This window comes from Quercus lobata, chromosome 10, assembly GCF_001633185.2.
Source record: "Quercus lobata isolate SW786 chromosome 10, ValleyOak3.0 Primary Assembly, whole genome shotgun sequence".
Classification (NCBI taxonomy): domain Eukaryota; kingdom Viridiplantae; phylum Streptophyta; class Magnoliopsida; order Fagales; family Fagaceae; genus Quercus; species Quercus lobata.
This window is the reverse complement of record NC_044913.1, coordinates 52,059,028-52,112,734: the sequence shown is the minus strand read 5'-3', so window position 1 is coordinate 52,112,734 and position 53,707 is coordinate 52,059,028. Positions and strand designations below refer to the sequence as shown.

The 53,707-nt window shown below is 34.8% G+C and overlaps 3 protein-coding genes across 4 annotated transcripts in view; 1 reads left to right on the top strand and 2 right to left on the bottom strand.

Annotated features, from left to right (window-relative positions):
* Positions 1 to 22,613: 22,613 nt before the first annotated feature.
* Positions 22,614 to 26,732, top strand: LOC115966001 (probable acyl-activating enzyme 2). Its single transcript, XM_031085335.1, is given in 3 exon segments — positions 22,614 to 22,827; positions 25,208 to 25,535; positions 25,538 to 26,732. Coding segments are annotated over 3 exon segments (1,644 nt in total). The 5' UTR covers positions 22,614 to 22,623; the 3' UTR covers positions 26,650 to 26,732.
* A 2,083-nt stretch (positions 26,733 to 28,815) lies between these two features.
* On the bottom strand, positions 28,816 to 34,957 carry LOC115964190 (peroxisomal membrane protein 13). Its single transcript, XM_031083544.1, has 5 exons — positions 34,778 to 34,957; positions 30,914 to 31,150; positions 30,503 to 30,816; positions 29,846 to 29,938; positions 28,816 to 29,359 (listed from the first exon to the last, which is right to left on the bottom strand). The coding sequence occupies exons 1-5, from the start codon at positions 34,800 to 34,802 to the stop codon at positions 29,138 to 29,140; spliced, it is 891 nt and encodes a 296-aa protein (XP_030939404.1). The 5' UTR covers positions 34,803 to 34,957; the 3' UTR covers positions 28,816 to 29,137.
* Positions 34,958 to 47,054: 12,097 nt separating this feature from the next.
* Positions 47,055 to 53,707, bottom strand: part of LOC115963455 (protein NLP8-like) — an 8,099-nt gene continuing 1,446 nt past the window's right edge. For both annotated transcript variants that reach the window (XM_031082449.1, XM_031082448.1), the window contains exons 3-7: positions 53,040 to 53,707; positions 52,701 to 52,745; positions 51,878 to 52,591; positions 49,219 to 49,339; positions 47,055 to 48,639 (exon numbers count right to left, since the gene is read on the bottom strand). The exon at positions 53,040 to 53,707 is cut by the window's right edge. In XM_031082449.1, the coding sequence (XP_030938309.1) occupies positions 47,546 to 48,639; positions 49,219 to 49,339; positions 51,878 to 52,591; positions 52,701 to 52,745; positions 53,040 to 53,707 (2,642 nt within the window). In that variant the 3' untranslated portion in view covers positions 47,055 to 47,545. The remainder of the gene's footprint in view (positions 48,640 to 49,218; positions 49,340 to 51,877; positions 52,592 to 52,700; positions 52,746 to 53,039) is intronic.

The following is a 53,707-nucleotide window of genomic DNA, read 5'->3' as shown; positions in this document are numbered from 1 at the left end:
TGTTTTATATTATCGGGCTTGGGCCATAACCCTCCTCGACTTGGGCCTGTGGATTCCCCACAAGTAAATGGGTCTGGCCCATAAATTATTGGGCCCTACAATAGCCCCTCAAAATCTTGCTGTCCGACCTCTTGGTTGGAAAGGAGGGTTTTGGTAATACCGAGCTTTTATTATGGCTCATTTAATTCGGCCTTTCATTAATGCTGGCGGTTCCCCATCTGCCCAGGAAATGTACCGGTCTACGAGACATTCTTTTGATTTTGCTCCTGACGCGTTCTCGCCGTTTGGTTATCCAAAACGCGCCTTTAATGACTTTTATTTACTAGATTATTTAAATTCGACGGTTTGTTTGATGAGGTAGGGAAGTGGAATGGATACATCTTTGTTTACAGATTCTTTTGGAAACGTGGACAAATTTAATACCTTCCGTTTTGCCCTTCCTATAAGAAGGCAAGTAGGAGGCTATCGCTCTCGTACAGAGACCCTTTTTGTCCTTCTGAGATCTGAAATCCTTAGCCTCCCTTAGCGCGTACTTTACCCACTAGTTATACACTAAATCATAATACGTTCACCATAACAACGAGTAATGAAGGAACCATACCCCCCCCCCCCGGTAAACACTACGTTCCAATAAAGCTCGTAATGGCTCGGTCAGGGCAGGGATGGCGAAGGCTCAAAATCTATCTCACCTTCCTTTCAGCCAAAATCCGAAGCAGGGGCTCGTCACGTCAAACCTTCGGCGTGACTGAGCCGAGAACACCCATTATCAGTACTAACCGCTCCCTCATGAGCATATCTAACATGGCACCAGTGTGTTAGGAGTCAGGACTGAGGCAGGGACTAAGTGCCCCTGCTTTTTCCTTTCTTCGTTCACTGGTGCCTCCTTTTGCCTCTCTTTCTTCTTCTTTCCACCACCAGATCCATCCTGGTGCTTTTCCTTCTCCCTCTTTTGCTCATTTTTCTTTCTTTTCATCTCTTCTCTCTTCTTCTCCTCTTTCTTTTCATTCATCTCCTCCATCTTCTTCCGAAGAAGGTCCTTCTCTCGATATGGGTGCTACTGAGAAGAAGGTCCTTCTCTCGATACGGGCGCTACTGAGGCAGAGTTTGGAAGGATTTCGGAGACGAGTTTAAAGAGAGATCTGACTGTTTACTTAATGTATTACCCTTTTTTTTATTATTGTTTTGGCAATCTACTTTTTGTATAGGCTTGTTTAAGCCCCTCTTTGTATGTTGTAATACATCTTTATATTAATAAAAATTGTTATCACTTTACTTCACATGTTCTTTCTCTATATTTTCGAAATGATAGCGCAATGCATAGACATACAATCTTGTGAATTCTTTTTATTTTTAAACCGTGACTGACGTCTAGGACCAAAGTCCCAGTTAATAAAAAGATCTTGCTCTGTGTTTATAAAAACAATCCGGCTTAATAATACTGAATCTAACAAATGATACTTAGGGCTGAAACTCCCATTAGGCAGGAAAAAGAAAGGACATTATGATGAGCTTACTGAGTCGGCCTAGCACAATACTGCCGACCTTAGAGTACAATACTTGGGGCCCTAATCCTTTATCAAAGAGAAGGGTGCTATTATGAATTTGCAAGTGTTGTTCGGCACAATAATATAGCATTTTTAATCAATGACACTTAGCGCCAAAATGCTTGCTAAAAAAGATATCACCATAACCTTAATAGAATTATTTGGCACAACAATGCCGACTTGTGAAAAACAATACTTACCCCAAAACTAGCCGAGATGATAGCTCAATGCTCGATGCGGTGTAGGGAGTAACCATCCGAGGACATATCACCCGCAAAATGAACAGCCCCCCTAGGCTACTGAATAGTGGGGCGTTTCACCATCTTCTTAACACTCCTATTGGCATTAACCTTTTATAGTATTTGAGCCGGAGATTGAGTAACTTAGAATTGTTATTAAGTTGCCGAGATGAAACTCCCATAGGCTTGAGTCCGAGGACCATGCAATGCCTTGGTTCTGTTCAAAACCCAGTTTTCTCATCCAAGTAGTTGGTTTCCCCATAGGCTTGAGTCCGAGGACCATGCAATGCCCTAGTTCTGTCCAAAACCCAGTTTTCTCATCCAAGTAATTGGTTTCCGCATAGGCTTGAGTCCGAAGACCATGCAATGCCTTGGTTCTGTCCGAAACCCAGTTTTCTCATCCAAGTAGTTGGTTTCCCCAAAAGCTTGAGTCCGAGGACCATGCAATGCCTTGGTTCTATCCAAAACTCAGTTTTCTCATCCAAGTAGTTGGTTTCTCCATAGGCTTGAGTCCGAGGACCATGCAATGCCTTGGTTCTGTCCAAAACTCAGTTTTCTCATCCAAGTAGTTGGTTTCCCCATAGGCTTGAGTCCGAGGACCATGCAATGCCTTGGTTCTGTCCAAAACTCAGTTTTCTCATCCAAGTAGTTGGTTTCCCCATAGGCTTGAGTCCGAGGACCATGCAATGCCTTGGTTCTGTCCAAAACCCAGTTTTCTCATCCAAGTAGTTGGTTTCCCCATAGGCTTGAGTCCGAGGACCATGCAATGGGTTCTGTCAAAACCCAGGTTGTTGGTTTCCCCATAGGCTTGCAATGCCTTGCTGTTAAGTAGTTGGTTTCCCCATTAGGGTCCGTTTGCAATGAGTTTTCTCATCCAAGTAGTTGGTTTCCCCATAGGCTTGAGTCCGAGGACCATGCAATGCCTTGGTTCTGTCCAAAACCCAGTTTTCTCATCCAAGTAGTTGGTTTCCCCATAGGCTTGAGTCCGAGGACCATGCAATACCTTGGTTCTGTCCAAAACCCAGTTTTCTCATTGCGTGGGACCTTGGCTTTAGGGGAGTTAGCTCCTCGGCCGAGCCCCTAGAATTATCCAGGCGATTAACGCTACCAAGCGTAGCCCCTAGTCAAGAAGCATAGCCCCTAGCGGAACTTTACACTAAAACTCTATAACCGGTTGTTAGAAATGACAAAGGAACTCTCTCGACCTACCGCCTATGCCAACACACAAGCCTTTCCCACAGACGGCGCCAATTGTAAGGACGCGATTTTATAACGAACCTAAACAGTATTGGGTTCGCACGTAAAAAGGCCCAGACAATATGATTTGTAAAGCGTGGGTTTGAAATGCTAGGCCTTGGTCACCAGGCGGTGGGTTTTTTGTGGAATTCATACATGGTTCAGTTTTTTTCACCCCCGGAGTCTTTCTCCTGGAGGTGGGCTGGGAGGCTCTGGTTTTTGGCCATTTTTTCCCAGCCCTCTTTCTAGATTACTTACTTTTCCTTTTTATACCAGCCTGCGTTCACTGTCCTTCGTCCACGTGTAGGGTCAAACTTTCCAAGATTGATACTTGTCCCATCAACCTATACCCAAAGTCGTTGGGGGTGGTTGTAAAAGCCGAAGAATACGGCTCTGTCGGGTGCAGAGTATTGAATGGCAGTAAGTGCAGCTTTCCCTGGATATTTTAGATTTTCTTTCAAGCTTAGTCCTATACCGTTTTTGCCCCTCTTTCTGGTGGGACTTTGGGTCTGCCGAGGATTGAACTGTCCTCGGCTGTATCCCAAGGCTATCTTGTGTTTTATATTATCGGGCTTGGGCCATAACCCTCCTCGGCTTGGGCCTGTGGATTCCCCACAAGTAAATGCGCCTGGCCCATAAATTATTGGGCCCCATAGTAATTATATGATAATATTTTTTATCATAATAATCTTCTTAAGAGAATGAAAAACAATGTGTGTACTCAGTGACCCTTTTTTTTTTTTTTTTTTTAGGTAAAGTTTAATAATTTGCATCCATTATAATTTGGAAATATATCTTTTTTAATTTTTTAAAAAATAAAAAGGATAAACCTTAAATATAGCAGTAACTGTAATTTCTTTCTTGAACGTGTGTTTGAAAGTGGTGTAGTGATATAAAGAAAAATTTGGGAAGGAAAAATAAGATATACGTGAGGGAAAAGAAAGCTAAATTTTAGAAGTTTTCTTAGTTTTTTATTTTTCAAATAAGGGGTGTTTTACTTTTATTCGGATGAAAATGGAATAAAAAAAATGCTAAAATTTAGGGAATAAAAAGATTTATAAGAAGGGAAAGAATCATAAATTTTAGGAGTTCCCTTTTGAATTCAAAATGAAATTTGTTATTTAACATTTATGACCATATTTCTAAGGAAAGTTACCCTTCATTAATGAGGGTATTTTTAAGTCACATAAAAGTCTAGTTCAAAGAGAAGAATCCTCTTATAAATAGTATATTAAGCGCAGTCGAGAGAAAAATCCCGTTAGAATTCAAGTTGGAATTCAATTAGAGTCTAATTTTGTGCCACGTGTCCCATATAATCTAAGTTTTAAATTTTTTGTGCGAAGTAAGTTAATTTAGTGTTAAAATTGGATTTCAATTAAAGTTTAATCTTGCGCCATGTGTCCCATCTAATCTAAATTTTTTTAATTTTTGTGCCAAATGAGCTAATTTAGTATAGAAAACGAGGAGTCCAATACAAATAAACCATAAAAAAAAACTAATCATATAACTAATCCATAGTTTATAGAAAACTCAATTATAATCAAAATTAGATTTTGCTTTTGTTAACTTTCGAGACAAATTAAATTGTTTAAAATTTTGATATTAGTTTTTCTCTGAACTAATGAACAAATTTTTTATACAGTTTCTATTCAAATATTTGTATGCGAAGATATTGAACATAACAAACTGTAATTGAGTTAAACGATCTCATACACCTATCTCCATTCAATTTAAGACATATTATTTGACCAATTTATTATTTTATTTTGCGTTGTTTTTAGTAGAATTCATAGATAATAATTGTAAATTTATATTGTATATGTAGATATGATAGTGATTTTCAAAATTATATACATAATAGCAATATAATGAAAAACTTGGCATAACCAATATCATGAAAATTGCAAGAAAAAACTATTTTAGTACCTCTAAGTGTACTGGTCAAACTATGTCCTATATGTTTGATAACCCAAGCTAATATCAATAGTACCACTACGATTTTTCATTCCCGTGCGTAAGCATATGTTACATACTAGTATATATAATACATAATAATAATAGTTAGAAGAATATATACCACTTCAAAAAAAGAATAAAGAATAAGACCAATAAAAAAAACACCAAATTAAAATGATAAAATTATATATTTGTAAAAATAGAGATAAAAATTACTTTTAAAAATTATTTAATTTTTAGGGAAAACAAATTATCTACTATAAAATTTAGAGAATAAATTTACATTATACCACATCTTAACATCATATACTATATAATAAAAGTTGGGCTATGCCAAGTGGCTACTCTCACTAATTAGTGAATTAATTTTATGTTATTTGTTAGGATATATTTCCTCAAATTAAGGAATAATATTTAACAACTGTTTAATTTAAGTAAAAATTTATCATTCAAATTTCAACAAATTTAAATTATATTCAAACTAAAAGTCTATTATAGAAAAAAAAAATATTAAACTTAAATCTCAAACAACCCATGTTTTCTTTCTCAAAAAGAAAGAAGAAAAAAGAAACCATGTTTTTACTTCTACTCAAACTAAAAGTCTATTATCAATATTTTAAAAACAACTAATTAGTAAATTAATTTTATACATTTAAATTTCAACAAATTTAAATTTTATTCAAACTAAAATTTGTATATTATAGAAAAAAAAAAATTAACTTCTACTCCAACTAAAATTCTATTATCAACATTTTAAGAACAATTAAATAGTAAATTAATTTTCTATGTTATGTTATGATATGTTTTATCAAATTAAGGGATAACATTTAATAACTGTTTAATTTAAATAAAACTAAAAGTCTATTAGCAAAATTTTCTAAACTTAAATCCCACACAACTTATGTTTTTGTTTTTGTTTTTGTTTTTTTTCCTCAAGTTGCATCTTATTAAATTAATATTTTATTTGGATATTAAATTACATGACTCTTGATTAAGGGATAAGATTTTAGAATAATTTAATTTAAATAAAACTTTATCATCTAAGTTTTAGAAATTTAAATTCTACTCTAACTAATAGTCTATTATCTAGATTTCCATATATATATATATATATATATACACACATATATATTCATGACTTTTTTATGTAATTTCTTTTAACCAATAAAATCATCCCTATAATTAAATCCTACACAATACACCTCATGTTGTTGTATGTTTTTTTTTTTTCACCAATATGCAACTTATACTTATGTTTTAGTCTAATAAGTTCATATTATTTATTGTTCTTTGCTTTTGAATTTGTGTGTAAGATATTAATATTATGCCAAAGGAGGTTTACTATAAAAAAGCAAACTAATAGACACTTATTTAAGTTCTTGATTCTCTTATGTAAGGTTTTAAAAGTTTTTTACATTCTCAAATTTTGAACTCTTTTGTGTATATTTAGATTTTTTGTTTTGGTTATTATATTCATTTTGTGAGTGGGCTAATTTTTTTTAATTAGACTATCACTAGGAAAAAAATTTGTATTGAGGAACTATTTTGTTTATTATTGTTTGTGCTGGCTAGAGAATAGATTAAATATAACTCAAATAGGAATGATCAAATTTATTTCATATCTCATATTAAGAAATTAACACAAAGTATAAAGAGAATTTTCATATATAAAAATAGATAAACACTGATAATGTCCAAACTCTAAACAATTAGAACTTAAAGCAATTTTTTATTAAAATTATTTACTTATTTTATAATTTATTATTACTATTTATTTAATAATTTTGTTTTCATAATTTTTTAAAAAATAGCTGATGATGCACGAAAATCAGTAGGCTAAATGCTTCGGACATTCATGACAGTTGAATGACCTGAGAAGGAAGAAAGTGACTATCGAAGATGACCAAGGTGAACCGGCCATGGACCTTCTGACGATTAAGTCAGTTTTCTTTCTAGAATACAGGAGTAGTGAGTGGATGAATAGTAAAACATACTGTGGTTGAATGAGGCTTGTGGTTCCTTTTATAGAGAGTCTAGAATGAGTCTACTTGTTAAGTGCCACTATCATCGTGGGAGATGTGTGGGCTTAGTGGGGAAAGAGGAGAGAATTTCGGGGAACATCCCACATTTTGAAATGAGGGTTAGTGGTGTGACCATTTGAGGTTCTAGAAAACAATTAAAAATTTACTAAGTGTTTATTGGTCGTCCATACTCTGTAATGGTTTGGATGATCATCTTTTCTTTGGACAACAAACTGCTGTTGGATGACTAGTGACATGCTTTACTTTATGTTTGTGACGCATTCTTCTTCTTTCTCCTTTCTTAAGGCTATTTTGGATCTTACTAGTCTTGAACAATTCTTATGGACGAAGAATACTTATTATTGATCACCATCAATAGCTTATATATGAATCTTCATCAAGTGTCCATTTGGAATCTACTTATTTTGCTGAAACCAACAAATTTTTGATAAAAATATTGTAGATAAATGTAAAAGTTAACTAAAATAGTATAGTGGGACCTATGAATAGTACCAAATAGTGCAATTGGACTCATGAATAGTAGCAAAAATAAGCTGAATGGTAAAATAAGTTGGAAAAAAATAATATTTACCAAACGGACACCAAGACATGCATCGCATGGGAATAATGCTAGTAATTATGTATTTTCACGCATTGCGTGGATCTGTAACTAGTTAGACTAAATTACAAATTATACTATTAAAGTATTGGATAATTTTAATTTTGTCTATTAAAGCTTCAAAATTTAATATGCTCCCCTAAAGGCTAAAGTTACATAGCAATTGGATTTGCTCTTTTTCTCTATTGAGAGTAGACCTATAGCAAAGGAGTAAGTCTTGACGGTATTAGATAGGGAGCTTTCTGAATAGTGGGATGAAGGAGCACCCAATGAGTTAGGGTGGCCCCATTCTGTTTTACCAACCTTAGGTAAACTCTAAATATAGTCCTAGATTAGGGTTCAAGTAATAGCCCAACAGTTATGACATATTTTGTACTTTATATCTGTAGATCAAACCCCACCTTCCATTTTTCCTACTATCTATGTGTTAAAAAATATAGGCGAAAATCGGTAATTACCCATAAAAAACAAACTATATAGTTAGTAGGGCCGGTTTACAAACTATATGCATTTTTAGCAACTCGAGCCTTAAAGGCTCGATTTTAGGCCCCTAAATCGAGCCTCTAAGGCTCGGTTTAGGTAGTTTGATGTGGCAAAAATCCATAAAATCGAGCCTCTAAGGCTCGGTTTAGGTAGTTTGATGTGGCAAAAATCCACGTGGCGTCTACATGGAACTCGAGTTTCTGAGACTCGAGTTCCACGTAGATGCCACGTGGACGCCATTATGCTTTAAACTCGAGTCTCTGAGACTCGGTTTACTAAAAGTGAAACCGAGTCTTAGAGGCTCGAGTTTCAAAGCCCTATGCTTCTGGCAATGGTCATGTCTGGTTGGTCATGTCTGGTTGTCTGGTCATGTCAAATGCTTTGCCTGTTTTGAGACATATTCAGAGAATATATTAGACTAGCACAAGCAACAAAAACTTCTCTCAGACCATTTTGAACCAGTTTTGTCTGTTTAGGAACGTACTCAATGAATATTAGACTAACAATAAAAAACTCTCACACTACTCTCAGATGCAGAGAATATTTTGGCTGAACACAACTCTTACACCTTCAGCAACTTCAATCACAGAACCTCAACAACTCTCACACCTTCAGCAACTTCAATCACAGAACCTCTCTCAACAACTCTCATAGAAACTCATAAACTCTCATACATATTTAGCAGCAAAACATTGCTCCTCTCACTCTCATACAATCTCAGCAGTACATTTGCACATCATCATGTCAGGTAAGGGTCTCCTCACTCTCTAATTAGTTGTTTAGTGTATATAGCTGCTTTAGAAAGTGTTGCTTGCATTGAATTTGTCATGCAATTTCCTAATAAAATATTTGTTTGTATTAGGCAAATATATTTGTTTCCTGATAAGATATTTGTTTGTATTAAAATATGTATATTTGTTTCCTTATAAAAAATATGTATATATATTTATATTTATATTTATATATTTATACAACTATATAATTAAATATATATATATATACACATATTTTTATTTATATATTTATACAACTATATAATTAAATAATTAAATATTTATATAAATATAATATATTTATATAAATATATATATATATATATATATATATATATATATTAGAGAAAGATACATGAATCCACTAATAATCCATCCACATAGAAATATGGAGTAGACATGCATAGGTTCCAAATATGGAGGGAGATTTTCTTCTTTTTCTCTCTTATTCAATCTTGCACACAAATTCTTCTACCCAATAATGAATATGTGAATCCAATTTATAGAATTTGGCATGAATAAAACAGTAAGAGAGATAACTTTGGGTTATATATTAAGTGGACCTGGCGGCTGGCTACTTCGCCCATTGTGGACAAATTTTTAAAAATTTAAAAACTTAGGCATATAGTTCGAAAGCTGTTAAAAGATGCCGAGTCTATCAAAATATGACAAGTTGATGATTTTTTGTTCATAGCTTTTTCTCCATCTATATATAATGAATTTTGCAGTGAAAATTATTTCATTGAAAAGTAGGCATATAGGACTTCAAAGCGAATATAATTTGATTCAATGGTGATTTTAAATAAGTGAAATGCGACAGTTTGAAATTGGCACAACTATATTATCTTCAATATTTTCACTTGAGTAAAATGTTCTTGTTCCTATGCAAATTTTTAGGTTGTGAATTCTCATTTGTAGAAAAAGTAAACAACCTATACAAGGCACAATAACAACAACTTTTTGGTCAGAGAGGGCAGTCACGAAATGAAGATCTTGAAGCCTTTTTCTTACTTAATTTAGAAACAAAAAATAAAATAAAAAACTTGGGAAAAAAAATAAAAAAAACTCATCTATGTGCTGTGATCCAAAAAAACAAGTTATTAGAATTCTTGACAACACCTTAAGCCTTAAACCTTTAGTAGTTAAATCCCTAGAGTTGTTTTTCCTTTCAAGATTTAGTTGTTTTACCTTAGTTACCAAATCTTGTACTGCATAATTAGGCTTTATCAATATTGCTTTAGATTTTGAAGTTATCTGCTTCCTTTCTCCATAATTTGGATGAAATTTGAGTTTGTATATCACATCTGGTATATTTGATTGTATATTAATGCCTTGATTTTGAAATTAGATGATATGTCTAATTTGATTGATCATGATCATATTCACATTAGTGTTTTTTTTTTTTTTTTTGTTTGTCTGATGAACCCTGCTCTATGTTATTTCATTAATAGTAGTGTAATAGGGTATGCCATTAATTTAAAATTACTTGAATGATGTTGTTACATAATTGCACTCATTCATTTGCACATCCTCATGACTTTTGTTGTTTGGTTTGATATTTTTATTTATATTTTTGTTAGAGCTGAGTTTAAATTTTGTAATGGGGGTGAGTTTTGTCTTTAGTTTTTTTATTTGTTTGAGTACGAAATTATAATGATTAAGTGTGTTTGTATGTGATGTGGGGTGAGTATATGCAATTATTACACTTTTAGAAGTTGTGATTTTTGTACTTTGAGTAGATAGAAAAGGTTTTGTAATTGATGTTAAATGAAAGAGATCAAATATGTCACTAACATAAATTTACTTGGCTCTCTAATAGGTTCACAATCTTTGAAGAATATTGATATAAATGTATACTTCGGTGGACCCCTTTACAATCCTGAAGGGATTGACGGATTCCCATTTAGAGGGGAGGGTATCGAATGCTACTACATGATGTTACGTCGTAAGTTGAAGACGTTGACTGATTTGAAGAGGAAAATAATGGACGAATTGAAATTGAACCCTGCTTGGTATGACATCAAGATTATTTATCGTTACCCACAAGAAGTCCTTCATGAACGGATAAATTACGAGTATATGGCGATTAAAGAAGATAAACATGTAAAGATGATGTTTAATAGGATCCAGAAAATGGCCCAAGCAAATGCTACTGAGTTGTATGTAAGTTTGGAGGCGGGTGTAGACAACACTACTGAGGTGGTGCAACAAACAACTACGGCTTTACAATTTACAACCCTAGATGATGGATGCACTACAATGGGAGGGTATGCAATGGGAGGTTATACGCTCCCATCTCAAGATTATGTTGCGAATACTGGTGAAACCCTCTATTCTCAAGAGACACATTTAGAGGAAGAAGACGAAGACGAAGATCATGCTGCAAATGATGGTGAAAATATTAATGATATGGATCAGTACGAAGAGAGGATTGAGCAAGGCAACTTTGAGAACGATGTGGATGAGCATGAAGTCGTTCCTAATTTTGAAGAGGAAAATATGGAGTACCATGATGAAAGTGATGCAAATGATGATGATATTGGTGTCTAGCATGATACAGATACGACCACTGGCTACAGACCTCCTGCGGACTCATTCTACGCAAATACTTGGGAAGATATGGTTGATCCTTCACATCTTCAGATACCATTTTTTTGTACTTGGGAAGATGGCATGCATTTTTGTAAAGGGTTAACTTTTGCAAATAAAGATGCGGTGAAGCGTGCATTGATAATATACGTAGTAAAGGATAATAGAAATTTCTCCATCCAAAGGTCGACCAAAACTCAATTGTGCGCCGCATTCCTTCAATCTGCACATGGAAAAACCACACATATTAGTAATGCAATACGAAATCAACAATGCCAATCAATAATAAAACAAATGTTGGTTCTGCTAGTAATAATTGCAAATTAAAGGGAGATGAAGTGCTAAGCAAAAAATGTAGTAACAGACATCATGCTCTCTAAACAGTGGTTTCATGGTAAGAAATACGGTAAGACGTAGAAGACATTGAGAAGTTACCAGCAGAGTCACTACAGCACCAGGCCTATCGATGAACCTCCGAGTCACCCTTTTGAACCAGTCATGGTACTCATGCTGTGGAGGCATATCACCAAGCACTGCTTCACAACGCCGATAAAGGCAATTACCCCACTCAAGGATATGCACAACATGTTTCTGCATCCAATTAACACCGATCTTCCCCCTCAAATCAATGCCATGAAGCACTCTGTCAATGTCAACATCGCGGGGAATTTCTTGGATCATCCCAAATTGACGAACAACACGATCCGGTGTATGTCTCTCTACTAGGTGGAAACATACAAGCAGCACCGTTGCCGTCCATACGACCCTCCCTGCCACGCATCACGGCGGGAGGTCGTCAAAATGAGCTTCATATGGCAGCCACACCACCTACAACAGCCAAAAAAGAAGTACACAACACATTAGGGAACAATGTTTATATTTCAAAGTTCACCAAACCTATATGGACGTTTGTAAAAGCGTAAAATAAGGCATTTTCATACCTGGTCTGGCAACATGGAAGCTAGTTGCTCGTGATACCTGTCCCTGAAGATGTGAACGGGCCTATTTTTCTTGTTTGGGACCCACAACCACCTACAATCAAGAAGAAGGGATCAATATTTAGAACTTTCCTACTAAGATAATTCCAATGTTAAAACTATAATGTAATCACATATAAGTACTGAGATAATCTTAAAGATATTAAACTAATTAATAATATCACTAGAATAAGAAACGGCCCTTTTAAAAAACAAAGCACAGACCAGCTATATTGACAGTCACAAAATTATAGTAGATTAACATAATCATATACATTGAACCTCGGTTTAAAATTTTGTTATGTTGACATAAAAAATTGCTAGAAGCCTTTAAAATCAATAAATAAAATCAAGTTACATGATTGTGGGGTTGGTAATGATCACATAACAGTATGTTATAGCAGTATGAGGTAGAGACTTACTTTAGGGATAGTGGACCACGTACTAGAGGACCATAAGCACCCACTGGCGGGCCATGCTCAACTGTCGGGCACAAATAGGGGAACCTGGCCCATGCCCAGTATTGGAGCAACAGTAAGCACCCACCAATCTGACTGGTGTCCTCGCTTTCCTTGCATAGCTCTCGATACAACCATGCAAGGCAAGCACTTCCCCAACTGTACCTTCGTGGGTTGTGAAGGTCTTCCAACTGCTGCACCCACATTAGATGCACCCTATTGCCGGATTTGTCCATGAATATTGTGTCCCCCAATAGCGCTAGGATGTAGTATTGTGCGTACTTATGCAGCTGATCCTCTTCAGCATTAGGCGGCAATGGATTAGCAACTTCCTTCAAAAGCCGATTGATGAGAATCCTCTGCCCATCAAGTTGCTTATGGTTGTCTTGATTTACAGGTCGAAAACCAAGGAAGTCCCGGCACACATCCACCCAAGTTTTTTGTGTGCTCCCTGTTATAGCGTCACCATCAACAGGAAGCCCGAGAAGAACCTCCACATCTTGCAATGTGATGGTGACCTCACCATGTGGCATGTGAAAGGTGTGAGTCTCGGGCCGCCATCGCTCCACTAAGGCCGTTATCAGGCCATTGTCAATCTCTCTACCCGGGACCCAGAAGAGTCCCTCCAAACCAACTGTGCTGATGATGTTCCTCACTCGGTCGTCCACCATTGGAGGTTGCTTGGAGAACTCTGAACTACGGCTACGACAGGTAATGGACCCTGGATCCTGCACATAACAAAACCATGGATTAATATATGACAGCAAATACGTGTACATTGTATGGATTAAATGCATGTGCACAAGTAAATATTTAGTGTTGTGTTTTACCCGCCCATTCCAAATAACTTCGGACCGATGCTTTGCCTGCTGTGACAACACCGAGTTGTCAATGGGTCCAGGCTGTGTATAGTCAATCCGTCCAGCATTTGCAGCAACCATACTGCAGAAGAATGATAAGCAGTTAGTTTCAGAATTGAACGCACAATATGCTTAAATATATAGGTATGAGTTAGAGCAACTAAAGCCAGTTTGTACAATGAGAATTCAGTAAAAGATGAAAGACTGAACCAAAAGAGGCCAATATGAACACAAAGCTTTTTAGACTTAGGATTTTATTTTTAAGGTTACAGTTTTGAACACACACAGTTTTTGTATTTATTTTTATTTTTTAGAAGAAGATCACACACAGAATAATGCTTAGTTACAAATACCACAATACAATGAAGGGCTTTGATAAACTTACTATCAAACATGAGATTAAAGGGTAATTTAGGAACATATAAGACTCAAGATAGAGACAGCGTGGAACTAAGATGAGCAATGCTTAAGAAATAGTAGTAGTGGATCCATTTGCCAATGTAACACAAGGAAGATTATTAAAATACTTGAGGTCAAAAAGCAAACCAGAGGTAGCAGTCATGTGATCTATGACTCTTTAGATTTGTAGGTGGCGAGAGAAGTAATGGGAATAACTATCTAAATAGAGTAGAAATGGAAGTTGATGCTGCAGAATTAGGTAGTTGTGCAGACACTAAGAGACTATAATATTCCTTTGAAAGACACTAGGTGGCGGTGCTCTTCCTTAGAAATAGATACTACTCTAGTAGTTGATGTTGGTGTAAGTGACTGAAGTATTCTCCTCCTCTTGAAGACTAACTTGATGAGCAGGGGGTTTACCATGCTGATTCCAACAAAAGCCTACAGTATGATTCACAAAGACTTCATCCTCAATAATGTCCTTATCCCCCTTGTTCCTGATCTCCATGACCACCTCTAGAAAATATACCACCAGATGTAATGATGGAAAAAGTGGATTTCTCACTAGATGATGGAATAATTAAATTGGTGTAAGGAGGTATGTCTTAGTTGATTGATGACTTCACCTAGAAAGGGAAGTTGAAGTTCCTTACTTCCCAAACCTGTTCCAACCCAAGTTGTGCAGTGGGTAAAAATACTAGACTGCTCCTTTTCTTAGACTCCATACTATTCCACAAACCACTCCTAATCTGCACATCTTTAACTCTCCTATAAGCATACTTAGGATTCCTAGTACCATCAGTCGAATAATTGAACTTCTTTCTCCCAAGTAGAAAGACATCAATTACTTGGGCCTATTGTGTATACTTCTATGATACGAATTGAAGCAATAGAAAGTATATCATAAGGAAATAAAAAAATGTGATGTATACTAGCATTCAATTCCACACTGACTCTCAAATCAAAACAAATAATTCAAAACCAGGCAGAAAAATTGTGGGCCCGTAGGTACACTAGAAATTGAAAATACTGACCCAAATGGGAAAATGTAACACTATCAAGTGAAACCCAACCAACAAATGCTAAAAACTGAACTTCTGATTTATCACAACTTCACCACCTTCTTTTTCACATAATCTTCTAGCACTATTCACCAAAATAACTCATCGAACCAACAAGTGTCAATTGGGAAATTGGGAATTAACCAAGGAAAATTCTAAAACTACTACAAATTTTGAACATAAATTAGTTGGTATAGTTGCTAACGATAGTTTTGAGATGGTCGTTTGGAATTTTGTGCAAAGAAGCTGATTGTATTGGTTTAAAATGGATGGTTTGGCCCATTCTATCAACATGCTATTCAAATCAAATAGCTTTGTGATTGTTCTTTATTCCTCTCTCTCTCTCTCTTTTTTTTTTTTTAATTTTGATTTTAATTTTAAAATTTGATTTTTTGTTATAGACTTGCTGCATAGGGAGCCACAACAGGAAGGGTGGTGCACTTAACAGAATATTTGCAGGCATATGGTCAACTTGACAACTTGATTTGTTGATTTTTTTTTTTTTTGGTTGATAAATAACTTGAGTTTGGGAAGTTACTAGGCTACTGAATTATATTTGAACTCATATGTGCTGTTCATGATTTTTATGTTACTGATTATATATTGTTTGTAGTTATAGCATGATTAGACTCTTTTATGTGGATTTTGTTCTTGGATGTCATTGAACATATGGAAAATTTAAAATTACTAAATGCGAAAAAAAGTTAAAATGACAACCCAATTGAAATATTTAAATGTAAATAAAATTTAAAGGAGCACAGATGCAGAATTCACAAAATTAGAAAAATAAAAAGGGGTTTAAGACATTATCAAATTTAGCAAGAAGAAAGTCATCAAACTTTCAGTAACATGGATCGAATTAAACACTAAATCATCAACTTTAACAAACCCTAACATCAATAATTTAATTTAACAAAGACCCAGTTAACAAACCCTAACATCATCACTGCAAAACAATGCATAGTTCAAGATTTGAGTATGAAATTTCCTTCATATCAATAGTTCAACCCATGAACAGAACAAAGCACAAAAAAAAACAAAACAAAACAAAAAAAAAAATCAAACCCACAAACCAATTCAATCTCAAAACACAATAAAGTTTCGCTCTTTTTTAGCAGGTTTAACAGTTTTATTACAAATTCAATACAGAAATCAAAATAGAAAACAACTTCGTGAAACCAAACTTTCTTTAATTTTTCATGCATGTTTCTCGGCAACCAAACAGTGAACGGTGGGTACAAAGCAACTCACCTTTTTCTTTAGTTTTGAGAGACCGCGTAGACTCAAAGCTTGCTGTGGCTTGATCAAAGCTTGTTGTGGCTTGATCAAAGCTTTTGGCGAAGGCTGACTGAGACTGAGAGTGAGACTGACTGAGAGAAGAATGAGATGGAGAAGCAGGTGAGTGAAAGCGTGAGTGGAGAAAGTGAGTGACTTGGATCAGTGTGTGAGAGGGTGAGACAGTGAGTGAGAGCGTGAGAGTGCGCGTCTGCTCTGTGTGAGAGAGAGGGTGAGGGTGAGTGAGAGTGGAGAGTGATTTGTGTGAGATGAGTGAGGCGTTATTTTTGAAAATACCTTATTTGAAATCGAGTATCAGACACTCGGTTTCCTTGTCTTCCACGTGGAACATTAAAGACCACAGCTGAAATCGAGTTTCTAAGGCTCGGTTTCACTTTAAGTAAACCAAGTCTCTAAAGCTCGAGATCTACTTGGCCAAATTCCACGTGGCGTGTCCACGTGGAATTTGGCCATATCAGGTTGCAGAAACCGAGCCTCAAAGGCTCGATTTAGAGGCCCAAAATCGAGCCTTTGAGGCTCGAGTTGTTAAAAATTGATATAGTTTATAAACGGGCCCTACTAACTATATAGTTTGTTTTTTATTGGTAATTACCCATTTCGTCCAAAAATATACAAGTCATTAAATTTCACATTATATTAAAAATCAATAAAAATTTTAATTTTAAGATCTGTTAAAATCATTTTTAAATTACATTATATATATATATATATATAAATATATATATATATATATATATTTTTTTTTTCCAGATTCAAAAACACCACAATAACTCGTTGGGTGAAACTGATTCTGATTATCTTGGATGTGGGTGCAGTGGGGTTTTGAGGTTTGTTGGATACTCTATATTAGCTGAGTGTTTTTTTCTTTTTTTTATTTATTTATTTATTTACAAGTGCTATTGTAATGGAAGAATTTTATCCTAATTTCTTGATTTGCTGCGACCTGCTTGCTCCTACGGATCAAGTCATGGTGAATAAATAGATTGATAATTACAGCAAGTACTCTTTGATCTTTATCAGGCATGTCTTTCCATGCAGCTTTTGTGGATTCTTGTTTGTTAATTAGGATTTTAATAGTGAGAGATGAGATTCAAGGAGTTAACCATTTTTTTTTTTTTTTATATGAGATTGTGTGTGTTTCCAAAGATATCCGGAAAAGGAATTGGAAAAATGAAAATAAAATAAATTAATAAATAGTTTTTATTTTTAATTTTATAATTGATGTGGACAAAACAATATCGTTTTAACTGCATCAAAACTACATTGTTTATAGTTGAGATCATTTAACGGAGAACTAGGCATGGTGCATGGACGGAATGGATAAAATCCAAATGTTTTGTAGCATTTGGAGTTTATAAAAAGGGAAATTAATTAAAATTACCTCAAACTTTTAGGATGTAAATTATGATTTGGGTTTTTAGATTTGTATATGTTCTCTCCTTAATTCTTTCTAATCTTATTTTAATTTTTGATTTATTTTCATGCTTCTGAGCTCCCAGGAGTCAGGACCCAGATTTCTTTCTTATGTTTTATTAATTGGGGTATAGATATACAGCAATTCGATTATCACCTTGACCACTTCTACTGCAAGCGCATGGATGCTCACAAAGTCCACAAGAGCGTTCACATTGGCCAGAATGTCCCATGATCCTTCTTCTTTTTCTTTTTAATTTTATTAGTATTGCTTAGTAAATCTAAGAGCGAAACTCCATTTTTTAGGTTAGGGTTGAATTAAAAATGGAACATGCTCTTTGTATGATGGGCACAATGCAAAATAAAATAATAATAAAAAATTGAGTGTTCGTAATTTTTTTCTCCAAATTTCTTATTTTATCAATAAGTAACTAAAGTTTTAATAAGTTCAATCAAACAAATAGATCTATAAAATAATAAGTTATACATAGATCGAATATTTTAATCTTAAAAATATATCATATATTGATTAGAAAATAATCAATTTTCTATATATCAAAAGCTATAATTTACAATAGATTCCAAAAACACATAAGCAATTTTTAGTACTTAAAACAGTACAAATACTCGAACATAATTCATATTCTTAACAATCTTTTATAACTATGGTCACGCTATATCTCTGTGACTGGGCATTAAAATCAGATGAAACTAGTTCCGTGCTAATGTATATCCCTCATTAGCTAGGTCTAGAAACACGATAAGCTCATGGTGTCCCAAATAGAGCTAGTTTCGATACCAATAAATAATCTCATTGGTTGGGTATGAGAGTAAAAAAAAAAAAAAAATTGGAATAAGGTTTACTAGAAATAAGTGAGGGTTTTTATAGCAAGAAATATACGAAGCATGGTCACATGGCCATAGATGACATGGCAATTCTCAATAAAATAGGACATGAAACCATGGAGATACTACAATTAATTTATTAATATATATATATATATACATATATATTAGATAATTTTATTTATTTATAGGCATATTTCATGTTTATTTATAATTTTTCAAAATAAATAACTATAAAAAAAAAATTTATAAAACATATATAAAAATAATGAATTTTTTTTTTTTGTTGGTTCTTTCAATATAGGTTTCGGCCCTTCCTGTTTTGAGCTTATCATTAAGGAAGAGGCTCTTATTTCCTCTTTGTAGTTCTGTTTGTCTTGTGAATAAAATTTCTTGTTCATCAAAAAAGAAGTGTCTCCAACGTGTATCCAACACGGACACAAAGTTTTGAAGTATCCGTGTTTCTTAGTGAGAAATAATGAAAATTTGCATTTGAATCTCCGAGGTGCACATTCCCCATGGGTTACTCAAATTTCACTTCATGATTGAAACTCTAGATTTGTTTATGCAGGTTGCAAATACCTGGGCCCTAACATCCCACCAATGCATGAGCTGCAATTTTTTGTAGTTCCAATGTGTGTTATGGGTTGGTGTTGGTGTTGGTGGGTTGTTGTTGCTATTGGTGGATGTGGGGTTTCTGTTGTGGGTTGTTGTTGCTGTTGTTGGTTGCAAGTGATGGGTATTTGGCTGTGATTTGTTCTATAGGTTCAAATTTGGCTGGGTTTGGTTTTTGAATTTCAATTTGGTGTTGCAATGGTGGGTTTTGGGGTTTGATTTGGTGTTTTAATGGAATTTTAGAGGTGGTGGTGGTGGTTGGTGTTTCGGGTGGTTGGTTCGATGGTGCTGGTGTGTGAGCTTGGTTGTTAAGGATAGAGACACAGATGAAGGGACGGAGGAGATAATAATTTTTAATATTATTTGTTGATATATTTTATATTATTTTAATGAACTCTTTGTAAAAATAAAAACTGGAATGTTAGAAAAGTTGTAAAATGAGATAATAATATAGTTAAAGTAGGTTTTTAGGGTGTAAAATAGGACTTTTTTTTGGCCTCCAAATGCTCTAATAAATGCCATGATTGTTATCTGCCCTACTAGTACATCCAAATTAAAGCCAAGATCATATTTGTAGACTACTATGCATTTATTTTATATTGCTTATAGAGCACTCAACTCTCAAGCTTCTAGCCTCTAGCAAAGGCAAAATGAATAGCCAGAATACCTAGTCTTGGTAAGTAGCTGAATCTAATGGCCGGAAGCGGAGTTGCAACCTTTTGTACCATGGGGAGCTATCAGCTAGGCTTCCATCTTTATCTATTTATAAAATCTCTTTTATTTTTATGTATAATTATTAAAATTTTTAAATAATTAGCTACCAAAAAAAAAAAAAAAAAAGAAAAGAAAAGAAGAAGTTAGCCCACCTAAATATTTAAGCTCCCGCCTCCTAAATATTTAAGTTAGTCCCATGATTCTCTTAAAAAAACAATAGATTTTGTAAAGGACAAAATTTAGTTACAAAATTGGTTATAATTCAAGTCTACAACCTTACTTAATATCTTTTTATTAGAGGTAAATTTTGACAAATTTACTATTGGACTATATTTTCTTTTTATATCCTCTATTCTTCCAAAATTTCTAAAAATTTAAAGATTAATAGCTATATTATCAATAAATTGTTTAAATTGCAAGTTTTTGTAATTTAAAATTATGCATAAAATATCATCTTATAAATTATATAGCAAATAATATCAGATTAGCACAAAATTTTACATGTATATTAAGAGTGTAAAGAACATGCAATCCAATAATTAGATTTTCGAAATATGGAGTAATGTTAATATTATTAAGAAATGTTGTAACCTTATGCTACAATAAATTTTGTAGCTAAATTTTGTCCATTTGTCAATTGGTATAGTACTTAAAGAGATAGCGTAGTTTTTTTTTTTTCACCTCAAAATTTTTTTTTTACATGTTTGATATCAAACTAGACAACTTTTGTATACTCATAGGAGTTTAAAAGATAATAGGTATCCCTAAAAATTATCTAGCGAATATACATATTTTATAGTTGATAGTTTTAAATACAATATATTTATAAATTATGACTTACTCTAGTATCAAACTATTAAGGTTTATATATACCACCGCACACCCTTGGTGCAGTGGTTACTCCACAGGTATAAATGCTTGTAGGGTGTGGGGGGGCAAGGGCCAGGGTTCAAGTCTCTAGAAGGGAGTTTCACACACATATACACTTAAATTAGGCTAGAGTAGAAATTCTATCTTGTATTAAAAAAAAAAAAAAAAAGGTTTATATATATGTATGCGTGTTTATGCATGCTTGTGATAATTTGTCTAGACTCTTTGACTAATATATCCACAATTTGGCCCCTCCAAACCAAAAAATCCTAGCTCTGCCGTTGCTATGGGTGTGAAAAAATAGGTGACAAAAATTGTGCCACCAAACTTTTCCTAACAAATTTTGTTCCTGTTAACTACCTTAATTCTTACCAAAAAAAAAAAAAAAAAAATCTAGCGACACACTTTGCTATAACTTGCTTGTAATTAGATTATTTTTCATCAAGCACAATTTGTATGTAACAAGGAAGTCGATTTCGTACCGTACCGGCCGGTACGACTGGTATATACCGTACCGGCAAGCAAACCGGTACATATAACCCCCCTATTTCATACAGGAAAAAATACCGGCCAATTTCGGGCAATACCGGCCAGTACAGAAAAAAGATTTTTTTTTTTTTTTTTTTAAGTTTTGTAATTTTTGAATTTTTGTTAGGGCAGAATGGTAACTTATTTGTATTAACTTATTAGTATTATTTGTTTTCTTAGTATGCAATGGTAACTTTTAAGCTTTCTATTTTTTATATTGTGTTTTTTTCCTTTTAATTGATACTAAAGTCTAAAACCATAAATAATTAGTTCTGAATTGAGAAAATGTTTTATGGTAAACTTTTATATTTATTATAATATATATACACACACATACATACATATATATATATATATATATATATATATATATTTTTTGAAACGGTACACCGGTATCCGAAATATATCGTACCGCTAACCAAACCGGTACAACCTCCGGTACGATATTGACTCCCTTGGTATGTAATCTAATCATAAGTTAACGTCAAAACAAATTGTGGCAAATTATGTGACAAAGTATGTGTCCATAGAAAAACTATAGTTCTTAAATACCCATAACTCATTGTCACAATTGTTTATCAAAAAAACATTTAAATTTTAAAAAAATATTAAAAACCATTATAAATTTTATTACAAAAAATTTATAAGTTGATGTACCAATAAATGTGATTAATGCCAAATAACAAAAATTTTACGTAAAGATGTGTTAATAGATATAATTGACAATGACTTTGGTTTGAAAAATGGTCCTGTTAATGGGGCCCTTAGAGCATTTTTTTTTTTTTTAATAGATCATATTAGAAAAAAATTTATACTAATTTTATAAAAAAATATTAAAAAAAAATTGTCAAAAAAAATAGTTAATTTTTTTCCCATATAAAATTTTTAAAAATATTTTCTTAACTAATATCTTTAAAATATCCGTTAACTTTTTTTTATTTGAGAAATACCCAAGTGCAAATATATCTAACTGTCATTAAATGTTTATCCGCCGACTATGAACCACTTCACCAACTCATTTATTTATAACTTGAATGGCCTTTACTTCTCAATATTCACTCAAAGTTGTCGCAAATTCTCTCACTTTTCTGAGCACGTACTCTGAGCTAAAGTCGGAGAGATATCAATGGAATTGGAAGGCCTGGTTCGTTGCTCAACAAATTACGTTCCTTTGACTCCCATAAGCTTCTTGGAACGAGCAGCAAAGGCCTACAGAGACACAACCTCGGTTGTGAACGGTTCTGTGAAGTACACTTGGGGGGACATGCATGAACGATGTCTGAAAATAGCTTCTGCTCTGAACCAGTTGGGAATTTCTCATGGGGATGTGGTGAGTTGATTCTTTTGATTTTGTTCATGCTTCATTGATTTGATTTCGGCTTTTGACCATTGTTTTTAGGAGTCCGTGTTTATGTGACTTTGGATATAAAATGGAAGAAAGGTGTTACGTCCACAATATTTTTATAATATTTTCACAATAAATTATAGATAGTTAATTATTATTGGTTCAAATTTAAATCTAACATTAAGATTATTTTTTTGCTCCAACAATAACAATTAATAACAACCTACCACTTAAGATTTATTGAAAAAATATTGTGGACATATCATTTTGTCAAAATGGAAAACATTTTTGACCAACTAGCCTCCTGACTCCTGAGCCAAAAAGAGACTACTAAAATTTGAGTAATGGTAATTACACACTAATTATACACACATGGCCACATGTCCAAAAAAAACTAATAAAATTTTATCTAAACATGATTTCACAGTTTTAACTAAAATACAATTTCAAAAGGTACGTGGCCATAGGCGGGTTACATACAAAACAGGGGGTTCAATTGAACCTTCCAACCTAGCCCAAAAAAAAATATATATATATATATATATATTTTTTTTTTTTGACCCCCTTAAAAACAAATATTTGAACACCCTAATCCTAGCCCTTTTTTTTTTAAATGCACCTAATATAAACTTGAATATGATCATTTTAGTGCCACTTTCATAATATTTTCACATTAATTTCACAATAAAAATTAAGTGGTAAGTTGTAATTGGTTTTTTTATCTAGGCCCATAACTAGCATAATTTTTTTACCTACTTTTAACAACTTGCCACCTAGATTTTGTTGTGAAATTTTTGTGAAAGTATTGTGTTAATAACACTGCTCTTAAATTATTTAATTTTATAAGAAAGAAAACAAGGTTTCAAATTTTTTTCTCATTTGTTAAATAAATAAATCTCTCCAGGACTTTGGCATTGATAGCGAAATGAAGCTAGTTTTTCACTGCCCTTTTCTTTTTCATTAGCAAAAATATTATACCACCAATACAACCAACACATGTGTGTTTACATCTATGACTCTTCCCTCATTCTCTCTGTCTCTCTCTCGTTCTATGTTTTCTTAGTTTTTCTCTCTATCCGATTAAGTAGCTAGTTTGATAAGTGCTCTTCAGACCAAGTCCAAGAATTCTTTTGGTGCTTGTTTCAATTCCAAGAAAGTGACCAAATGTATGATTAAAAGACCACATACTCTTTGAAAAAAAAAACTTATATTAGTTTCTGCTCTTTTTCTTAATTTCACGTTTACTTTGAATCAAACTCCTAAGTGTTCTAGTATTCTTCTTTATCATATATTTTTATTTAATTGATATTACATATAAATATAATAAGTTATTATTAATTTGAAAAAAATGTATGATTAATTCTATTTGTTTATGCATTCAATGGTCGTTGTCTTACCTATCTTTAAACTTTTAATAATTTTTTTAGACTATTGTACAATATAGTTGTATTTTATACTATACTCTATTTAGAATACTATTTTAGATTATTGTATATAATATGGAAGTAGTATATTCAAAAGAAAAATAATTCTTTTATTTTTTACTTGCCCTCCATGACAAATTCCTAACTCCTCTAGTGCACTCCCTTAGAAATATATCATGGAGCCGCCACTGTACATGGCTCTACACATGGGTAATGTGTATGGGGTGTGAAATAAGGAGCGTGTACAAATTTTGGGACCAATGTTTGGTTGTTGTTGTATGTTTACCTAACACGTTACATTTTATGCTTATAAATTATTATTATTCTTTCTTGAATTTATGTCGAAATATTTGGTTTATACTTTATACTATTTATCTATCTATCATTTTTTTTTTTTTTTGAGATGTAGGATTTTCCAATGTCATATCTGTTTTGGTATGGAATGAATTTTATTTTTTATTTGCCAAGCAATTATATTGATTTGGTCTATTAGCATTACTTGGTCTATTTACCAAAAAAAGAATGATTACGAAGTTACCCGGACTAGGTCAGTCGGGTCACTCAAATGGGTCCGTTTGTAGGATCCCTTGGACAACCTATTTACTTTGCTGTAAATTTTATTGCAATGGCATAGGTTTATTATTATTATTATTATTATTATTGAAGATTTAAAGTCATTGAAAAAACAAAAGTGGTCTAGACTAAAAAGCATTTTATAATACAATCTATTTAGTTTCTTGATTTGATTTTTCTATTTTGAAATTTATTGAAAGTTGCTTATTGCCAAGTTGATCCAATTACATAATGTAGCTTGCCACTGAGATTGCCTATTTTTATAGCAAGAATATAAAGGAATTTGCATTTGAAACTCCCAAGGTGCACCTTCCCAGTGATTTACTCTAGTCCATTTCACGGATGAAACTCTGGATTTGTTTATGCAGGTTGCAACCCTGGCCCCTAATGTCCCAGCAATGCATGAGCTGCATTTTGCAGTTCCAATGGCAGGAGCTCTCATCTGTCCACTTAATACACGCCATGATTCAGCAATGTTATCAGTCCTACTAGAACATTCAGAAGCCAAGATCATATTTGTAGACTACCAATTACTTGATATTGCTCATGGAGCACTCAAGCTTCTAACAAAGACAGAAAGAAAGCCACCAATTCTAGTCTTAATAGCTGAATCTGATGGCCCATTACCCACTGATCACATTTCCTCTGAAACTCACGAATATGAGAGTCTTCTGGCAGAAGGACACGATGGATTTGAGAAATACGACCAAATAGTGAATGGGATCCTATTTGTATTAATTACACTTCTGGCACAACATCCAGACCAAAAGTAGTGTATTGTCACAGAGGTGCCTATCTAAATTCTCTAGCAAGTGTTCTTCTCCACGGGATTGGCTCATTGCCGGTTTACCTTTGGACTCTGCCTATTTTTCACTGCAATGGGTGGAACCTCACTTGGGGATTGGCAGCTCAGGGTGGCACCAATGTATGCCTCAGAAAAGTTACTCCAAAGGCCATATTTGACAACATTGCTCTGCATAATGTGACACACATGGGAGGGGCACCAACTGTCCTGAACATGATTGTGAACTCGCCGATCAGTGATCGAAGGCCACGTCCCCACACGGTGGAAGTAATGACCGGGGGTGCACCCCCACCTCCACAAATTCTTTCCAAAATGGAAGAATTGGGTTTTGGGATATCTCACTTGTATGGCCTTACAGAAACATATGGTCCAGGAACTTCTTGCATATGGAAACCTGAGTGGGATTCTCTACCTCTCAATGAACGATACAAATTAAAAGCTCGACAAGGAGTACATCATGTTGGATTGGAGGATGTTGAGGTAAAAGATCCTGTCACAATGGCAAGTGTACCAGCTGATGGTAAAACTATAGGGGATATAATGTTTAGAGGTAACACAGTAATGAGTGGATACTTAAAAGATTTGGAAGCAACAAAAGAAGCTTTCAATGGTGGATGGTTTCGAAGTGGGGATTTAGCTGTGAAACATCCTGATAACTATATCGAAGTAAAGGATCGGTTGAAGGATGTGATAATTTCTGGTGGGGAAAACATAAGCACAGTTGAGGTGGAAACAGTTTTGTATAGTCATCCAGCAATTCTTGAGGCTGCAGTGGTTGCACGACCAGATAATCATTGGGGCCAAACTCCTTGTGCATTTGTGAAGTTAAAAGAAGGATATGATGGTGTTGGTGCTCAGGCAATAATCAAGTTTTGTCGAGATCATTTACCACATTATATGACTCTTAAGACTGTCATTTTTGAGGATTTGCCAAAAACCTCAACGGGAAAGATACAAAAGTTTATTTTGAGAGAGAAAGCAAAGGCTATGGGCAGCCTTTCTTGACCAACAAGTTTGGCAAGTGTCAAAGCTTTTTAATCTTCTCGTAATGTAATAAATTTTCTTTCTTTGTTCTATAATAAATCCAACAAAATATCTATTTTAGTCGCTAAAGGTATGATTGGTATACTATAATAACTCATGTAATTGAATAGTTATTAATGTGTACTAGCAAGTTCATCATTTGGTTGCATCTTTTTTACATGGATCAATTATTACACATGAATAACTTTTCTTTAAATTGAAAAATAACTATTTCTCTTTAAAATTGATGTAATAGTTATTCCTTAGTGCGTATAATAGGTTTTAAAATTAATATATTTCTAAAAATATAAATTTTCCTTATACATCATCTTTTACAAGCTTTCCATTGTAATAACCAAATTTATGAATAGTAATAGTTATTCAATTACAATGTCATTTATTCCTAGTAATCAAGATTATTATTCTTAATAGAGTAATGCTATAGTTACAAAATGTTGATGTGACAAATCTCTTATTGGTTTTCATTTAGGCCTACTATTAATATCACTTTTTCATTTACCAATAATCACTCACCACATCAGTAGTTTATAAAAAAATTTGTATTTCTAGCATTATTCTTCTTAATATAGTTCACATTCAGTATACTAAACGTGCCCTAAAGAGTTTTAAGGAACTGAAAACAGTTTAAGGGTAGAACTGAAATTTGGAACTTTTAGAGGGGAAAAAACTCTACAATTTACTGTTCATACAGCTTTAAGGGTAGAGGTAAAATTTGGAGCAAGTTTCAACAATTCTCATTCTTTATGTATCTTACTAGCGGCTTGGCCTATAGTAGGTATTTGGTTCACCGCTTTAGGTATTAACTTTCATAATGACAGGAGCTTTGGCTCATAGAGCTATATTTTTTCATTAGAGATTACAATAAATTCAAAACTTTAAAACACTATTTGATGTAATTTGCCAAATATTGAAAACATTAAAGAGTTTTTCGGTAAACACTCTATATTATGAAAGCAGTACTATCAAGACTACTTAGTTCTTACAACAATTACAAATGCACAGAGTCTCCAGCCTCTCAAGCCTCATCCATGCACACATATAGAGTTTTAGTTTATCTATTGTCATGCGTCCCAATTATTGTAAGGGTACCATCAGGGGTGCCGCAGCAATAAGTATAATGGTCTTGTTCTCATAAGGCTCATGTGGTGGCCCAAGGAGGATAATGTAGAAGTAGAAAATTGAACCACGAGTATAAAAATGGTATTAGGAAACATAAATTGTATCAAGATTAATTAATTTCAAATAAATCAAATAATTAATGTCACACTTATATGTTTTAATTAACATATATAATGTACGATAAAAAAGAGAAATATAATAATTAATAACAAAGAACAAAATGTAAAAAGCTTTGATTTGATGTAACAAAGAACCTTTTGTTGTTAATGAATGTTGAGTTTTTTTTTTTTTTTGGAGAGAGAGAGTTTGAATAGTTTTTTTGTTTTGTTTGTACCATTTTTTATTATTATTTTAAGGGATTTTGTTAGTGGAATGTTGATATGGCATAATTTGAACTCTTATATTATAAAGAAAAAGTCAGGATTTAAAAAACTCAATGTGATAAAGTGCTCTAAGAACTCTAGAAAATTTTAAGCTTAATGAAAGGAAACATCCCATGAAAAACCTGCTAAATTTATGAGATTTGGTCAAATCAAAATGCATTAAATGTACCCATCCTCCTCGTAAGGGGGAGTTTGATTTAGTTTTTTGTTTTTGAGCTTTTTGAATAAGTAGCAATTTACCGTTGATGTTATGGGGATGCAAGGCAAAAATGCAATTTTTTTTCACGTTTACAATATTGTAAAGCACAATTGCAAAATTTCACCAATCGCCCTATGGTCACATTTTCAAATTGCCAACATAATTTTAGCCCAAAAAGCTCTAACTAAACAGACGCTTGCAAAAATCACCATCAACACTAACCAATTTTGCAAAGGAGATTTACAGCTATCTTACGGTTTGCATTTTCTAGTACATATTAGAAGGTTGGAACTCAGCTTTCGTAATTAAGTATTTTGAGTCTCTATATAACGTCCTTCTCCCAAAAAAAAAAAAAAAGTCTCTATATAACGAGATAGAATCTCATATATCGGAATCTTAGAGTAATGTTATTCTTAAAAGAGTTGATTGATTGGTGCAATTCGCCCAAAATGGTCAATTTCCCATTTCTTAGATATGTTGTAATTTTATTGTTATATATATGACAGGTCCATTTCTTATGGCCAACATTTCATTCTCCATTAACTGAGACAAAGCTCATTAGTTTAAAAAGCCTGTTTACACGATGAATCACAAACACAAACTAAATAATATCACACGGTCTATCATTTCCAGCTCATTTTGGTGTTCGGCAGAGAGAGAGAGCGATTTGCTTCTTGATCTTAAGCTTTTCTTTTTTCTTTTTTTTTTACCGAAGTCCACTCCATGCAAGCAGAAGCATACTATTGGATCACTGGCTACCATCATTTCCCCAAACATTGTCCCATGAACCACTTGGGGCGGCCTTTGGTCCGTCAATGTAGTTCTGGTTTCCATTATAATTGTGAGGTCCAGGATGTGGATATCCATTGGGGCCTGGTGGATGAACCTTCTTCGGCTTCGTTCTGATCCCCAGTATCCTCAGCACAAATCTTGCTAGCTCCCCATATAACATACCCGAGCGATCAAAAAGCTGCAACAATAACCATGTCACATAAAACTAGATAATGCTTCAATGGTGCAGAGAATACCATAGGTGGAGTAAATTACAAGGAAATAATATATAATGAAACAAAAAGACATCTCTAATCAATCACATAGAATTAAACAGGGAGAATTTATGTTCGAAACCTTCAATTTTCCTGTGTTTGAAAATACTGCATCTAGAAAGATAAAATTCAGATCGGTGATCTGATAATTAAATACATTATATGAAGGAAGTTGGGGAGGGGACTTCAAAAGATATTCTAATATACGCATTGGAATTTTGGTTCAAAATGTCAGAATTTGGAAATAAGCATCACCAATTAACTCAAATGTCCTGGATTAGTAACTAAAGCTATCACATCTGCTTTGGCCTACTGGTGACTAGCTTTATTTTTAGGGAGGGGGTGACCTATCCAACTGATCTTGCAGTATATGTACAGGTGCACAAAAAAAAAAGTAATGGAGAGCAGACCTGAAGAAGTGCAGTCATGAACAAATGGAAAGCCTGTGTGTTCTGGTCTATAAGAATTGCTATCCTACCAAAAAAGTTTACCACACCCTGTGTCTGCAACAAAGAAAACACACAAAAATAAGTAACAGCATTATGGAAATATCCGAGCCCAATAGGCCTCATTACTCACAATTTCAATCAGTAAAAGATGTTCCATATAAGATTGATTTATCATGAACACACTAAGGACTAAGAAATCAATTAACAAAGGAGTGAGACACCTTCTGAAGCAATCCATTAGTTAATCACACAAAATAGAAGATAGAAAAATGTGCACACACACAGCCAAGGTTACATTTATTTGGCACATCAGGTAACCAACTAGAATAATTTTTCTGTACTTATCCAGAGTAGATTTAAACAAACCTTTAGCTAGCACAGACACTGGCGAAGCTTCATTATCTTCCCCTCCCCCAAAACCCCTTCCCCCGAGTTGCAATTTAAAATTTGAACCTATGATTTATCCTAAGTTCCTAACACACCTAAAGAATCACCAACTCGCAAGGCCGAGGGGAGAAGTCATGTCAGATTTCATAAGGGGAAACAAATATAAGCACCGTGTTACATGTGTTAGTCATCCTACCTATACAAAAAATTAGACAAAGCATCATGTCTTACCACCCGAAGAGCTGAAATCCAAAACCCTGGAGGAGATGGAGGAGCACCATAAGGATCATTTGGATCTTGACCTCCATAAGGACCATTCATACCCATACCATAGCCACCCATGGGGCCTCCAAGACCACTATTATACATTCCACCTCCATACATCCCAGATGATCCATAAAGACCACCACCACCATACCCTCCTCCCCTATACATGCTGTTTCCATACATCCCCCCTCCACCATACAATCCCCCTGCACCACCATATGATGAACCATACATTCCAGAACCATAGCCAGAGTTGTAGTTCATAGTAGAGCCATAACCTGCAAATTTAGGGAATTTTTTCAAAAGATCCTTGACCAGCCATAAAAAGAAGGGGTAAAAATGATCAACGAAAGGTAATCAGAGACCAATAGTTACCTCCATAGGTACTATTCCCATATCCCTGTTCCCAAGGCCTTGTAGGAACAGGCCTTCCAAGGGTATTCCTATTAATAGCAGCATCGTTAGCAGATGTAGAAACAATTTCTCCAGGTTTTGCAGTTCCTGAAGCCTCAACTACATCACTCGTGCTGCCAGCTGACGGGGGTTTAAAAGGTGCAGGGCCAGATGATGAGGCACCTGCTCGCTCCCAAGGCTTTGGTGGAGGACCATTACCTACAAAAATGTAACAGCATGATTCAATTCCCAGAGTATTTATGAAAAGGTTGACTTATTACATCATCTTAACCAAGCTAAGTGACAATACCAAAACATTAGTTCCAAGTACTTTATTATAGTGAAAACTTATTAACATCCCACAATGCCATTAATTCAGTGCTTTATTATATGGGGAGGGGGGGAGAGAGAATTGCCCTTTCTATTATATATGACATTATGTGATTCAGATCAAAATTGATCTTACGCCAAATGTTCTATGGATACAAGGTTTTTAATGCCCCAAACTCTTCTCTGATCATGCACTACTTAGAAAATACAGCACCCTTTGTGAGACAAAGTACTAGTCAACCAAGTGACACTACTAATTCTTTAAAAAAAAAAAAAAGTGTATTTCACACCCAAAAAAATGACCATGAAAATATGTAATTAGCTGAAGTGAGCACTTTATTCTTGCACAAGATTCAACTGATAGTTCATATCTAAAACAAAACCCCCGTATTTCAAATAATTGATGACCCAAGAGATTGAGAAGGATTTTATAGCCAGGCACTTGGCACTGTATCAAGCTTGTACAGACTGAGACAGCCCAGCAGTGTTGTGTACAATAGATAAGCATCATAGGCACTCTAGTAGTGACTACAGAACATTTTTCAAAGGATACTACATTCCACAACTGCAAGAAGCCTAATGCCCATACAACCAACTAAACCTACTACAACATGTACTTTGATTTTGCACCCAAAATTCATGTTACTATTATAAACCTGACCTCTAAAGGCTAGACATAAGGTGATGCTATGTGTAGTTTACTTCCATTGAGTTATTATCAACTGCATTGATAACAACAATAATGATGATAATGTTTCTATTCCAAAATACTTTATCTAATTTTTTATTATTCTTCAGGATGTCATGAAAAATTTACACAAAGTATATTAACCCATACATGGTCTCATCATACAAGCTCATTACCATAACCTGTAGTTAATTAGAAAAGGAGGACATCTGGCATCCACTGTTACAGATAGTGGGGCCACCAGGAGGCAAACACAATCCCTAGATTTCAACTCAATATCCAAGTATCCAACCAGCAAAAGAACAAAATCTAGCATGAAAAAACATCTCATTTAATTTTTTTGATAAGCAACATCTCATTTTAATATGTATAAGACGACGAACCCCCTCAAGGTATGGGCCTGTGGGACCACCCTGAGGGGCAAACACCAAATGCCTACACACCTCCACTGAGTAGGCAGAAGTTAAATCGCAAAATGCTTTAACATCTCATTTTACTATGAACTTAATAATTAACAATTTCTAAAAAAATTCTATGATGCAGATGGTAGAGTTCGAGGAAAATAAGGTCAAATACCAAAAGATTCGAGACTTGTGGTCTAGTTTTAATTTGGAGTCTTCTTAGCACCTTCACATGATACTCAGTTATTATTGAGTCTTAGTTTTAAATTTCTTTAGTTTAGGAAGTTGCTGATCCTGTTTTATTTAAGTTCTACTAGAATGAGGGAAATTTGGTAAATTCCAGATATTATAAAATGGGCTGTCCTTGTTTTACCAAAGGCCATAGCTCATAAGTTTTATTTTGTATTTTGAGTCATTTTCCGATTTTCTTTAGAAATTCTTAAGTACATTTCTTTGTTATTAGTAGTCTAAGTCTTTCTAAGAATAGATTATTTAGGAGTCCTAGTCCTTCCAGGAAATGATTTAGCAACGGCCTATATAAAGGCTTTATTGAATTTCTAACGGTTTATTTTTAAGTTTTGAGGGCGTGATTACCTTTTCTCGTAAGTGTGATTGTGTTTAGGAAAACCTAGATCTGATTGTATAGTGTTTACCTTTCTTTATTCCTCGTTCTATTCACTGTTTTAATACAAAACAGACATCAAACATATTCAATATTCAATCTTTTATTACCTAAACTTAGATAAACCCTTAAACATCAAACCGTATTCAAGAATCCTTCCAGATATCATCAATGAAATCTAATTTTATTGCTAAATTCTTAAAGATCCTACATCAAAATTGGTATTAGAGCCCATTCAAATTTTGTCACGCATCATCTTAATTACCATCTGACCTATGAAATTCCAATTCAATAAGCATGATAGTTAACAGAAGAGTATGTGACCAAGTGATTTAAAGAAGAGAATGAGAGTTAGAATCCTTGTTTAGGATTTGTGATGCCATTGATGATATACTGTTTGTGTTATTTCAGTTCCTTTTCAAGAAATTTCAGGCCAAAGTGAGCAAGTCAAAGGTGCCATGGGATGAGAGGGAGGTGCAAAGAATTTAAATAGAAACAAAAAGGAACGAAAACAAAATGGGATTGCTCTTGAATCTTGACACACCCATTACCCATATGACCATATGAGTTGATTGGCAACTTACACGCACACCCACTGGGCTTTGAACCTACAACCTTACCTTCCATCCCATCCTTATAGGGGAGAATTCGGAAGTGTCACTTGAGCTAGTACTCATTAATGTAAGGGTCAATATACATTACCTATTATGCCTATAACATACTCAATGATTTGGGAAATGAATTTTAGAAGAGCACCCAATACTACTCATGAATAGTCTGTAGATATTGTATGTGAACTCAGCAAAAAGTGACAGCGTATTGCAATAGAAACTAAATCAGGGGGGAACATTTTCCTGATGGAAAGATTACCATATTTTCAAAGCATTCTTCTGCAGATACTCAGTAAATACACACTTAAATATATCAGAAATACCACTTAAATGACTATGGGTAATCTATAAGCCTTTATCTCATAACATACACAGTAGGTGATTGCCCAAAAGAAAATTGATGAAAAGCTATGAGATTTAGATATCCACACAACCCCATACAATGTTCATGACTAGCCTAGCTACTGCGATGAACAAAATGCAACTACAAAAAAACCCATATGATTCCATTCCAATATAAGCCTGAACCAATATTCACAAAACACGCAAATTGAAAGACCACCCAAGCTAGAAATTCAATCAAAACTCCTAAGCAATTTATTCCCTACAGAAAAAAAGTGCCAGCAAAAATTTTAAAGAAAATTTTGTTTAAAAACCCCGAAATATCAAATGGAACATTTTATCATGAAAGAAAATTATTCATGAGACTTCAATTTTAGGTAAACTTTTCCACGGAAACAATCAGAAGACAACAATTAAATTTCATCTAATATTGACAAGAATCAAGCTGACTATAACTAAAAATTATTAAGCTAAAACCAAAAGATTAGGATTCTTTTTTTCTTCTTCAGCAAAATCGATAGCTGAATTTATCTAAGAACCCAAATAGGATTCATGGGTTTGTCCCTAAACGAATAAAAAACTGTAATTTTCCTTCGTTTTCTCAGCAACCAAACACAGCCCAACCTCTAATTATTAACCCCAAAAGAAAAACTAATCAAAGCCAGAAATTCCGATCTCAAAGCCAACCCATCGAATCCACCAAAAGTAATCAATCTCCAATTCAAACCAAAACAAAAATTATAAAAATAAAAATAAAAATAAAAAAACACACACACACACACACACATACAAATAATAATCCAAAATCAAATAAGCTAAATTTAACAAATAAAAGGGAGAGAGAGAACGAACCGGAGGGTTGTTGATTGGAGGCCATTGAAGAATTTTGCAGAGGTTATCGAGACTGCATATATGTACAGAGAGAGATAACGATGAGAAAGAATGAGAGACAGAGTTTTTTGTCTTGTTTCTTAGGTTCTCTCTCTATTTTTGAACTCTTTTTTTTTTTTTTTTTCTTTGTAAGAAGTAGTAGTAGTGGGAGCAAATATTAAGCGATTACAGCGTATCACTTTTTTAGTCTTCCAATGGGTGATGACGGTTGTTGGTTTGGTGTTTTTTTCTGATTAGGATTTGGGAGGGAGGTTGTTTCTGGACCGCCTGATGGAATTTTGTGGGGCCCACTTCCTGCTGACGTGGATGGCCTGTGAATTATTTGCGCTCGATAATGCTACATAGTGGTGTAGTACCTACCTACAACATTCTCTTAAAATAAAAAAAATTTAAGACATTTTTCATTGAGTTTACCAGTTTTTATTATTTTAATTTGGACATACCATTGGCGTTATTTTTTTATATATAATTTTAAAAATTAAAACAGTCAAAAAAATCAGGCCCAAATATTGGTTTCGGCCAATTTTTACCGAATTGAATTAAGGTTTCGCTATCATTGAACCGGTTAATTTTGTCCATTTTTTAAATCATACTTTTCTATTTACTATTAATAATTTGTAATATCAATAATTCTCAAATTTTTTTATTTATCATTAATAATCATGCTTTTTTTAATTTATGCAATAAAGATGTTTTATGGTTTTTTTTTTTTTTTAATGCTAGGACTACAATAAAAATCACGATTTTTGCTATAATATGTTTAGTGACGAGTTTTAAATGATAGATGAAAAATGATGTGTTCATAACCTATCACGTGGTTAGTAGGATATGTTGAAAATTGTTAGATTTACAACATTTTCATAATAAATTTTTAATAACAAATTTTTACTTTTATTAATAATAAACAGAAAAATAATTTTAATTATAAATTCAAAATTAAATCTAATAATAACTTACTAAATTTGATGGACACATCACTTTTCCGGAATTTAGACACGTTACTGCGTCTCTTACGTCGCTGTACAGGAATGTACTTTGATTTTTTTAGGTGTGTCGCGTGTGTTTACGAATTTTGACCTGAAAGGTTTGACCTGGTGGGAAAAGAAGAGAGAGAGAGAAACAGGAATGTTCTTGGAAGGAATAAGGAAAAAGGGGTTTACTTCTATGATTGCATTATATTATATACATGTGCTAAACATGCAATATGAATTGGGCATATAAGTGTAGAATAATGAAGTCCACTAAAACTTAGAATCAAGTTATAAGTGGGGTGTTCGCTGATTCAGTTTTGAAGCAGGGAGTTCAGTAGAGAACTTGGTTTTTTGATTTACTTCTTATGTAGAAGACTAGTCTGGCTTGTAAACTCAATGCTAGCTTGTGCTGTTTCCCTTTGCTTAGTTGAGGTGCCCATTAGAGCATTCTCACCAAGAATCTCAAAAAATTTAGGAGGTGTTTGATACTTGTGTTTGAAAACATGTGTTTTGTTATTTGAAAACATGTGTGAAAATATATGTAGGTAGAAAAGTGTGAGAAAATGCGTGTAATGTTGTTTAAAAACTGAAAATATGTGTTAGAATTTGTCTACCAAACAGCCCCTTATCATTTAGCATCTCAAAAACCTATTTTATTTATTTTAACAATTCACTTTACAATACACCAGCATCAAAGATTTTATATTTTTTACCACTTCATTAAAATATTAAAATATTAATATTTTTATAATTTTATAATTATTTTTATTCTCATCTCATCTTTTCTACTACCCACAAATCCATAGCCACTGCCCACACCCACTGCTACCAGACACCACCGCCCACACTCACACCCACCGTCACCACCACCCAACACCCAACCACCAAAATCACAAACAAAAATAAATCCACAAATCACAAACAAAAATAAACCCACAGTCACCTCTAGCCAACCCAACCCACAACAAACCCAACCTCAGCAAACCCCTAGTCACCACCAACCACCATCACCCACCCACCTACCACCACTATAAACCCCAACCTAAAATCAACCCACCATTAGTCACCACCACTATAAACCGCACCCACCCCACCATTAAACAGAAAAAACCAAAACCCACTCACCCACCCACCTACCTACCACCACCGTAAACCCCAACCCAAAATCAACCCACCACTAGCCGCCACCACCACCACAAACCATACCCACCCACAACTAAACAAAACAAAACCACAACCTAGCCACCACTTTCAACCTTCCTCCTCCAAATCACAAAACAACTACCATCACAAACACAAAAGCCAACCATCACAAAATTTCAGCCACCACGAAATCCGATCTACCACCAAACTATGACCCGTGACCCATCGTGACCAAGCAAGGACGAGAGGGCTAGAGAGAGGAAGAAAGAGAGAGAACCAATGAGAAAGAAAGACAAAAAGAGAGAGAAGAGGGAGACCAGTGAAAGGGAAGAAAATGAAAAAGAAGGTGAGAAGAAAAGATAAGTAGAGAGAGAGAGAGAGAGAGAGAGAGAGAGAGAGAGAAGATATTTTAATTAAAATAGTATTATATTTTTAATATTTGAGCTACAGTGGACTGTCATAGATAGCAGTCCACTGTAGCTCAGATGCTAATAATTTTAAGAATAACATCTTTGTTGTAGTGTGCTTTTTTGAAATGAGATGTTAAAAAATAGCATTTTTAGCTTTTAAGATACTTGATGAGAATGCTTAGGCCTGTCTTGGGACTCTACAGGCTTCTTCTTTTTTCTTTTTCTTTTTCCTTTTTTTTTCGATGTATTTCAGACCTTCAGGTCTGGTGGGTTGCAGTTCTTTTGCCGGTTTCCAGTGTGTTTTAATAATAATTTCTTAATTATTAAAATTAAAAAAAAAAAAAAAAGTCTACTAAACCCAATTGTATGTACTCAAGAATTTTTGCCTTTGGCTTTGGCTTTTAGTGGTACTCTTTCTCATTAGCTCATCCCTTATAAAGTAGAAAGAGGAAAGTTATCTTTCCAATGTGAGACAAAAGAATTCAAGTCAAGGCAAGGCAATCAAGCCGAAAAAGCCAAAGCCAAAGGCAAAAATTCTTGAGTACCTACGCCAATCAATTTCATAATTTTTGAGTTAGTACACACCACTAGAGACTAGACCAAGGCTTTAGTTTGAATAATTCAATCATGAGATTTTTTTTTTTTTGGATACATTGTTATTAGGGGAGGGGGGAATTTCAACCTTAAATGTTTCTGTTGAAAACACAAGAAAAATGTCAATCAATTAAGTTATAAGACTTTTGGTTAATCATGGGATTTAATACCTTGGAAATTAAATTTTCTTATAAAGCAGACTTTATATTTTGTCATTCACTCATTTGCAACTGAAATGTTTTATTTTATATTTGTTCATATGGAATTTAAATTCAACTCAAAAAAGACTGGGAATTTAAAAAATTAATTGCTTATCTTTTTTTGTGGAATTAAAATGGTGAAATCTTAAACTATATGTGAATTGAGTACTTAATTATATGGATGTAATCTTAAGCACGGTTAAAAAGGAATGCAAAACTTATGAGGTAGCAATTTCACACTCATACGCAATGCATTTATGGATAAATTATTCGACATGCTCTCACAAGAGAAAATTTTGTGAAAAATTACTCGTTTTCTAATGTTTATTTGCAATCTTGAGAATAAACATTTTTTCTTTTTTCTAGTTTAGTTCGTAAGGAAAAGAATTAATATATTTTGCAACTTTAATACATGAAGTAAACCCCAAATAAGAAAACAGAATATAATATTTTTGGATCATTTTGCAAGCTGAAATGGGAAAAAATATCTCAAACTCATAATATACGTGAAAATTAGGTAGGAAAGATGACTTGTGTGAGTAAAAAATATTTTTTGGAAAAAATATAATAATTGGTCAATAATCAATCAATGGTGATCAATATTCAAATCGTGTCGAATTTGAATTTCGATTGTGGTACTACAGGCAGGGACCAATATTTGTCTCGAAGTGGAACTACGTAGAAACACCCCGTGAAGACCTAGCTAGCAAGTTCCCTTCTCATACTCACAAAAATATTAATATGTATAAATATATATATATATATATATATAGATATATGAAGCCGGCCGATTATAATAAATTAATTAGCAACTTGGATTCTTTATATATATATATATATATTTATATATATATATATATATTTTTTTTTTTTTGAGATGGCCAAATAGCTTTTTCGTGAAAACTTAAACCTCAGTTACATTCTACAAAGACTTATACTTATGAAGTGACAATCAAACCATAATAATATGTATTGATTGGACTCTTTAATTAAATATTAAGTAAGTCATTCATTTATGCGACAATTTCGTCTACTTTAACCATTTTAGAAGATGCTACTCTTTTTTTTTTTTTTTTTTTGGTGCAATGATAACAATTAACCTTTTTTGATGAATTAACGAAACAGTGTCCATTTCTTTAAAAAAAAGCCCAAGCACTTTATGCTGTTTGCTTGAGAGAACTATAAGGTAGCTGGAAGTGGAACTAGATGCTAAGGTGATTGTGGGACTGCTTAATTCAAACAAAAATCCTAACTCTGCCTATGCTCCTCTGCTTTCTGACTGCAGGTATTTGCTGGCCAAGCTTCCTCAAGTAAGGGTGTCCCACGTGTTTAGAGAAGCCAACAAGTGTGCGGATTGGTTGGCAAAATGGGGTAGTGTTATGAAGGAAGATTTTGTTGTTTTTGAGTTTCCTTTTACTACTGAACTGGAAACTTTAGTTGCCAAAGACATCAATGGCTTGTATTATGCTAGACTAGTTGCTGCTAGTATGGCAGCCGTTTCTGTGTAGTTGTTTTGTTGGTTTTTATATGAATAGCCTTTCAACCAAAAAAAAAAAAAAAAAAAAAAAACTATAAGGTAAACCAAGAAAAAGCAATCCCACTTCTTTAGGCAAAGAGCAAATGATGAGATGTACTCTTGAAATATTACTAACGTTAAAAATCTTCATTTTAATTAAAATGTGTGTCTTGCGAATAGAGAGAATAATGAAAGTAGTAGGATTTTGTCACGGTATGGAAAAATGATATTAGGTTCTAAAAGACTGTCAAAAAAAAAAAAAAAAAAACACAATTTATATTATTATGCATTTTTAAAATAATTCAATTGTTATAATAAGTGAGGATGAAGAATTTCAACCATGCATATATGTTTCTCATTATCAAAGAGATCAAGTAATATTACAAAATTACAACATTCTTAATTTACCTTGTATCTTTGATGAAATTTTGGGCTCGATTTTATTTCTATCATGCATGAACCAGCTGGGTTTGAAATTGAAAGCCCAGCCAAACCAAGTTCAGTAGAGAACTTGGTTTTCTGATTTACTTCTTATGTAGTAGACTAGTCTGGCTTGTAAACTCAATGCTAGTTTGTGTTTGTTTCCCTTTGCTTAGTTGAGGTGCCCATTAGAGCATTCTCATAAGAGCATCCACAGCAATAGAGCTTAAAATTTAGCTATTTGGCACCACAAAAAGATATTTTATCTATTTTACTTACACATATACTGCAGCAGTGAATCTATTTTAGCTTTCAACACAATAAAATAATATAAGAATCATAATAAAATAAGATATTTACTACAATAAAATAATATATCCATTATAATAAAATAATATATCCACTACATACAACCACTACACAACCATGACAGCCACAACCCACAACAAAGAAAAAAAAAAAAAAATTAACCAAGCCCACACCCACCAAACCCACTAGGCAACAGCCACACCCACCACCACGAAACCCACCCGAGCCACCACCACGAACACACCGATCTACCCACAAAGCCACCCACACAAACACCGTATTGAACCCAGTGACCCACTCACGAACCACACTGGCCCACCACAGCACACCACAACCCACCGACACCAATGAACCCAACCAATGCTGACTATCCAACCACACCATAGCCCACAGCTCAATGATGCTACGAACCCAGCCACCCACTGACACTGATCTACCCACACAACCACAACCACCACCACACCACAGCCCACATCAGAAGGAATAAAAAATAAATAAATAAATAAAAAAACCCAAGTAAGGGCAAGATGGGTTGGCAACGTGGATCGGCGGCATGGGTTTGTGGCGTGAGCCGGTGGCGTGGGTCGGCAATGTGGGGGTGGGCTGGCAGCAGTGAGTGGAAGTTGAGAGAGAGCTGAGAGAGTTGAGAGAGAGAGCTGAGAGTTGAGAGTTCTGAACAATAAAGAAAAGGAAAAAAGAAGAAAAATAAATAAAATAAATAATATTTTAATAGGAAGTGAGAATTTTTTTTTTTTTTTTTTTTTTAGCTCTCAGCTACAGTGCACAACCATAGATAGATGTGCACTGTAGTAATGAAGGTAAAAAAAAATACATTTAGCTCCTCTATTGTATGGCTGATTTTTGTGTTTTAGTGGAGCTAAAATAGCTATATAGCTATTTAGCTCCACTGTTACAAGTGCTCTAAAGGATCTTAAAAAATTTAGTATTTATCATCTCAAAAACCTACTTTATTTATATTAACAGCTCACTTTACAATACACCCAATATCAAAAGTTTTATATTTTTTACTATTTCATTAAAATATTAATATTTTTATTATTTTATAATTATTTTTATTCTCATCTTATCTTTTCTGCTACCCACAAACTTTCAGCCACCACCAAATCTGATCCACCACCAAACTGTGACCTTTGACCCATCATGACCAGGTGACCTACAGTGCTGCCAACGTACTGTGACTCACGCACGAGAAACTGGTGAGAGAGAGAGGGACGAGCAAGAGATGGCAAGGGTGAGAGGGCTGGAGAGAATATACAATATCACCAGACACACCTTGGTACTTTCGTCCGCCAATCAAGGCCAGTGGAGCGAAGGGAATCCTGCAACGATTATGAGGGCCTGAGCGGGTATTCCTTAGTTTACTGGAAGTGCTTTAAGGAAGTGTGACCCTTATGACGAGCTATTCGAACTATGCTCATCCGAGACAAGCCTGCTCAGCCAATTCTTTCTATTTTTTGGATATTACGAAAAAAGAAATAGCAAAAGCTTGGCTTACACAGAATTGAATAAATAAGGAAAAAGAATGGAGGAAGGATTTGACCTATCTATCTAGAGGGAAGGAAGTTCATAGCGAGTCCTAAACCTCAAGGTTTCACTATCTATCCTTACTTGGGGGACGCCCACAAAGCCACATTCGCTTAGCTACAGTAAGACTACGGATAGCTCTCCTCGTTGAAATAGATAGGTTCGAGCTCCCCCCTCTCGGGGATCCCTCACTAGGGTACGTATCTTTATTTATTAAGAGTGCCTGGTCCCTTTTCCCTGCTTCTCTCTATCTCTCCTTAGCTCTTCGATAGCATCCATCCTGGCTTAGTTAGCTACATGACTTAGGAGGATAGTGCGGCTACCCTTATGCGAGCTTCTCGAGCTATAGTCAGAAGCTCTCCGTCGCTGCGCTATGAGAAGAGATCCCTAGGAGTTCTTCTCTTTACCTTCTTGGATCTATTATTCTAATTTCTATTTCTATACCAGTAAATGGGCTTGCTTGCTGGTGGGTGCTAACCACCCAAACCCACCTAGTTAGCTACTACCGATTAGTCATATTATCTATTCTTATCTGTCTTTGCTTGATATAACCAGAAAACTCAAAAGAAAGAAAGAAGCTTAGAGGCCTTTTTCCTCTCCCAGTACATTAAGGAAGTTAAGCTGACAAGCAAGGATTAGCAGATGCAGACGATAAGACGAGTTGTTGCGTCTTCGTCTTATAGATAGGAGAAGATCCCCGAAGGCTTCCTTAAGTTAGGAATAGAGTCTGGCCTTTCCCTCAGCCTCTGTAGCTATATTTTTTTCCCTTCTTCTAAATGGGATTTTCCTCACAGGCAAATGCCCTTATTGGGAGGCGCCTTAAGGCAACTTACAGTAGAAGTCAGAACAATCAGACTCACCTACATCGTATGATCCAGTAGCTCGGAATCGGGACAATGAGAAAGCAGCCTGACTTCAACAGCGCGAAGTACAGGCAAGGGAACACGCTTTGGAACAAGAACAAAGGGAGATTACTCGGGTAGTTATGAAAACGGACCGCATACCATTCCAAAAGAATGGAGCAAAGGTGCACCAACTTATTGACCGGGAAGGCCCCACAATGGAGAATCACTCTTTTGGTGGGGGAGTTTCGAGACGAAAGCGCAGAGTGCTCTATGGCTGGATTTCTCCCTAAAGTAGGTCATTCCTTTACTCGATGGGATATTCAATTAAGAAGAAGGAGCAGCCTAAGATGCAAATGAAAAGATGGCCAAAGATCTTATATTATCTGTAAGGTTGAATTTATTCAACCATCTAATTGGCTTTATTCCGTGCCAAATTTACTTGTAATTCAGCATTTAGTAACCCTGTATTTAGGTGGGTTTGATGTAAGGGTAGTGAGTGAGATAAAGTGAAGATTGCTCAAGAGTGTGCAAGAAAACAGAGACTCGCGGCTGGGACTCGCGGGTGACTCGCGGCTGCAAGCCGCCAGACGCAGCACACGTGCCAAGCATGCTGGAAGATGAACAGTCATGCTAGCTGGAGCACTACAGGACAAAACAGGACAACTGGCCATACGGTTAACTCGCGACTGGATCTCGCGACTTGGTCAAGCCGCGAGGTCAAGCCGCGAGCCACCCCTGTTTTGTAAAACCTGACGTTTCACATTCCTCTCCCACTCCAGTATAAATACCCCTTTTACCCACGATTGAAAGAGAGCTTCCAGAGAGAATTTTGAGAGAGAAACCCTAAAGAAAAAGAAGATTGATTCACCCACAATCTATACCTTAGAGTCTCTTCAAATTCCTCAACTCTCTTCCTCTCCATTGTCAAATCCTTGAGAGGCATTATACCAAACCTGGTTCTCACCATCATCATCACTGTGAGACAGTTGTTTGGATTTCTAGGAAGCAGTTAGGAAGGAACCAATCTTCATTGGTTGATGCTACGGTCTAGTAGCGGAATCCGGGAATCTAGAAAAGAAAAAGGTTCGGCGCAACCTCGTTGGAGCAAGAAGCTTGGAGGGCTTAGGTGCACTGGGTAGATTAGGCTTGGAGGGTCTATTGCTGTCCATGTATCCCAACTGTATTTTCTAGTGGATTGTTTACCGCTTGGAGGGCGGCGGAGAGGTTTTACGCCGAGGGCTTCGGTTTCCTCTTCGATAACACATCGCGTGTTGTCTTTGTGTTTGCATCTTCCTTCCTCTCTATCTTTGCCCTTTTATTATCTGCTGTGGATTTTATTTTGTTATGGCTTAGATAGTTTTTAACCAATTTCATATTATAGCATATGTTAAGTTTCCGCACACTAGTTGTTTGACATATTGCTTGAATTGGTTAAGTTGTAATTTGGGGGTCTAAACGTTCAAAGGTGTTTTTACACGTTTTTGAACTTTCATTATCTGTCCCCCTTCTCCCCGGATCTGGCTAGCTTGAAGCTGACCAAACGCTTTCTTCATTTTCAATGAGCTTTAGCTTTCCTTGAGTTGGCCGCTGGGTCCTTGTCCTTAGGGCATTCTACTCTCTCTTTTCTAGGGGAAGAAGCCAAAGGAAAATGACAAGAAAGAGAGAGAACCAATGAGAAAGAAAGACAAAAAGAGAGAGAAGAGGGAGACCGGTGAAAGGGAAGAAAATGAAAAAGAAGGTGAGAAGAAAAGATAAGTAGAGAGAGAGAGAGAGAGAAAAGAGATTTCAATTAAAATTGTATTATATTTTTAAGATTTGAGCTACAGTGGACTGTCATAGATAGCAATCCACTGTAGCTCAGATGCTAATAATTTTAAGAATAACATCTTTGTTGTAGTGTGTTTTTTTGGAATGAGATGTTAAAAAATAGCATTTTTTAGCTTTTAAGATACTTGATGAGAATGCTTAGGCTTGTCTTGGGGCTCTGCAGGATTTTTTTTTTTTTTTTTTTTTTTTCTGATGTATTTTAGACCTTCAGATCTGGTGGGTTGCAGTTCTTTTGCTGGTTTCCAGTGTGTTTTAATAATAATTTCTTAATTATAAAAATTAAAATTAAAAAAAAAAAAGTCTACTAAACCCAATCAATTTCATAATTTTTGAGTTAGTACACACCACTAGAGACTAGACCAAGGCTTTAGTTTGAATAATTCAATCATGGGATTTTTTTTTTTTTTTTTTTTTGATACATTGTTATTCTGGGAGGGGGAATTTTAACCTTAGATGTTTCTGTTGAAAACACAAGAAAATTGTCAACTAGTTGAGTTACAAGACTTTTGGTTAATCATGGGATTTAATACCTTGGAAATTAAATTTTCTTATAAAGCAGACTTTATATTTTGTCATTCACTCATTTGCAATTGAAATGTTTTATTTTATAGTTGTTCATATGGAATTTAAATCCAACTCAAAAAAGACTGGGAATTTAAAAAATTAATTGCTGATCTTTTTGTGGAATTAAAATGGTGAAATCTTAAACTATATGTGAATTGAGTACTTAATTATATGGACGTAATCTTAAGCACGGTTAAAAAGGAATGCAAAACTCATGAGGTAGCAATTGACAATTAGAAACTGAGACTCTTTATTCACGCTCATGCGCAATGCATTTATGGATAAATTATTCGACATGATCTCACAAGAGAAAATTTTGTGAAAAATTACTAGTTTTCTAATTTTTATTTGCAATCTTGAAAATAAACATTTTTTCTTTTTTCTAGTTTAGTTCGCATGGAAAACAATTAATATATTTTGCAACTTTAATACATGAAGTAAACCCCAAATAAGAAAACAGAATATAATATTTTTGGATCATTTTGCAAGCTGAAATGGGAAAAAATATCTCAAACTCATAATATACGTGAAAATTAGGTAGGAAAGATGACTTATGTGAGTAAAAAATATTTTTTGGAAAAAATACAATAATTGGTCAATATTCAATAGTTAATATGTGAAGAGGGAATGGGCTAACAGAGAGAATAAAGAAGTTACCATTGAAGGAATTTTTATTGTGGTGTGAAATATATTTGTGGTAGTATATTAACTATGTAATATCATCCCCCCCCCCCCCCCCCCTCCCCCAAAAAAAAAAACGTTTTTCTCTTTCTTAGGCTTGTTTTTTTGTTGATACATAAAACATATTTTGTCAACTTACATTTTCTATTATGCTAAACATAAAAATTATTTTCCATCAAAATAAATGTAATTTTGTGCAATTGTACCCTTAATTTAATACTCAAAGCAGTCCCTTATTTTAAGGTAAGTGTGAATTTTGATTTAACACAAGCACAGCTATTTGAGGTGCATGGACAGGACTAATAGACCATTTTTGTGGTACTGACACCACTAGATTTCAATATAGCAAAATTCAATGTCACCCTACTCGGCATCCATGATGGCTCACTCCTTAGTTGCCCTCAATATCGATAATTCTAGGATTATAACCTTTTTTCACAGTTGTCTTCTGTGGTTAACTTAACAGTAGAGAAAAAACAGTAAATTCTTATAAAATTTATAGACCGTCAGTTCCAATCTCTCACATAGGATAGCTGTGAAAAGATAGTGGTTTCAGAATAATTCCACCAACATTTTTTGTTCTCTGAAGGGACCAAGTGCTCGATACTATAAGTTCCTCATCAACTAATGTGTTGGGCTATCAAATCCATTACATGGACATCTGAAACTCTCTTCCAACTTCCAAGCTTTGCTAACTGGGTTGTGAAAAAAGAAAAAAAAAGGTCTTCAGATGCTTACGTTTACAACCCATAATTTTGCAAAAGGGCCTTTCCTTTGGGCCTTTGAATCCATCTTCTCTTCATCCTTTCCCCAAGTTCTCCTTGCTTACTTTTGGCTGTTTGTTTTGCTCTTACAATGACATAACATTTTTCATTATGTTTTCAATTGCTGACGTGAACTATTGTGATTAATAGGTAATAAAATGTTATATAAAGTGATGAACTATATAAAAAAAATATTTCTCTAATCAAAACATGTCATCTTAACAAGCTGGGAAAAAGGTAATAATAAAACATTACCTTGATTTTATAGATTTTATCAGACAAAGTTTTCAATGGATTTTAAATTATTAAGCATATGGTGATGTCCTTTCATAGATGTGAGACCACGCCAAAATACACACAATGGTCTCATTCATAGGAGATCAATCAAAATGCCCTCAGAAGCCTGAACTGCTAACAAGTAAAAATGTCATTTTCTTCCTCATGTAGTGTAAAGCACAAAATCAACAGCTTTAGGCCATCTATTCTCTCATTTATACATATGTAAAATCTCTATACAGACTTTGATTAGGGTACTACAGAACATCATACCATGAATCCTTCTGCAACTACAACAACCTACATTCCCAATTCTACCATATACAGACCTATACATGAACTTAGTCATAGAAGGGGTTTCCACATGACCCACATATGCTCTTTTCCTCTTTTTCACTTACGTTCTTGCAACAGCCAACATGTAAGAGACATAACTGTACTTCAGAATGGGATTTGCTTTGAAATTATCAGCATCTTAACCCAAAACACATTAATGTCTCATATCATAATTGACAGTGGAGAAGGAAAAAGCATATAAACTTCAGAGATATGGGGGCCAGCTGTACAGAATGCCTCTCACCTTTGCAGAATTTCGTGCATATGAACTAGAACCTGCAGGACCATGTAGAATTGACCTAAATACTACAAAAGCCAGACTCAAATATTATAAGCCTCCTGTCAAGAAGCAGTTGCTACTGCCAGAGCTGTTCATACTACAAGGCATATCTCGAACTTCTCGAACTAATAACTTGACACTTCGTGTGCCAATATCATCCAAAATCTCAAGACACTCTTGAAGATCTGAGTCACTTACTAACATTACCCATTCCTCTTCATCATCTAAATACTTGAGTTGGAATGTCCCATTTTGTAACTTGAATCTCTTTCCAACTTCTTCATACAGTTGGAAACACCCAGCCGAAGGCTCAAACTTGAACCGGATTGTATCTTCTCTGTAGGTAGCTTTCACAATAATTTTGGATCCACTATCAACACAGCTTGTTTTGACTTTAGAGTTCTTCTGCTCCTCAAAGCTCTGAGAGCTTGATGAACTGCCACGCATCATTGAACTAGAACCATTTGATGAGTCTGTCATACCTGAAGAACTAGGCTGGTTATGTTCAACAATCCCATCATCCACATCGATCACAGTATCTATATCATCACCGGCAGCCAATGAGCTCAGAGACACAAAGTGGCAGTCAGAATTTTCTAATTTTAAGCTGTCCTTGTTCAGACTGTATTTTTCACCTCTGTTCACAAGATAAGAGCCCAAGGAGACACTTTCAGGAGAAGCCTGAGAAGCTGTCTCAAGGCTAGCCTGCTGGCATGGTACAGCATTGGATTTCCTTAGTTCTTCTCCACATGTGTTTGTATTGAGCTTACCCCTTGAAGGAGCTACTTGGTTTAAACCCATGGAAGAGTCATCCTCTTCCAGCTTAATTAGAGAACTCACGCCATCAAATCCAGGTGCTGAAGGTACTGAAACTGCATTTTGGGTGGCTAGCTCAGCATTTTTGACACACAAGTTTTTGTCAGGGAAAAGACTTTTCTGTGAAAGAGTTTCTTGGATTATGGAGCCTGCTGCCATAAACTCTCCAGTATTTGGGTCAAACTTCAATCCTCCCTCCACCCCCTGAACAGAATCAATCACAGTCTGTATTTTCCTTAAGGAACGGTTCACCTTATTTATCTTACGGGATGGCCATCTTGAGATTCCATGTTGTCTGCAAATCCTTTTCAGTGTAGTGGGGCAAACTATTGACATAGAAACAAGGGGAAAGAAGAAGATGAATACCAGATTTTATTCATAGGTTCCTTTTAAATAAATATTTAAACAATGCTTTTATGTAAACTCAGCAATAGGGTTCTATAGAAGGTTATTACTACAAATTCCTCTTGATCCTTCATATTGTCCCATGCTAAGCCTTTAAGTTAGCATTGTTTACGTACCCTAAATAAGAGTCCTCCAGCTATCATCTGTAATTCTAGATAATACACAATACAGTTTAAACAATTCTTATAACATTAAAGTTAGGACTAAATGAACCTTCCCAATGTAACTAAATAGATGGTGATGGATGTTAGGCAAATGATACTACATGCAAGCCTTAGTCAGAACTTTATGTACAAGCCCATATTTACCCGACTTTTTAATAATTTTACAGGAAAAAAACTTAGCAATATAACATTATAAACTAAACAATTAGCAATACCATTAAATTTGTTTCCTGTAATTTAGTCCTCACTTTAAATTGATGACTACCAAAGCAAAATAACCTAGAATAACTGCAACAATTCACTAAGAAATGAGAACACATGGACAATGAATCTCACCGCCTATGCTTTTTGCAGCGTCCTTAAGACTCCCAGAGAAGTATTGCTGAAGAACACTCAAGCTCACATTCTTCTCTGCTGTACTTCGCTTTTTCTCATGCCTTCTAGATCCACTTGTTGCCTACAAGATTTATAAGAAACAATTAAGAACTAAATCCCACAAGCTCTTCAAAATCATACACAAAGTAAATACAAATTTCTGCAGGAAGCTAGAATAAAATTTTTGGAGTCGTCAAAATTTTCATTTCCTACATTTTGCTTTCCATTCTATGACTAATGAATGCTTGAGGGAAATGCTTCATAAATTATGGCAGGATCCAGATCATTTATGTCCTACGATTTCCCTAATAGCATAATTAATAACTACCAAGTAATATGAAGGCATATGAGATCATCACACAGGATTAATTTTTCAGAGTGGAAAGTTCATCTCCTAGTAATTTCGCTCACTCAGCATAAAATGCCATAACACCACCAACCTTCATATATATCAAGTACAGATAGAAGGAAGTCCCTTTATCACTTGAGTGTGGCTAAGAAATATAACTATGTATATAAAAACACATAAAGGTATGTATAGATAAAACAACAAAGAAGCATCTTTATCAGGGAGAGAAAACAAAGGCTCCATAGCTGAGAATGGTGAAAATCCAAAACAATATTGTGCCATGGTCCTAAGGAAGTGAAAAGGGGTTAGTTCAGAGTGCATTAAGGACATTTAGGACACCAATTTTCCCCTTATCTGTGTCATGAGAAACCAGCAAGCTTATTTTCTCATAGTTATTGCATCACATTTCATGAGGCTGCCAGCCTATACTCAATCAAGAATGCTTATGACTTAGCTGAAATGGCTCTTACTCCCACTTCAAGAACAGGATGGAGGGTAAGATCAGGGGTTCAAGACCCACAGACACATCTGTGTAACTTACTAAAAATAAATAGATAGGAAACCAATTGTCCCAAAAGTTTAATCTGTTAGGAATGTGGCCCAAGAAAGAACAGGCTAAAACATAAAATGCAACCAAACCTGCGACTAGAAGAGAAGAAATTTGGAAGCTTGGAAGAAATTGTAAAACTAAGAGTTGAACCTACATCCACTTAGTCAAAGATGGCTTTGATAATACCATGTGTGGGTTTGTGCCTGTCTGTGTATATTCCAACATTTTCTCTCTTTATTTTGGGCAAACTGAATTTCTCCACACTGAAGTATCAGGTGATTTGTGGTGTCTCCCTAAACTTCAAAATCAAGCAATTAACCTCTGAAGTTAAACCCAAAATACACATAGCCCCTTGCTGTTGAAAATTGAGGTTAAATTGGGCATTTTTAGCATGTGATAACTTCATAATCAAGCAATTAACCTCCGAAGTTAAACCAAAAATACACATAGCCCCTTGCTGTTGAAAATTGAGGTTAAATTGGGCATTTTTAGCATGTGATAACTTCATAATCAAGCAATTAACCTCCGAAGTTAAACCCAAAATACACATAGCCCCTTGCTGTTGAAAATTGAGGTTAAATTGGGAATTTTTAGAATGTGATTATCAAAGTTATATGGCAGTTTTGTTTAATACAATATATTTTTTTAATTTGATATAGAGTAACATGATACTCAAATGTTAAAGAAATATCAATTTTCACGCCAATTTTAAAGGGTATGGGGCTATTTGCGTTTATTGTAAAAATTTAGGTGTTGATTGCTCAATTTTAAAGTCTATCACAAATGATAATTTGGGGTCAAAGATTATGCTCCATGTTTGGTTTTCCAGAATGAACTAATGAGAGCTAGAACGAAAACACATTATACAGTTTTACCACATCCTAACATGTGCTAAATGAACCTCAGCCCTCGCTATCGCATTCTAGAGTAAGCAATGTACTTTATTTCATCATGTTCCACAGAACCCAATAGTATGCATCAGGCAAAAAAAATCAGGCATTCATATACTCACCTGGTTTTTTCATGTTCTAAGTTCATTTCCCTAAAATATTTATTGACATTCCCAAATGAACCTCTTAAGTGAAAAGCTAAGCTCAGACCAAGAGCCAGCACAAGGTCATATAATACAAAAAAAGCCCAAGCTGGGCTCTTCAGAAGTTTAACAAACCAAAGCTGAGCCTAGTGAGCTGTGCAAAGCTAATATCAGCTCAGTATGTTTAAATCCTAATGCAACATTGCTACAGCTATATTAACTAAAAAGTATATCCTAGGGAGAGTAGTATATGTTTACTTTTCAATCAGACAATCTATTGGTCTGATGCATATCATTAGAGGGTATCAACAAAGGGATAAAGAAGAAGTTTGTTATCTATCAAATTCTACAGAACCCAATAAAAAATAAATTGCTCCCCAGTATAAAAGCGACAAGTATGAAGTATCCTACTACTTTCATCAATAGTTAACCTAGTAATACAAGGATAAACCCACATCCCACTGGTACAATTGCAATATATTAGGAACCATAGAGTTCCTTGGAACAATTGATGCTAGAACGTTATGCACGTAACTAGCCATTAACCAAGGCATGCTCTTTTAAGTTTCAAAAGGGTTAGAACACGCATCCCCACAAACCAACCACCCCCCCCCCCCCCCCAAAAAAAAAATAAAAAAAAGAAAGAAAAAGAAGAAAAAAGAAAGGAGGATGTGACTAAGAACATTACTTGCTTATGAAGACTATCTGGTTCAATTATATCATTTCTTGTGTTAGACACTTCCAATGGCATCTTCTCGGTTGAATTCACATCATTATCTGATGATGTAAACTGAGAGTTTTCCCCAGGCATAGCCATCAGTGGAAAGTTTTGGTTTTCTGCATCTGAAACTGTCCTCAAACTCTTACATATTCTCTGCATGGTACCTGATAAGTTGTTCAACAAGAGTTGCTGTTCTGCACTCCCCTTCATATTGACAGGGAGAAATAACTCTAATATATAATCATCTTCACCAGTGTAGGTGCTCCTTAACCTGATTGAGACTGCAGCATTCAAACCAAATTTGCGTGCATGATGGACAAGTGGATACTCACTTATCTCATAATTCTTCACATCTGCGTAGAAGAAGGGATGATTTGATTGAAGTGCTTTCCCAGCTATACCTTGCCCCTCCTCAAGATGATGTTCCAGGCATGCATAAACAAAACCTTCCATTGTTCTATCATTCACATAACAAGCTGTTTCCTCAATGCACAGTATACATTTCTCATTAGAATTTGTGTTGCCCTCTCTAACCCGTACTCTTGCCATTTCATCATCAGTTCCCTCAGTGTAATAACAAGGTATCCATGTCAGAGCCAGTGGCAATCTATGTGCATGACACACAGCTCGTAAAACATCAATTATCTCTGCTAAGGCAGCTCTTTGGTTCTTTGACAGGCACTGCAAATAACATAATTACTTATTAGAAGCACCAAAATTGTACTGTACTTAATAGATACTAAAACAGGTATATGCAGGGAAGAGGGCAGGGAAGACAAATGATTTGTACCTGGGGACGAAGTCGAGGAGGTTCAGTAGTCCTTAATTTCACAGCCTGCAGAGTGCCACAATCAGAGCAGATCTAATAATAATTTTGAAACCCTTTCTAATTTAATACTATTTCATGCAAAGAATACAAGTAATTTATTTTGTAGAATATTTTCTGGAAATGCAACTACAAGAAATGATACAGGAGCTGCTTCATAGCATTGAAGCAGAACTTTCCACTGATGATCTAATGGTGTAATTTATGAGGTTTTGAACATGGCCAAAAGATTTAACACAGGATAACAAACAAAAAGATTAAAAGAAAATTCTAGCAGTAAAGAAAAGGAAAAGGGATACTAACCTGGAGCGCATTGCAAACAGTTTCCAACTCTGCATTAAAATTGGACTTCTCTTTGGTAGTGACAAGTTCCAACACAGCACAGCATGACATCTCAAGAGAATCAAAAACTGGCACAGCAATTGATCCACGGACCTCATGCTGAGCTGCATGATCTGCCCGCAGATACTCAACCTTATTGTAATAACTAACATTTGAAGTCCATTCTGGAACTTTGGAGATAAACACACGACCAGGAAGCCCAAGGAATGAACCTGATCTCCTTTCAGTAGGAAAAACAAACGATCTTGAAATTTCACGATACCCTGCAAGCATTTCATCGAGCAAATAGGGTTGCTCCCAAGTGCTTAAGATGTGCTGATCACCAAGCCTCATGGGAACCCAAACTTGCGCCAAAATACCCCCACCAGATGAAGCTTTGAACAAAGACAATGCCTTAAGCATCTTCTCATCAACTGACATGCTAAGTGGCCTAGGTATCATACAATTTCCCATATCAAAGACACTATTTTGAGGAAAAGAACAATTATTTTGTGCAGTTGCCAAGCCATTTGCATCGTTCGAATCCACTGAGAACCCATATTGTGTGTCCATTTGGTCAAACATCAATTTATCTCCACAATGGAAAGAATTCCCCACGGGATTGAAAGTTCCACCAACTTCATTAACAG

Coding starts and splice junctions, on each gene's coding strand:
- LOC115964190 (XM_031083544.1), bottom strand. CDS start 34,802: ATGGCCTCCAATCAACAACCCTCCG. Junction 31,151..34,777: donor CTCCAATCAACAACCCTCCG/GTTCGTTCTCTC, acceptor ACATTTTTGTAG/GTAATGGTCCTCCACCAAAG. Junction 29,360..29,845: donor TCATGACTGCACTTCTTCAG/GTCTGCTCTCCA, acceptor TTATTGTTGCAG/CTTTTTGATCGCTCGGGTAT.